The sequence below is a fragment of the Pan troglodytes genome, chromosome X (assembly GCF_028858775.2).
Source record: "Pan troglodytes isolate AG18354 chromosome X, NHGRI_mPanTro3-v2.0_pri, whole genome shotgun sequence".
NCBI classification, from domain to species: domain Eukaryota; kingdom Metazoa; phylum Chordata; class Mammalia; order Primates; family Hominidae; genus Pan; species Pan troglodytes.
The window spans coordinates 140,296,040-140,368,128 of record NC_072421.2 but is presented as its reverse complement, the minus strand read 5'-3'; the positions used below and the strand labels follow the sequence as shown (position 1 = coordinate 140,368,128).

Here is a 72,089-nt window from a genome sequence, read left to right as displayed (position 1 = left end):
TCTGTCCCCCTAGAGAACCCTGACTAATACATTAAGGTATTGCCCAAGGTCACTCTGCTGGAAAATGGTAAAAATTTGATTTAAATTATAGTTTAACCTGAAACTGCCTTCGTATCCTTTGCCTTCTATTATTTCCCAGTACTCATCATTTATGCTTAAACCACAATGAATAGTTTGAGGCATAAGCATTTGAACCTTACTACCGTTGCTCATAACGTTCTCTCCCTCTGTAAGGCTGTTATCCTCATTTCTACAACATCATATGAGACATAAGTCTTATAGTAAGTTTTGAAAGTCTCATAAAATTCTCCCATTTTCCTGTCTTTTCATAGCATTTCTTGGCACCTTTCTCATATGACTGATCACATTCTTAGATCCATTATCTATGTTCATGTCTTAGCTCTCCAGCCAGCCTGCGGTAGTAATAATCAGATCTGCAGTGCTTTACAGACACACTGCATTTTCCCATGTATCTTTTCTTTTAAGGAAGACTCTTCTAGTGACTGAAAATTATGAACTCACATTTTAGTGCCCAATATGAGAGTAAAATTTTGAAATGAAAGTACTATGATGTATATTCCTCTAATTTGTCATTGATATATTCTTTTCTAGAGAGTTGTGAATGTCCTAAAATCATAACAAAAATTATCTCACTACATCTATTTGTACTTGTCCTTTCATCTACCTTTTTTCCAGAGTTTCAATCAGATGAGGCCTTCTGGAATATTAATTTATAAAATTAATTTTATCTTTAGCTGTTTAGAGATACCTACAAAATCTACAGTAGATTGTGATTGACATTTTAAAAGTATGGCCAGTGAACTTGGGCAACCAGTGTTCTAACATCTGCATCTCTGCTTGGCTTCATTATTCTCTCTTCTTTGTCTTGACATCTATGCTATCATTCTTGTACACTGGTTAAACTGTTATGGCTTTGTGGGGAAAAATGGCTCCAGAATAAATTCACCTGCTTCTTGATGAAAGAAAAAAAGGAACAGTGGAGACTTAAAGAGATAGATTTTAGACAGAAAAGAAAGCAATAGAACTGAGCCTAATTTAAAGAGGAGGAGGTATTTCATGGATGCTCACATCCTCGGTGTCAACAAACCAACTTTCCAAATGTTCTGTATAGAACTAAGACAAATATAATTTCTGTTTAATTTGATGAAAAAAACTGTTCATGAAGTGCTAGGGAAACATTATGAATTTGAAAGGGTTATTTACTTTTTAAATATATATTGAATTTCATTTCATAGGGAGGAACATATAGTATAGTGGTATTTTCAGCTGAGAGCTACATGAAGTTATTAAGACTCAGCTTTTATTCCAGAAAAGTTGCCAAGTACAATCTTTCATTATTATGCTGCATCTATTTACATATAATCGACCTCATTTGAGCAGGGTAAAGTGACAAGGTCTGGATTCCATAACACCTCATTATTTCAATGCAGAAAAAGCTCATGTTATTTATACTTCTGTGGCTTATTCTTTCACTTACTTATGAGTTATTGCTCTGCAAGTTTCGTTTGCCTTCTCTAAACCTTTATGCCTTAGGAATTAACATTCTTATACACAATGGTAATTTTTCATTTGCCTTTTTCTCAGAGACGTACAAAATATTGAACCTACTTTTCTCAAATACAGTACCTAAAGCATAATGAATGAAAGCATGTTTCTAGCATAGCTGCCTCTTTTATATTGTATTTTTTGACTTATCAATAATTACTTATAAGTGCATTTTCTTGAGCATATGTATTGCTTTCAGAAACATTTTCAATGCAAGACCTAAGCAAGAAAACTTAAGTCCTTCGTTCTTTAAACTCTAGGTAGTTACTGCTTAGGAAGCTACATCCATTTTCTTTTTCTTTTTTTTTTAAGTGAATAATACATGGTCCTATATTTCAAGAGGCTCACTGTCTTTCTTTCCCCTCTCTCCATCCCTCCTGTGCCCCTCCCTCCCTCGCTTCCTTTTTCCTTTCTTTTTTTTATTATTTTTTATTATACTTTAAGTTTTAGGGTACATGTGCACAATGTGCAGGTTAGTTACATATGTATACATGTGCCGTGTTGGTGTGCTGCACCCATTAACTCGTCATTTGACATTAGGTAAATCTGCTAATGCTATCCCTCCCCCCTCCCCCCACCCCACAACAGGCCCTGGTGTGTGATGTTCCCCTTCCTGTGCCTATGTGTTCTCATTGTTCAATTCCCACCTATGAGTGAGAACATGCGGTGTTTGGTTTTTTGTCCTTGTGATAGTTTGCTGAGAATGATGATTTCCAGCTTCATCCATGTCCCTGCAAAGGACATGAACTCATCCTTTTTTATGGCTGCGTAGTATTCCATGGTGTATATGTGCCACATTTTCTTAATCCAGTCTATCATTGTTGGACATTTGGCTTGGTTCCAAGTCTTTGCTATTGTGAATAGTGCCACAATAAACATACGTGTGCATGTGTCTTTATAACAGCATGATTTATAATCCTTTGGGTATATATCCAGTAATGGGATGGCTGGGTCAAGTGGTATTTCTAGTTCTAGATCCCTGAGGAATCGCCACACCAACTTCCACAATGGTTGAACTAGTTTACAATCCCACCAACAGTGTAAAAGTGTTCCTATTTCTCCACATCCTCTCCAGCACCTGTTGTTTCCTGACTTTTTAATGATCGCCATTCTAACTGGTGTGAGACGGTATCTCACTGTGGTTTTGATTTGCATTTCTCTGATGGCCAGTGATGATGAGCATTTGTTTGTGTGTCTTTTGGCTGCATAAATGTCTTCTTTTGAGAAGTGTCTGGTCATATCCTTCACCCACTTTTTGATGGGGTTGTTTGTTTTTTTCTTGTAAATGTGTTGGAGTTCATTGTAGATTCTGGATATTAGTCCTTTGTCAGATGAGAAGATTGCAAAAATTTTCTCCCATTCTGTAGGTTGCCTGTTCACTCTAATGGTAGTTTCTTTTGCTGTGCAGAAGCTCTTTAGTTTAATTAGATCCCATTTGTCAATTTTGGCTTTTGTTGCCATTGCTTTTGGTGTTTTAGACATGAAGTGCTTTCCCATGCCTATGTCCTGAATGGTATTGCCTAGGTTTTCTTCTAGGGTTTTTATGATTTCAGGTATAACATTTAAGTCTTTAATCCATCTTGAATTAATTTTTGTATAAGGTGTAAGGAAGGGATCCAGTTTCAGCTTTCTACATATGGCTAGCCAGTTTTCCCAGCACCATTTATTAAATAGGGAATCGTTTCCCCATTTCTTGTTTTTGTCAGGCTTGTCAAAGATCAGATAGTTGTAGATATGTGGCATTATTTCTGAGGGTTCTGTTCTGTTCCATTGGTCTATATCTCTGTTATGGTACCAGTAACATGCTATTTTGGTTACTGTAGCCTTGTAGTATAGTTTGAAGTCAGGTAGCGTGATGCCTCCATCCATTTTCTAGTTAAGTAACAAAAATGTCCTTCAATGTGTGTATAACTTTAAGAGGAACCATTGATTTCTAATTACATATTGAATTTTACCACCCCACAAGTTATAGAAAATCAGAAAAAAATTCTGTTTGCGCGAAGCCTGTATTGGAAGTGGGATTTTTTATGTTTGCTATAGTGTTATTTTATTGATTCTATAGCACTGTTTGTTTTATTCCTTGAAATATGAATCCTGTCATTTGGTTAAACCTTAAAGGTTAATTCTGTAATCTGAAAAATGTCTATAAAAATGTCCCAAAATGTATGAGGAAGAATCACAATTCAGAACACTGTAGCCTTCTATTCCTGGGACTAGTATGTATGAGTGAGTGTGTGTTTGCATATGTTTATAGCAGGTAAATTAGGGTAATTCCTTAGCTCATAGTAAATTTAACACCTATTCCCTGCACACAGTTGTGCTATATGCTTAGTTACAGTGCCTCTGTCTAAATAGTGTTCACAGACTGTTTATTATCCCAACTCAGATACCTCATGTGAGCTTCAGACACATAAACAAGGTAACACCCGAAGCAATGTGTGACACATAATAGGCAGTGAAAATATATTTGTTATATAAATATTTCTCTCTTTCTGGGCTCTTAAATACGTTTTGGGGGATTATGAAATGATGTTTTGGGGGATTATGACTCCCTCCTTCTCCATGATCTCTTCTACTCTCATACTTCAACTGCCAATATATGCCAACAATTTTTTAAAATTTATTTCATCAGCTCAAACTTCTGTTCCAATTTTCACATCTATGTATCCAGCTTTCTACTCTACATATGCAAATGTATGTCTCAAGGGCTCCTTAAATACAAGATGCTTATTACAGAATTCATGATCTTCAAACTCTATCCTCATTTGATCTTCACCTTAATAAATGAAATCGTCATTCAGCCAGCTGCAATGATAGTGCTGTAAACAGACTCTAAGGTATCCCCCTAATCCCTACCTCCTGGTATTTGTACCTTTCTGGAATCTTCTCCCTTTGAGTATATGTGGGACCTATAACTTACTTCTAACCAATAGAACATCAGTAAAGATGATAGGCTGTCACTCCCATGATTATGTCACATCACGTAGGACTGTATCTTGCTACTCAATTAACTGTAGAATCTCTCCTTACTGGCTGTATTAGAAAGACCGGCCAGGCATTGTGGCTCACGCCTGTAATCCCAGCACTTTGGGAGGCTGAGGCAGGTGGATCACGAGGTCAAGAGATCAAGACCATCCAGACCAACATGGTGAAACCCCATCTGCACTAAAAATACAAAAATTAGCTGGGCATGGTGGCATGCACCTGTAATCACAGCTACTCAGGAGGCTGAGGTAGGAGAATCACTTGAACCCAGGAGGCGGAGGTTGCAGTGAGCCGAGATGGTGCCACTGCACTCCAGACTGGCAACAGAGTGAGATTCCATCCCCCACCCCCCCAAAAAAAAGAAAGAAAGAAAAAAAAAAAAGAAAGGGCCATGCAGCACAGAATTGTGAAGTTTCTAGGAACATGGTGAATTTTGGTACAGTGAGAGTAAGTCAGGCATAGAGTGTATTTGACAGAAGGAATTCCAAAAAAAGAGCCAGGAAAGGTGGTTTCAGGCTAGGTTGTGAAGAGCATTGTCTGGCATTGTGGAAAATAATTTGTTACCATGGCAAAAATTTGGTTTACTCATTCAATAAAGTTGTTCAATGCCTTTTGAGTGCAAGCATATTTTTGGGCACTGAAGATGCAACTGAGAACAAAGCAAATTAAAATCCCTGTCTCAGGAGCAAGGAGTCATTGAATGATTGAATATCAGCAAGGAGTCTCTGAATGATTAAATCAGGGTATATGTGAGGTCATGTTTGGATTTCAGAAGAATAATGGAAGAAAGGAGAGCGATTATAAGATGAGAGCGTGGAAGAAGGGAGAAGTGGAATCAATTTAAAAAATGGTGAGTTAATATAATATTTTAAAAATACAAAATAGGAAGGAGATGGGTGAATGAAGCAGGCAAGAAGAACAGGTGCTTATCACAAGTGAGCACACTACTCACACGGTAAGACATCGAATCCAGTGCTTGGCTTCATTCTACATTTTCTTATTCACAGCCAACTGTGGCTAAGCTACTTGGTTAGGGGTTTATTTATGCACATTTTGTGATTGTCTTTCCAAGCAAATACAGTTTGATTGGCCCTTTAATTTTACAGCTCCTTCTCTCAGGTAATAGTTTTTATTTGAGGTTCTCCAGGCCATGTGTTAACATTATTAGAACAGTAGCCCTTCTGCCACTTGGAAATAGAATCTGTTCCTGAGAGCAGCTGCTTGTCTTCATTGAAAGAAATGCTTTATATGAATTCTACAATTTTCCTACTTGACTCTCAGTTTTTACTCTCTATTTGTTGGTGATGCCCTTGTCTATATTTGTAAGTGTTCTTTTGCACCTTTTATCAGAATCATATTTAAGACATCTGTGACAAACCCACAGCCAACATTAACCTGAATGGGGAAAAGTTGAATGCATTCCCCCACTGAGAACTGGAACAACACAAGATGCCCACTTCCACCACTTTTATTCAACATAAGGCAGAGTAACATTTTGAAAGCAAGTTACTTTACTTTAATGTGCTTTTCAGAGTGTACGGTAGGAACAGAATACATGAGCGTAATCTCAAGGGTAAAGACAGTTTGCCATTTTTCTATTACACACACACACACATACACACACAAACACACACATATATGTAATTAATGTCCCAGAATTTATCAAGATTGGGAAATAAAAAGAGGATAAGAGAATTCTATTTGAGAAGACTAGCATATTTACAAATAATTAACACCATACAAAAAGTTACTTTAAGGATAATATACTTAGCTTATTAAACTGCATGCAGCCACCTTAAAATTTGGAGTGCACAGCAAAATTTAATTTTGGTTGCTTCTAAGCGTTGGGATTGACAGATTCCTTTTTTATGCTGCCTTGATCTAGAGTGGTTTTGTGAATTGAATTTAAATGCTGCTACTAGGCTGATAATACACAATACATTTTAAAACACGGGTTTGCTATTGTCTGTAACATTCACATTTCACTTGCAAGGAAGATAAAGTATTTCTATTAACACTAGACTTATTTCTGATTCTGAGGACCAGCCAGCACCATAGATGATGAAAATTCAGTTCATCACAGAAAGGATCGTGCAGGTAGTTTCCCTGTTGAGTCTTATTTCACAAAATGAGTTTGATTTAATTGCACTGAATTCTCTGAATTTATTTACATTTTCCTTCTCTCTTTGTTAACATAATCATTTAAAATATTGTTATGTATACAATTGCTGTTATCTTCTTCCTATATTATTATTTTCTAAACTACAATCTTCCATAAATAGAAGGTCCCATGATCTTTTTGGGATTACTATAGCCTTTAATACTAAAGAATTTATTTTTATATTTTATCATATTTGAAATCAAGATTTATTTATTCCTTCAGAAAAAAAAATTCCTGTCTTTGCATGAATTATATTTGGGATGCACAATACAAATAAAACAAAGAAATAAATTATATAGCATGCTTTATGATAAGTCCAAATAAAGGAAAAAAAGGATGAAGGTCAGTAAGAGTTGAACTTACTGACAACGAGACATTAGGAAAAGACCTGAAAAAAGTGAGTGAGCCATGTAGTATATCTGGGGGAAATGTATTCCAGGCAGAGGCAAAGCCAGTGCAAATGCCTCAAAGCAGGAAGGAAGCTGGCAGGTTAAAAGAATTAAAGTGCAGTGTAGGCCAATGACCCTACAGTAGAGTGTGCAAGGAGGAACACAATAGCAGATCAGAGAGATAAGTGCACACATAAAACTAAGGAACAGGCAGGACATAGTTGCCTAGGGGCTGGGGAATGTTTTCTATGTATACATCCAATTACCTGTGAGCAACTTGTACACGCAATGGGATTAGCAAATTTGACTGTCAATATTGATCTAAGTGACCTATTAAGTTTCGTTCTATAGACAGAGCTGAAGATTTCAAGTCAAAACTGATGTAATAAATCGGAAACATATGGGATGGCATAATTTTCTGTTTGTAGAGTTAAGCTGAGGATAACACTGTTGGGGAGAGACTTCTTGGATATTTTATAATTACCACAAAAAATTAAGGTAATTTCAATAGACATCAAAATAACTTGTTGAATAAGAAAGAATCAGAAGTGTCAAGCAGTCATATGTATTTATTTAGATGAAACACAGGTACTGTCTGTCTTTGAATTCAATTTTTCAAAATGAATTATGTTAAGCACCATATAATCTATGTAGATATATTTCTAGATAATCAATCAAGCTTGCAAACATCAATCTCAAAAAATTAAAGCCATATTCATCTTCCTTATTACTTCTGAATGTAGTAATTCATTCTTGTACAGTAAAGATTTGGGCTTGTGGTAACCCTGAAAATGAATTTATCACCGTTTATACTTATTTTACTCATTTTGCTCATTTATACCATATCTCAAGTTTTAATAGTAATAAAACTATTTCTTTTAAAATCTCATAAAATTAATACATTTTACTTAATCAAGTTTGCTTTTCCTTTGCTTTCTATGATACTGAAGTTTTACTCTAGTCTTTTTATTACCTAAGTCTCTTAGGAAAAAGAGAAGACACACATAGGACAATTGTGCCACAAACTTGAAAAATGAGGGGTTGAAAATAGTGTCTAAAAAACACAAGGCAAAAAAAATTATGTATCAAACATGCATTTTTCAATGATTTATTAAAGGGTAGACTCAGCCATGGGGACCAAATAGTATCTTGTTATAGTCTTTGTTACATTTTTTTAAAATATATAAAATATCTAAGCTTTGAATGTAGATAACTTGGGTTGGAGGATAGTTCAGCTACTCACTGGCTCTGAGCCATTGCTTTCCAACTGTAAAATAAGAGGTTTTACTAGATCAGTGACTAGAAAACTGTTTTATAGATGCATAGAAGATACTTCCAGGGCTGCTGCTGGAGTTACAGCAGTATGGGGAGAAATGGGGTGCACAGTTGTTCCAAGCATGTCTGTTTTATATACTAGGACTCCTTGTAAGATTTCATTTGAAGGAAGGTGTATACTGTGAAAATCGCTTGAAAGTTCTATTTGAACAGTGTTAATCAAACTTTTGTATTAAGTTGTTTTATGATCAACTTTTTTAAAAAAGTTCATCAAACTTTAAAAATACTCCTTCACTTTTTTCTTTTCTTTTTTTTAAATTTTATTATTATCATACTTTAAGTTTTAGGGTACATGTGCACAATGTGCAGGTTTGTTACATATGTATACATGTGCCATGCTGGTGTGCTGCACCCATTAACTCGTCATTTAGCATTAGGTATATCTCCTAATGCTATCCCTCCCCACTCCCCCCACCCCACAACAGTCCCCAGTGTGTGATGTTCCCCTTCCTGTGTCCATGTGTTCTCATTGTTCAATTCCCACCTATGAGTGAGAACATGCAGTGTTTGGTTTTTTGTCTTTGCGATAGTTTTTCTGAGAATGATGGTTTCCAGTTTCATCCATGTCCCTACAAAGGACATGAACTCATCATTTTTTATGGCTGCATAGTATTCCATGGTGTATATGTGCCACATTTTCTTAATCCAGTCTATCGTTGTTGGATATTTGGGTTGGTTCCAAGTCTTTGCTATTGTGAATAGTGCTGCTATAAACATACGTGTGCATGTGTCTTTATAGCAGCATGATTTATAGTCCTTTGGGTATATACCCAGTAATGGGATGGCTGGGTCAAATGGTATTTCTAGTTCTAGATCCCTGAGGAATCGCCACACTGACTTCCACAAGGGTTGAACTAGTTTACAGTCCCACCAACAGTGTAAAAGTGTTCCTATTTCTCCACATCCTCTCCAGCACCTGTTGTTTCCTGACTTTTTAATGCCACATATCTACAACTATCTGATCTTTGACAAACCTGACAAAAACAAGAAATGGGGAAACGATTCCCTATTTAATAAATGGAGCTGGGAAAACTGGCTAGCCATATGTAGAAAGCTGAAACTGGATCCCTTCCTTACATCTTATACAAAAACTAATTCAAGATGGATTAAAGACGTAAATGTTAGACCTAAAACCATAAAAACCCTAGAAGAAAACCTAGGCATTACCATTCAGGACATAGGCATGGGCAAGGACTTCATGTCTAAAACACCAAAAGCAATGACAACAAAAGCCAAAATTGACAAATGGGATCTAATTAAACTAAAGAGCTTCTGCACAGCAAAAGAAACTACCATCAGAGTGAACAGGCAACCTACAGAATGGGAGAAAATTTTTGCAACCTACTCATCTGACAAAGGGCTAATACCCAGAATCTACAATGAACTCAAACAAATTTACAAGAAGAAAACAGCCCCATCAAAAAGTGGGTGAAGGATATGAACAGACACTTCTCAAAAGAAGACATTTATGCAGCCAAAAAACACATGAAAAAATGCTCATCATCACTGGCCATCAGAGAAATGCAAATCAAAACCACAATGAGATACCGTCTCACACCAGTTAGAATGGCGATCATTAAAAAATACTCCTTCACTTATAAATTACAAGCTAACACTTTTCAGTATATGTTTACATGATGAGAAAGGACATACTTTAAAGCATATTGATATATCAAATTTTAAAAAGAAAATATTTTATCTTTTTAAATGCATCAATAGTATCTATCAAAACAATTGAATACACACATTATCTTTTAAAAAGTATATGAACAATCTGCATTAAAATAGTCAGAAATTTAACATTGTTTCTTTTTGTCTTGTAATTCATATAGTCATCCCCACATAATTTTATACTATTTAATATTTATAATTAAGCCTTTAATTGAACATCAGATCATATTTCTTTGGTATAAAATATATCCATATTAAATATGTATTTTAATGACATACATATAACATTCATTTTAAAATAATTTTCAGTTACCATACTTTCCTATGGGTTAAAAAATCATTCAAGATTGAATTATGATTACATTTATTTTGTAGTATACCGTTGATCAAAATAAAACACATTACACATTTGAATAAAAGAAATAAAACATAAAATCAATATTTATGTAAAATCTATTTCTTAAATGAGTTGGATAAGAATAATTTTTCAATGAGTTTATATGTCCATGGATAAATATTATTTTGTGCTCTAATTGAATTTATTATCAAACACTTTATGTGTGTGTATGTGTGTTGCATATATGTTAAGACTAGAAACCTATTTGTGTAAAATATAAGATTAGAAAGGAGTTTTATTTTAGTAATGTTTCTCACTCATTTAAACTCCTTCTGACTTATATATTAAAATTTATCAGCTCTTATTTGTCTTAGGTCCTTCTTCAATGTGGTTGAAAGGAAAGCGTTGGAAACCACATGAATTGCAAAGAATACGTAACCTAGTGGTAGTTTGACTCACGTTCTCGATAGTGACTAATAGTGTTTCCTCTTGAACCTGTGTTTAGTGCCTTGGAGGTTTTTCTTCCTAAGGGCAGTACCCCGTATTGTGATATTGGGGGCGACTTGAAAACACTGCCATTTAGCATTAGGTATATCTCAATGCTAAATGACGAGTTAATGGGTGCAGCACACCAGCATAGCACACGTATACATATGTAACTAACCTGTACATTGTGCACACGTACCCTAAAACTTAAAGTACAATAATAATAAAATAAAATAAAAGGGAAGTGAGAGAGAAGAGTCTCCCTGGAGCCTGTACTCCGGGTGTTTCCAGGCAGACCAATTTTAGAAAGATGATGCATGGAAGTGGGAAAACAAAATAGATTCTCTGAGAACTAGCCACATCCACGTACTCCTTCAAACGTCTTCATGATCTTCTACACAAAGGGACACACACTCCAGTTTAAAACTCACTGTGACTCAGCCGAGATCACGCCACTGCACTCCAGCCTAGGCAACAGAGTGGGACTCCTTCTTAAAAAAATAAAAAAATTAAAAAAAATTAAACTCACTGCGTTGGAGTAGCTCTTGGGTCTCTTCACATTTTATTATTCTGTAATTACTTATGGCTTATCGTATTATAGATTATAACCTTAAAGTTCCTTTGTAATGAAGGATCAAGAAGGAAACACATATATTTTGCGAGTGCAAAATACACAGCACCATTTAATATTTTTTCTTTTATATTTACATAAGATTAAATCTCTGTAAATAATGATATCTTTCAAATCAGTATTGTTCATCTCATGTATATCTTATTGAAAACTTAACTTGAAAATTGAGTTTTCCAGTTTACTTGTAAGTAGATTCACAGCAAATCAGTGCTGTTTCATGCCTCTTGCCTACTGATAAATTGAATTGACTTGAGCAGAAACACATTAAAATGTAACATGAGAAGAATGTAGGAGGAGAGGAGAAGTGGCATGATAATTACCATAGAGACATCATATCGACCCTTCTATTAGTTTATCATGTCACTAGCAAAACTGAGAAGTGAGCTCATTAGAGTAAATACAAAAAGACTTACGTGTTACAATTATATTGTTCTAATTTAGAAGAAAAGCATGACTCAGTTACGTGGATTCTGTGCAGAGCTCTTTAGGTAATTAACTCCGGCAGTGACACGCTATTTTCAGACAACAAGGAACACACAGTTTTCACCTGTGGGCTCCAAGGCATTTGGCTTTCTCAAATAAAGACTGTAGTGATGGTGAATACTTAATCTATGAATGCAGTGTGGCACACAGCTCTTTTCCAGAATCTTTTGAACAGCATGAAGAGTCTTTCACTGTCCATATAAATGCATAATATCATTAGTATGAAATAAGGTGGCTGGTTTCCACTGTCAGAATTAGATGCTTACTGGCATAATACATGTAGGTAGAATGAATGGCTTAAGTTCTGGAGCCCTAGTAAGTGCTTCATGAAGGTCTGGTGAATATTTGTGGAAATAAGCAATGAATGAAGAAAGGAAGTTATATATATATATATATATATATATATATATATATACACACACACACACACACACGTAACAAAATATAAATATATGTTATATATATAAATATAAATGTAAACTATGTGTATTTCAACAAGGCTAGCAGAGTATATAGAGTATGAGTGGATTCACTCATAATAAAGTATTCTCTCAAGGATCTTTGTAACTCAAATATTTTTGTGTGTATATTTATGTACTTATATGTGTGCCCCTATATTCCTACATGTGTATATATATATGTTTATATGTGGATATGTGTATACACTCATATATATGAGAAAGAGAGGGAGTGTAGAAAGGGAGAGAGAGAATGAAAGAAAAAATCTCTTAGAATAGTAATTTCTGTTTTGCTTTTGAATCCCACAGGACCACGACCAATCCAAAAGCAGGAGACATCTTTTGTTCAACTTTTTATAATTAAGTCTAATCCTGAGTTGGATTCAGATTAAAAACAAAAACAAGCAAATAAATAAATACAATAGACATCTATGAGATGGAAATGGTGTGTGTGTGTGTGTGTGTGTGTGTGTGTGTGTGTGGCGAGGGAAATTGAAGTTCTAAACTGCTGTGGAAGGGTGGGCTGTATTTTCACTGGGAGCATGCACCAGTGCCTCATGGTTTCTTGAGAGAGATGCTCAGGAATACAAATACCTCCAAAAACAGTAGATGTAAAGACAATAAATTCAAAGGTGATGGAGACTTTGGTTAAAAGTGATAAAAAACGTGGTTCCTGGAGTCAGACAAAACTCAGGTAGAATTCCAGCTTTGTCACAACAGCTGTGAGATCTTGTGCAAGATATCTAATTTTTATGTGCCTCAGTTTTCTCATCTGTAAAAAAGGCCATAAGAGTTCCTAAAACATTGGGTTGTGGTGAAAAATATATAATACAGAGAATGTACAATTTTCCTTACTATAGATTTATGGATGTAAAAATACAGGTCAATGTTCATTCAACCGATCTTTCCTAGAAAGATATTGAAGAAGTAAAGCAATTGTTTCTTGGATAAGGTTGTCAACATCTGTGGTAATGAAGATGACACAGGTTTTGTAGTTAGGCATATCTGGATTGGTTTCCTAAACCTACTATTTAAAAAGCTGTGTGATTCTGAGCTAGTTTCTTAAGTCTTAAGATTCTCAGATTCCTTTCTGTAAAATGGGATACTAATATAATACCTAGCACATATTTAGCATGGCAATGTACCAGACAATGTTCCAAAAGCTTTATGAGTATTTGCTCATTTATTCCTCCTAGCAATCTAATGGAATAAGTACAGCATTGTTACTGCTCTTAGCTACTCACTGAAGTGGTAGTCATTAACCCCATTGCACAATTGAGAAAATAACCTTAGAGAAAATGCATTAATAATAACAGTTTTTCAGCTTCCTTAGGCCTTGTATCTTATATGAGTTGTTGAAAACTGCTTGCACCTATGAAGTGGTAAATAAACATGGTGAACTGAGTCAGGTGGCTATCAAAAATGAAGCCTATGATGTTGACAGTGGTTTGGTGAGTAGGGATGAATGCTGTAATCACACTTCTTTTTTTTGTTTGTTTTTAATTTTAATTTTTATCTTAGATTCAGGGGATACATATGGAGGTTTGTTACAAGAGTATATTGCACGATACCAAAGTTTCGGCTTCTGTTGATCCCAACACCCAGATAGTGAACATAGTACCCAATACGAAGCTTTTGGCCCTTACTCCCTTCCATCCTTTTCTGCTTTTAGAGTTCCTGATGTCTATCGTTTCTATCTTTATGTCAGTGTATGCCTGATATTTAACTCCCTCTTCTAAGTGAGAATACATGATATTTAATTTTCTGTTTCTGCATTAATTTGCTTAGAATGATAGTCTTCAGCTACATCCATGTTGTGGTAACGAAAATGATTTCATTTTTTAATGGCTTCATAGTATTCCATGGTGTATATGTGCCATGTTTTCTTTATCCATTATTTGGCATCTAAGTTGATTCCGTGTCTTTGCTAGTGTAAATAGTGCTGTAATAAGCATACAAGTGCATATGTCTTTTTGGTAAAATGATTTTTTTTTTCCTTTGGGTACATACTCAGTAAATGGATTGCTGAGTCGAATAGCAATTCAATTTTTAGTTGAAAAATCTCCAAACTGATTTCCACAGGGGCTGAACTAATTTTCATTATCACCAACAGTGTATAAGCATTTCTCTTTCTCTTCAGTTTTGCCAGCATCTGTTATTTTTTGACTTTTTAATAATACTCATTCTGACTGGTGTGAGACGCCTATGATGTTACAATAAAGTTTCTTTTTAGAGCGCTTTCAAGCTTACTAAAAGGACCTATTGAATGCTAAAGAAAAAGCAAACAAACAGTCCCCATTTTCTGCATGCTTCTAAAGAGCTAGCCACAAAGATTCGGACTAAATGACTGTTCATGTTTGATAACCATTGACTTGGGTCACAAAACACTGTACATTTCAAGAGCAACACTGACTTCATTTAGGTACCTGAGTACCTATTAGATGCAATATTTGGCACAAGTAATTTACACCCATGCTGTGTTCTTTCTAAAAGATCCAGTGTCCCCAATCTAATTTACTAACATTTTATGTTTTCTTTGACTATGAGTTATTTGAATCTTCTGATAGTTCAAGGGAATCTGAGTGAGTTTGAACACTGGCTTTGGAAAGATTTTCTCACGTCGCAACTTTTGGGTAATGGCTATTAATATAAAAACTGGATTACTCAGACCTCAGGCTGATTAGGCTCTTGAGTTACAGAAGAATTAGTACTTATTTACCCATTGCCAACTTTATTCAAATTTTAATGACCAAAGTTCCAAGAGTCAATTTTATCAATTGATACAAATATCAAAGGACTCAGTCAAGAAAAGATTGATTGTGAGAAAATGTGGTGATTTAGCTGATCTTTCCTTTTAAAATTCTTAGAAAAAAAAAACCTGGTAAACAGTTAAAATTTTGGATGATATTACTGGAAAAAGCTTTTCAATGTATATGTGTTTAGCTTTTCTCTCCTTAAATGGGATGCTTCAGCAATAAACATGGTAAGAGTGTAAATTATTGTATGTACATGATACTACATTCTTCGAATGGTATTGCTACTCTTCTATTAGCAAATGAATTGAAAATCAAAGAACGTCTAGAAATTAACTTCAACTATTCTAAGTCTATATTATCTTACTGAGGAAATTATACACAACTATATCTATTTCTAGTTCCTACTTTTGCATCTTTCCTGAATCTGCTGCATTTCAGTCCTTATCGTATTAGTCAAGGTTCTCCGGAAAAACAGAACCTGAAAGAAAACAGAATCTGAATTATGTATATCTATCTATATAGATATATATAATCTCTATCTATATATACATATATACAATCTCTATCTATCTATATGTATATATGGTTAGAGAAATATATAGATCTATATATATATGGCACATATACACCATGGAATACTATGCACCCATAAAAAAGAAAGAGTTCATGTCCTTTGCATGGACATGGATGAAGTTGGAAACTATCTAGATCTATGTATGTATATATAGATATAGAAATATATATTTCTATCTATACATATGCATATCTATATATACATATATGCGTATCTATATATACATATATAGAGAAATATATATGCATATATACATATGTAGAGAAATATATATGCATATATACATATACAGATAGATAAATATATATTTTTATCTATCTATATCTAGCTAGCTAGCTGTCTATCCATACTGATCAATTGACCCACTTAATTATGCAGGGTAAGAAATCCTAAGACCTGCCATTTATAAACTAGAGAACCAGAAAAGCCTGTGGCAAAGTTTCAATCTAAGCCCCAAAACCTGAGAATGCAGGGAATTGATGGTGTAATTTCCAGACCAAGGGTCAGAGAAAATGAGATGAGCTATATCAGCCGAAGCAGGCAGGCAAAAAGCACTCAAAGTTAGTTGCTCCTTTCTCTGGCTTACTGTTCTATTCCAGGCCTCAACGTTTATTGCCCATATTGCAGAGGGCAATAAACGTTACTGCGTCCACTGATTCAAATACTAATCTCATCCTGAAACCATCCTCACAGACACACCCAGAAATAATGATTAATCTAAACACACTGTGACTAGTCAAACTGACACATAAAATTAACCATCACACATCCACCCATTGTCAACTTGGCAGCCATACACCTATTCTTCTTCTTTCTTTCTTTTTTTTTAATTATACTTTAAGTTCTGGGATACATGTGCAGAATATGCAGGTTTGTTACATAGGTACACATGTGCCATGGTGGTTTGCTGCACCCATCAACCCATCATCTACATTAGGTATTTCTCCTAATGCTATCCCTCCCCTTGCCCCCCACCCCCGACAGGCCCTGGTGTGTGATGTTCCCCTCCCTGTGCCCATATGTTCTCATTGTTCAACTCCCACTTATGAGTGAGAACATGGGCAGCGTTTGATTTTCTGTTCCTGTGTTAGTTTGCTGAGAATGATGGTTTCCAGCTTCACCCATGTCCCTGCAAAGGACATGAACTCATTCTTTTTTATGGCTGCATAGTATTCCATGGTGTATATGTGCCACATTTTCTTTATCCAGTCTATCATTGATGGGCATTTGGGTTCGTTCCAGATCTTTGCTATTGTGAACAGTGCTGCAATAAAGATATGTGTGCATGTGTCATTATAGTAAAATGATTTATAATCTTTTGGGTATATACTTAATAATGGGATTGCTGGGTCAAATGGTATTTCTGGTTCTAGATCCTTGAGGAATCACCACACTGTCTGTCTTGCACAATGGTTGAACTAATTTACACTCCCACCAACAGTGTAAAAGTGTTCCTATTACTCCACAGCGTCTCCAGCATCTGTTGTTTCCTTACTTTTTAATGATCACCATTCTAACTGGCATGTGTTGGTATCTCATTGTGGTTTTGATTTGCATTTTGCTAATGACCAGTGATGATGAGCTTTTTAAAAATATGTTTGTTGGCCGCATAAATGTCTTCTTTTGAGAAGTGTCTGTTCATATCCTTTTCCCACTTTTTAATGGTGTTGTTTTTTTTCTTGTAAATTTAATTTTTTTGTAGAGTCTGGGTATTACACCTTTGTCAGATAGCTAGATTGCAAAAATTTTCTCCCATTCTGTAGGTTGTCTGTTCACTCTTTTGATAATTTCTTTTGCTGTTCAGAAGCTCTTTATTTTAATTGGATCCCATTTGTCAATTTTTGCTTATCTTGCAGTTGCTTTTAGTGTCTTGGTAATGAAATTTTTGCTTGTGCTCATGTCCAGAATGGTATTACCTAGGTTATCTTCCAGGATTTTTATAGTTTTGAGTTTTACATTTATGCCTTTAACCCATCTTGGGTTGATTTTTGTATATGGTGTAAGAAAGGGATCCAGTTTCACTATTCTGCATATAGCTAGCCAGTTATCCCAGAACCATTTATTGAATAGGGATTCCTTTATTTGTTGCTTGTTTTTGTCAGTTTTGTCAAAGATCAGATGGTGTAGATGTGTGGCCTTATTTTCAGGCTCACTATTCTGTTCCATTGGTCTATGTGTGTTTTTTATCAGTACTATGCTGTTTTGGTTACTGTAGCCCTGTAGTACAGTTTGAAGTTGGATAGTGTGATGCCTCCTGCTTTATTCTTCTTGCTTAAGATTGCTTTGGGTATTTGGGCTCCTTTTCAGTTCTATATAAATTTTTAAATACTTTTTTTTTCTTGTTCTGTGAAGAAGAATTTATTATTTGGTAGTTTGATAGAAATAGCATTGAATCTGTAAGTTGCTTTAAGCAGTATGGCCATTTTAACAATATTGATTATTCCTATCCATGAGCATGGAATGTTTTTCTATTTGTCTGTGTTATCTCTGATTTCTTTGAGTAGTGTTTTGTAATTTTCATTATAGAGATCTTTCACCTCCCTGGTTAACTGTATTCCTAGGTATTTTATTTTGTGGCAATTGTGAATGGGATTTATAACTAGTTTCTACTACTCATTCTGTATTTTCTTTACCTTCAGAAAGAATATCAGCTGGTTGTGGTTCTTTATCTGGTTGTATGACCCAAAGCTTCAATCTTGAAAATTCTAGGCCATTCATAGTCCTAGCTGAATTGGGTTGTTACAATTTTCTATTGATCTTAATTAAATAACATGATAATACTAAGAGAAGCACTAAGAGATCTCTTGTAGTCCATACATTCTCTTCATTACCTCCATTGTCGAATAACAACAGTCCAATTTACCCTTGTTAGTTCAGATCAATCACCGCAGCCAACATCTTATCTCCCTTCTTGACGTGTTTACTCAGAGGTATGTGGAACTCAATGTGGCCAGATAACAATCTTAACTTCCAGTTTAATGGGGTAATTATTGTGTCTCCCGGCAGAAGCATTCCTCCCTTTGAATTAAGATCTCTAGGCCAATACAGCATAAATTCGCAGTAATAATAGGAAGCAAAACATTTGCCAGTATGTTGCTTGAGATGACGCAGAGTGATTCGACTCCTACTTTCACTCCTGGATTACTAGGACCATGAATTCTGGCTATGGGAGGAACTGTACCATATATTGGACACTGATTCAGAACACATACAGCCTTCTGGAAAACCTTGTTCTAGATTTGCAAGGAATTGCCACATAGATGGTGATCTAACAAAGTTTTCAAAGGGCCATGCCACCATTCTACAAGGCTAGATGCTTCAGGATGCTGAAAAATGTGGAAGGAACAGTGAATTTCATAAACATTGTTCCCATTGCCTCACTTCATTTATTGTGAAGTGAGTTCCTTGATCAGACGCAATGCTGTGTAGAATAGTATGATGGCAGATGAAGCAATATATAAGTCCATGAATGGTAGTTTTGGCAGAAGCACTGTGTGCAGGGAAGGCACATCCATAGCCACAGTAAGCTTCTAGTCCAGTAAGAAAATAAGCGCTTGCCCTGTTTCCTATGGAAGTGGGCAATGTAATCAACCTTCTTCCAGGTAACTGTCTGATCAACTGGGGCAACAGTTCCATATCAGGGACTCAGTGCAGGTCCCTTTTGTTGGCAGACTGGACACTCAGCAGTGGCCATAGCTATATTGGCTTAGGAAAATGAAAGTCCTTGTTTCTGAGTCCATGAATAACCTCCCTTTCTGCCACCATGGCAATGTGTTCATGAGTCCATTGGGTGATGACCGGGTGGCCTGGGAAAGACTGATTGATTGATACTCAGCAAATGGATCATCCTATCCACTTGATTAGTAAAGTCCTCACCTTTGAGGCTGAGCTCACCCTTTGGTGAGCACTTAGTGAACACAAATAGCTTCATGTTGTATTCCCATTCAGGAAGATCTATCCACATATCTCTCTTTGTCATCAATTTTCCACCAATGTTTTTTTTTTTCTAAACCCTGATAATCTAATCACACCATTGGCTACAGCCCATGGAAGGGCATATATTCACATGTCTAGCTATTTCTGCTATCAAGCAAAGTAAATAACCAGCTGCCCTTCTTGCAGTTCTGTCCATTGGGAGGATTTTCCTTCAAGGATGTCCCCAACAGGGGTTATAATGCTGCAGCTTTCCCCTTTGAGGTGGTGCCTGCATATTGTGCAAAACCATTGGTAAACCAGGCCCAAGTCTTTTCTTCCTCTGTCAACTGATGCTAGAAAACTCTCCATGAGGTCATAGGTGCAAGCTGGGGGAGAGAGAAGGCAGTTTGGATAGAGACCATAGGATTTGAGTCATTTCCTCACATAACTTGCTTGTGCCTCAGGGCCTGCTTGGGCTCATTCACATAAATATCATTTCCATTTGATGGTGAAGAGTTGCTCTGCACTCCCAAAATTTTGACTTATTGGGTCCAATAACACTAAATTCATGATGGCCAGCTCAGAATACATGACCGTTTTGTTGCCATGGTTAAATATTCAGTCTCCACTAAGGCCCAGTGGCAGGCCAAGAGCTGTTTTTCAAAAGAAGAGTACTTATCTACGGATAATGGAAAGACATGCTCAAAAATCTAAAAGGCTCATGCTGTGATTTACCTATAGGGGTCTTCCCCCAAAACTTCAAACAGCATCTCTACTGCCACTGACGCTTCAAGCACCATTAGATCTGCTGGATCACGTGGCTCAGGTGGCATAGCAGCTTGCATAGCAGCCCAGACCTGTGGCAGAGACTTCTGTTCTGTGCCCCACTCAAAACTATTTGCTTTAAAGGTCACTGGGTAAATGGGCCAGAGTAACACACCCAAATAAGGAACGGAATATGTTGATTCCAAAATCAAGAGGTCCACTAGGTGTTGTGCCTCATTTTGGATTGTAAGAAGCACCAGATACAAAAATTTATCCTTCACCTTAGAATGGATATCTTGGCATGCCCCCATACCACTGGACTTCTAGAAGTTTCACTAAGATAGAAGGCCCCTGAATTTGAGGAGGAATCATTTCCCTTGCCTGACGTGCAAATGTCTTACCAATAAGTAAGTCTAGAGTAGTTGTTATTTCTTGCTCACGAGGTTCAGTCAGCATAATGTCATCAACGTAATGGGCCAGCATGATACCTTATGGAAAGGAAAGGTGAACAAGTTCTCTTTAAACTAAATTATGACATAGGGCTGCAGAGTTGATGTAACCCTGAAGTAGGATGGTGAAGGTGTATTGCTGGTCTTGCCACTTGAAAGAAAGCTGCTCTGGTGGGTTATATGAATAGGTATGGAGAAAAAGGCATTTGCTAGATCAGTGGCTGCATACCAGATACCAGAGGGATTTATTAATTTGCTCAAGCAATGAAACCACATCTGGTAGAGCAGCTGCAATTGGAGTCGCCACATAATTAAGCTTATGATAATTCACTATCATTATCCAAGAGACATCTGTCTTCTATACAGGCCAAATGGGAGACTTGAATGGGGTTGTGATGAGAACCACCGTCTCTGCATCTTTAAAGTCCTTGATGGTGGCACTAATCTCTGTATTCCTTCTGGGAATGCAGAATTGCTTTATATTCAGTATTTACCATTTTCCTAGATTGAGACAGTTCTAATGCCTTCCAATTGGCCTTTTCCAATATAATTAATAGCCCTCATACCCCAGGTCAGAAAACCAATGTGGAGATTTCACCAGCTGTTAGGAATGTCTATCCTAATTGTGCATTCTACAACTAGCCACAAGATGAGTTCAGGGACCCACTGAACCCTGGGCCCTAATAAAATACACGTGGAAGCCCCATTAAAACATAGAATACCGGTTGGGCATCCCAAATTCAAAAATCTGAAATCATCAAAATGTTCCAAAATATAAACTTTTTCAGTGCCAACATAAGTCTCAAAGGAAATGCCCATTGGAAAATACCAGATTTTGGATTGTCAGATTTGGGATGCTCAACCGGTTAAGTGTAATGCAAATCTTACAAAATCCAAAAAATCCACTCTGAAACACTTCTGGTCCCAATCATTTTAGTAAGGAATACTCACTCAACCTGTAGACAGTAAATGCGGGTCCTGTGGTCATTTACCTCAAGATAAGGATGCCACTGAGAAGCTCAGATGGCTAGTAATTTGTTATCGAGCAGTTCCCAAGGCTACTTGTTGACCTCAAATAAACTAAGAGTAGAGAAATTAGCAAAATCTACAAGAAAATATTGGGAGACATGTTTCCTTGGGTCTCTCACATGGTTGCAAGTCTTGTTTAGTGGGGATGACAGCCTTTTTCAAGACAGTCTTTTGAAGGATGTTTGTATAGCAAGCTGCCTTGGAATATAGAGAGAGATAATGTCTCCCTTCAGAGCACAGAACAGATTTGTTTCTTTGCCAGAATCTAAAAATAATGTCTTTCTCTGAAACAAATGTTAGGCAGAGTTGTCAACAGCCCCACTACTAGTCCATTTTCACGATGGTGATAAAGATATACTCATGACTGGGTGATTTTTAAAAGGAAAAGAGGTTCAATGGACTCACAGTTCCACGTGACAGAGGAGGCTTCACAATCATGGTAAAAAGCAAGAAGCACATCTTACATGGCAGCAGACGAGAGAGAAAATGAGAGCCAACCAAAAAAGGGTTTCCCCTTATAAAACAATCAATCAGCTCTCATGAGACTTATTTACTATCACGAGAACAATATGGGGAAAACCGGCCCCATAATTCAATTATCTCCCACTGGGTCCCTCCCACAATACATGGACATTATGGGCCCTACAATTTAAGATGAGATTTGTGTGGAGACACAGCCAAACCATATGAGCCCCCTCATAAAATTGGGGGTTTTCTAAGCACAATTATTTTTAGTTGTAACCAGATTTTAGTGTACTGTTTGTACACTATTCACTTGGCCCACTCTGTATTACCCCCCCATTGAACTTGGGGGCAAGAAGAACTAATGTAAATATGAAGCTCATGCTGACTCCTCTGCTGTATGTAACAAATTCTTTTGGCTCTCGTCCACAAGTTGTATGTCTTCTGCCATCATTCATGAAATTGTGGCATGCTAAGTGTTTAGCTTGCCAGCATAATAAAATCTCAGACACTTTAGAGTTCTTGATACCATAATTAATAAAACAACTCATGCCAAGGTTTTAGTAACTGTAGGATATCACAAATCAAAATTCTGCGCAGTCAAGACCAAGATAGTTGTGGCTGAAGGGTCAGTCAAAACATTAGCAATAGCTTAGATGTCTCCAAGAACAGTCTTACCAGTGGTAGACTCATCAAGCCCTTGTATCTTACTAAACAATAAAGTTTAGGCATGTGGTTCCTGGAAAATACACAAATAAATGTAAATTATATGTATAATATAGGCCTTTGGTATATTATGAGGTGGCAAGCTCCTTGGGCTTCCACATATAAAGAAAGCAACATGAGACAAACCTTAGGAAATAAGCATTGACTTTACTATGTGTGCATAATGCCAGTAAAATAATTAGCTAAAGATTTAAATGTCATTAAACAAGTAATTTTATGTCACATTAATAAAACATAGTGTCATCTCTTGTACAACACTGTGACTGTAGTTAATAACAATGTATTGTATTCTTTAAAATTATGAAGAGAATAGATTTGATGTTTGCTCACCGCATAAAAATGATAAATATATGAGATAATGCATATATTAATGCAGTCAGTTGAGCCATTCCACAAAGTATAATGTTTCAAAACATCATGGTGTACACAATATTTAAAAATATTTTCATTAAAAAACTATAAAAGTAAGAAAAACATATTAGTATGGTTGAAAGCAAGCTTTAAAAAAGGAAGCAATTTCAGATAAAAATTAATTTTGTGTACAATGTGGAAAATTTGAATTCTGTGAGAAGTTCTAGAGAATTAATTTACTGTAGAAAATGCTAAGATTGTGAAAACTTGTAATTACTGATACTTACTAGAGATATGATTACAAAGAATTATTCTCTTACTCTTGCTAACTTTCAAAATTAATATATTTCTTCTGGATATCCTTGTGGATAACTAGTCAATTGTCACATTAACCAAGACTTCTGTGCTCTTGTTGGTCATTCGGAAATTAGGGCAGAATACAAAAGAACAAAACTATGTCCTTTGCAGTAACATAGATGGAGCTGGAGGCCATTATCCTAAGTGAATTAATGAACAAAGAGAAAACCAAATACCACATGGTCTCACCTATAAGTGGTAGCTCAACATCGGATACACATAGACATAAAGACGAAAACAATCATTAATAAAATTATTATTAATGTTACTATTAATACAGTATAGTATAGTATTGTACTATCATTAGTAGTAGCAATTATTTACTAACAGAAGAGAAAGGGAGGGAGAGGCACATGAGGTGAAAAACCATCTACTGGGTACTATGCTTACTATATGGATGATAGGATCATTTTTACCCCAAACCTCAGTGTCATGCACCAGGTAAAAATCTGCACATTTACTCCTTAATGTAAAATTAAAGTTGATTTAAAAAAAAAGAAATTATGGCATAGACTCCATGTTCTATTTGTTTTCCTCAGTAATACAGTGTTCTGCATATAGTAGAGGCTCAGCAAGGTGCCAAGGAAATGGTGTAATGTTCTGAGTTGCCACTGCTTCTAGAAAAAAAGGATGGTTAAGTTCCTTTTTAAAAAAGAGCAACATCATATTTCTCAGTATAGAAGCTTCTGTGATACTGCTTTAAAGGATCTTCATTAAATTCAATAAATGGTTTATTTGACTGTTAGAACACGGCTCTAATTTGATGTTTATGACTGTTTTTTTCTGTGCAGATCTTTACAATTTAAAAAATTAATATTCAAAAATGTGACTGGGATGGCTTTATTAACCTCTTATGTAACTCTCTAATTAAAATAGTCTCTAAATGATGTGCATTATACTCACTATAATTTGGAAGAAAAAAGTTTCTGTGTTCCTTCTTTTACATTATACATAGTACAAAGCCACAGTAAGCACAAAAATATACAGCTTAAAAAGTATAAATATGCAACTTCAGCATTCTAATGATTTTTATATTAAAATTAATTTAGGATCTTTCTCAGCACATTTACTGCTCTGAGCGGTCTCAGCTCCAAATTTCTTCGTACCAGTTGATTGATATGACATAGACAATACATAATTTGGGAAACAATTTGGACATTCTGACCATAAGTATTTATTAATGACACCTATGACAAGGAATGCTGCTTCCACTAGAATAATTTTTATAATGTCGGGAATCATTGCTGGTTTTGTTTATCCACATTGCCTAGAAAAATGCAATCGAGTAGATATTCAATAAATAGTTTAAGTAAATGAATTTGTGACACTTGTCATGAGTTACATAAGGCTACAAAGAAGGAAAGAAAGTACTTTATGAAGGAGTTGGTCTGTGAGTCTAACATTTGTATTTGTAACACTTCATTGCATGCTGAAACCTGTTTTATAATTTCCATAAGTTATATCACTCTAAATAATCATCTTATTTATTCAACTGTATGTTATCTCTTTCTTTCACTAGATTATAAATTCCATGGAGGAAGGTACCATATCTCTCTTGTAAAGAGGTATGTCCTAGGCCCCTCAAATCATAATAGGTGTCAAATATATATATATATATATATAAAATAAATTTAATATCAGCTTGGTACATCTATAAAGCACAAGATGGCAAACTGTAAGGTAAGAAAATCCAACTTTTTGAGTGCTGAGACAGACCCTCTAGAAGGGCATTTGCATCTATTTTGTACATGAGACCTGGTTATGGAAATTACTTTCTGTAATAAGCTGGAACCTACTTATGAATGCTGAATATATGTAAGGATTGAAAATTTCTGGAGGATGCTGATAAATCTTGGTTTGGGGATAAATTTATTTATAGATTTGAGGAATCTTTAAAGCATAGGTGGTAACTTCATGAGATTGATACATTCCAGCTTTATGAGAAAATTTAAATAAAATGAGGTATAATTTATTTGTTATGATTATATTTATATATTGTTTCATTAGTAGTAGTAGTAGTAGTAGTATGTGTTGTTGTTAGTGATAATGCCTATCATATGCTAGGAACCAAAAGAATGGTTTGTCGTGTTTAGATTTGCTGTTCCTCTTATTTTTCTGAGATGTCTCCAGAGCAAAAACAAACTTTCCAGCACTACCCAAATTTATTTCTTTTTTTTTGAGGTCTTTCTAAATTATTATTATACTTTAAGTTCTAGGGTACATGTGCACAACGTGCAGGTTTGTTACATACGTATACATGTGCCATGTTGGTGTGCTGCACCCATTAACTCGTCATTTACATTAGGTATATCTCCTAATGCTATCCCTCCCCCTTCCCCCCACCCCACAACAGGCCCCGGTGTGTGATGTTCCCCTTCCTGTGTCCAAGTGTTCTCATTGTTCAATTCCCACCTATGAGCGAGAACATGCGGTGTTTGTTTTTTTGTCCTTGTGATAGTTTGCTGAGAATGATGGTTTCCAGCTTCATCCATGTCCCTACAAAGGACATGAACTCATCCTTTTTTATGGCTGCATAGTATTCCATGGTGTATATGTGCCACATTTTCTTAATCCAGTCTATCATTGATGGGCTTTTGGGTTGCAAATTTCTAAGGAGGATACACAGTGATTGATTGGTACATCACCATGAACTCTGAGAGGAGCTATTCATATATTCTCTTTCCTAAGAGATAGATATCAATTATTTGGACATAGACTGCACCTCACAGACAAAGCAAAAGCTCTCAAACATTGTCATATGTTGATTATTCAGTTTCCATTTCCATTAAGAAGAAATGTCAAAGAAAAATGTCAGATGTTGGTTTCAGACAGGGTCTCAAAAAGGAGAGCAGTAAATCGGAGAAATGATCACACTCCAGGATATCAGTGGTACTAGTTTACATAGAATTGTCAACTTATATGGGACTGAAAAATCTTCCTCAAACTTACAAGACAGTGATAATTAATAAAACTCACTGCCAGGTTAGTAACTTACAGGACAGGTATAGTCAGGCACCATGTAACAACATTGAAGTAAATGACAGACCACATCTATGATGGCAGTTCCTTAAGATTATAATGGAGCTGAAAAATTCCTATTGCCTAGTGAAGCTGTAGCTGCCATAAGATCCTAGCACAACAAGTTACTCATGTGTTTGTGGTGATGTTGGTGTAAACAAACCTACTGCACTGCCAGTCATATAAAACTACAGCACGTACAATTATGTACCGTACATAATACTTGAAAATGACAATAAATGACTATGTTACTGGTTTATGTATTCACTATACTATACTTTTTTATCAGTATTTTAGAGTGTACTCTTCCTACTTACAAAACAGCCTCAGGCAGTTCCTTCAGGGGGTATTCCAGAAGAAGGCATTGTTATCACAGGAGATGACAGCTCCATGCACGTGAGAGGCCCTGAAGACCTTCCATTGGGACAAGCTGTGGAGGTGGAAGACAGCGATGCTGATAATTATGACACTGTGTAGGCTTAGGCTAATTCGTTTGTTTGCAATTTAGCTTTTAACAAAAATGTTTCAAAAGTAAGATAATAAAAAGCCTATAGAATAAGGATATAAAGAAATAATAATTTCGTAGTTCATAAGCATGATGATTGGGTGTTCACACACATGCGTGAGATACGCCACCCTCCCACCTTGTTAAGATGTTGGCACATAACCCGTCTTACATGAAAAAAAAGAAAAATAATTAATTTTTTTTACACTTGTGCAATGTGTTTGTGTTTGAAGCTAAGTGTCATGAAAGTCAAAATGTTTAAAAAATTAAAATTTATGAACTAAAAATGCACAGTAAGCTAAGGGTATTAGTACAGAAGAATTTATTCAATAAATTTAGAGTACCCTAAGTAAGTGTACAGTGTTTATTAAGCATATGGTAGTATACAGTAATGTCCTAAGCTTTCACATTCACTTACCACCCACTCACTGACTCAGAGCAACTTCCAGCCCTTCAAGTTCAAGTCACAGTAAGCCTCCTATACAGCTAAGCCATATTTTTGTATCTTTTACAACATACTTGCACTGTACATTTTCTAGTTTTCAATATATTTAGATACACAAATACTTACCATTGTGTTGCAATTGTCTGTAGTATTCAGTACAGTAACATGCAATATAGGTTTGTAGCCTAGAAGCAATAGGCTGTCCCTTATAGCCTAGGTCTACAATGGGCTATACCGTCTAGGTTTGTGTAAGTAAGTATACTCTATGATGTTTGCACAATGATGACATTGCCTAAGAATGCAGTTCTCTGAATGTATCCCCATAAACAACACATGACTGTATATACTTGTCTCAAGAACTGGGTCCAGTTACCTGCAAAGAGGCTTCTCTGCTAATACACAGGAGATAAATTTGTAGATATGATCACAAAATGGTTTGTGAATATAGGATCAATTTGCTATAGTAATTAATAATATTCTCTGGTTTGTTTCTATCTATCTATCTATCTTCTATGTAGTTACTCACTAGCTACTGTCAATTCCACCTCTGAAATGTATCTTAGATGCTTTTCCACATTTCTTTTCTGATTTCACTTACCTAGGTCATCATATTTTCCCCTGAACCCTTGCAATGCCATTCTAACTAACTAACTAACTGCCTTCTCAATTTTTACACTTTTTGAGGTAGATATGATTCCACGATACATGTTTAATGATACTATTTTGTGTGTTTCTATTTTTTATCTTGTATTTTTTGGTTTGTCTGCTTCCACCCATATATTCTTAGCACCTTAAGGGCATGACCAGCATCTTCTTTCATATCTACCTCAATTTATTAAGGCTGCTATTATAACATAACATAGACTGGGTGACTTAAACAACAGACATTTATTTCTCACTGTTCTAGAGGCATCAATAGATTTCCTTCCTAGTGAGGGCCTGTTTCCTGGCTTGTAGATGGTGGCTGTCTTGCTGTATCCTTGCATGGCAGAGAGAGAGCACAAGTGCTCTACTATCTATCTGTTCCTCTTCTTATAAGGACACTAAATTACGTCCTGGGAGCACCACCCTCTTTAACTTATCTAAATCAAATTATCTCTGCCAAGCCCCACCTCCTAATTAATAACATCACATTAAGGGTTACAGCTTCAACACATTGAATTTGTGGGGGACACAAACATCCAGTGCATAATACCTACCAATCTGCTCCTATCCCATTTAGTGTTTAGTACAATGTTGAGTGTATTATAGGCCTGGAGGCATGAAAACCAACCTTTCAGACATTCAATTGCTCTGAGGTCTCTGACCGCAGTTGACAGGCGGTCCTGCTGCTATACTCTGATCTACCATTGTATTCCTGTGGAGGCCCTCCTAACCTCCATCCTGCTCTCAGCCTGTGAGGAAGCACAGCAGGAATGCTAAAGCAGACAAGCTTCTGGGAGATTTAAAACTTGGCCAGGTGCAGTGGCTCATGCCTGTAATCCCAACACTTTGGGAGGCAAGGCAGGTGGAACGCAAGGTCAGGAGTTCGAGACCAGCCTGGCCAATATGGTGAAACCCCATCTCCTCTACTTAAAAAAAAAAGAAAGAAAATACAAAAATTTGCCAGGCATGGTGGCGTGCGCCTGTAGTCCCAGCTACTCAGGAGGCTGAGGCAGGAGAATCACTTGAGGCAGGGGTTGTAGTGAGTCAAGATCACGCCACAGCACTGCAGCCTGGGCGACAGGGTGAGACTCTGTCTCAAAAAAAAAAAAAAAAAAAAGAAAAGAAAAAGACTCTTTGATAGCTGACTTTTGCTTTATGATTTTCCTTTGGCCTTGCCGAACTCTCTTAAGCCTAGGGTTAGAGTAACTGTTCTGTAGTCTAAGACACATCATATAAACTTTCTGCCTTCTCTCTTTCCTTCACAAGTGTTCACCCTGTATTGTGGTGTAATGGTTCTTCTGGCCTTTTTTCCCCATTTTTCCCTCACAAGCAGTGCCCCTAAAAAGTCTCTTGTATAGTAAATCCACTTCTGTTCATCCATTCTTACACTGCTGATAAAGACAAAGACATACCTGAGACTGGGCAATTAAAAAAAAAAAAAAAAGAGGTTGAATAGACTTACAGTTCCACATGGCTGGGAAGGCCTCACAATCATGTGGAAGGCAAGGAGGAGAAAGTCACGTCTTAAGTGGATAGTGACAGGCAAAGAGAGAGATACTGTGCAGGAAAACTCCCCCTTACGGAACCATCAGATCTCGTGAGACTTATTCACTATCAATCACAAGAACAGCATGGGAAAGACTTGCCCCCATGATTCAATCACCTCCCACTGGGTCCCTCCCACAACACATGGGAATTCAAGATGATGAGATTTGGGTGGGGGCATAGCAAAAATCATATCATTCTGCTCCTGGCCCTCCCAAATCTCATGTCCTCACATTTCAAAATCAATCATGCCTTCCCAACAGTTCCCCAAAGTCTTAACTCATTTCAGCATTGACTCAAAAGTCCGCAGTCCAAAGTCTAACATGAGACAAGGCAAGTCCCTTCCGCCTATGCGCTTGTACAATCAAAAGCAAGTTAGTTACTTTCTAGATACAACGGGGGTACAGGCATTAGGTAAATACAGCTGTTCCACATGGGAGAAATTGGCCAAAACAAAAGGGGTTACAGGCGCCATGCAAGTCTGAAATCCTGTGGGGCAGTCAAATCTTAAAGCTCCAAAATAATCTCCTTTAACTCCATGTCTCACAACCAGGTCATGCTGATGCAAAAGGTGGGTTTCCATGGTCTTGGGCAACTCTGCCCCTCTCGCTTTGCAGGACATAGCCCCTCTCCTGGCTGCTTTCACAAGCTGGCGTTGAGTGTGTGCAGCTTTTCCAGGTTCAGGGTGCAAGCAGTTGGTGGATCTACCATTCTGGGGCCTGGAGGACAGTGGCCCTATTCTCACAGCTCCACTATGCAGTGCCCCAGTAGGGACTCTGTGTGGGGGCTCTGACCCCACATTTCCCTTCTGCACTGCCCTAGCAGAGGATCTCCACGAGGGTCCCACCCCTGCAGTAAACTGCCTGGGCATCCAGGTGTTTCTATACATCCTCTGAAACCCAGGCAGAGGTTCCCAAACCTCAATTCTTGACATCTGTGCACCCACAGTCTCAACACCATGTGGAAGCTGCCAAGGCTTAGGGCTTCCACCTTCTGAAGCCATTGCCCGAGCTGTACCTTTGCCACTTTTAGTCACAGCTGGAGTGCTGGGATGCAGGGCACCAAGCCTTAGACTGCACACAGCAGAGGGACCCTGGGCCAGGCCCACAAAACCATATTTTTCCTCCTAAATGTCCAGGTCTGTGATGGGAGGGGCTGCCACAAATGCCCCTGACATGCCCTGGCAACGTTTTCCCCATTGTTGTAGTGATTAACATTTGGCTTCTCATTATGTATGCAAATTTCTGCAGCCAGCTTGAATTTCTCCTCAGAAAATGGGATTTTATTTTCTAATGCTTTATCAGGCTGCAAATTTTCCAAACTTTCATACTGTTTCCCTTTTAAAACTGAATGCCTTCAACAGCACCTAAGTCACCTCTTGAATGCTTTGCTCCTTAAAAATTTCTTCCTCCAGATACCCTAAATCATTTCTCTCAAGTTCAAAGTTCCACAAATCTCTAGGACAGGGACAAAATGATGCCAGTCTCTTTGCTAAAACATAAAAAGAGTCACCTTTGCTCCAGTTCCCAACAAGTCCCTCATCTCCATCTGAGACCACCTCAGCCTGGATTTCATTGTCAATTTCGTTATTAGCAATTTGATCAAAGCCATTCAAAAGTCTTTATGGAATTCCAAATTTTCCCACATTTTCCTGTCTTTTTCTGAGCTTCCCAAACTTTTTCAACCCCTGCCTGTTACCCAGTTCCAAAGTCACTTCCACATTTTTGGGTATCTACAGGAGTGCCCCCTCTACTGGTACCAATTTACTGTATTAGTCCATTTTCATGCTGCTGATAAAGACAAACCTGAGACAGAGCAAATTACAAAAAAAAAAAAAAAAAAATGGTTTAATGGACTTACAGTTCCACATGGCTGGGAAGGCCTCATAATCATGGTGGAAAGCAAGGAGGAGCAAGTCACATCTTACATGGATGGCGGCAGGCAAAGAGACAGAGCTTGTGCAGGGAAACTTCCTCTTATAGAAGCATCAGATTTTGTGAGATTTATTCACTATCACGAGAACAGCATGGGAAAGATTTGCCCCCATGATTCAATTAACTCCCGCCGGACTCCTCCCACAACATGTGGGAATTCAAGATGAGATTTGGGTGGGGACACAGCCACATCATATCACATATCACCATTCTTAGTGTAGGCTTTATGGGGGACCTTGAATAATACATTACTTTTTGTTTTGTTTCATTTTTGTTTTTTTTTTTTCCAGATGGAGTCTCACTCTGTCACCCTGGCTGGAGTGCAGTGGCACAATCTTGGCTCGCTGCAACCTCCACCACCTGGGTTCAAGCGATTCTCATGTCTCAGCCTCCTGAGCAGTTGGAATTACAGGCATGTGCCGCCATGCCCAGCTAATTTTCGTATTTCAGTAGAGACGGTATTTCACTATGTTGGCCAGGCTGGTCTGGAACTCCTGACCTCAGGTGATCCACCTGCCTTGGCCTCCCAAAGTGCTAGGATTACAGATGTGAGCCACCATGCCTGGCGACATTAGATTTAAATGAATCAATGAGTCAAATAATGGTGCATTTTTTTCTCCTAAATACCAGATGCCTTTGTGCTACACTCTGGCTGTTCAAAGTTCTTAATATTACCTAATCTCAACTCAGAAAAAAAAAGTTTTTTTTTTTTTCCTCCTCAATTTATTCTTATGTTTGGACCTGGGAGCTTCAGGAGTTATTGGTCGTCTATTTATAACAAAGGTCATATAAGTCATTTGGACAGGAGAGAGGGAAACACTGGGTAGAAGAGGGCGGTTCACTGTCAAAGGCCCCACCCTCAAGCCTGGAGACCCACAGCCCTAAATGGGGACAGGCATTCCTGTTTTCATGCCCAAAAAGTTGTCTTTTGGCCTGCCACACCCCCTATCCTGTACCCATATAAACCTCAAACTGCAGACTCCAGAAGCAGACCAGCAGGTGAGAAGACAAGAAGACAAGCAGACTGATGGCAAAACAATGCGACAAAGAAAGAGAGAAGAGGAGGAATGCCTGAACTCTGAGAGGAGTTCGTCTGGGGGTGGCTGGAAAGGAATTTGACCACTGGATGGCCAGACTCCAGGGAAAGATCATCTTCCCACTCCATCACCCTTGCTGGCTCCCCATACATCTTGCTGAGAGCCACCTTCACCACTCAATAAAACCCCGCATTTATGCTTCAAGCCCGTGTGTGACCCAGTTCTTCCCGGGATGCTGGGCAAGAGCTTGGGATGCAGAAAGCTGTCACACTAGCCCCATGCCCTTTGCAAAGGCAGAGGGTCCATTGAGCTGGTTAACACTAAAGCTGTCTATGGATGGCAGGGCTAAAAGGGCACATTGTAACACATGCCCACTTCAGCTCCTGCCCCTGTCCATCTGCATGCTCTCCCACTCCTCAGGGTTTTGAGCAGTGGCAGTGACCGAACAGGCAAACCACACCCCTGTTGCACGTCCTGTAAAGGAGATCAGGGGACTCTCCTGTTTCATATAGACCTATGACTAGTGACTAGTAACTCACTCATACTTACTTTTAAACAAGGAGCTGAGAAAATAAGATTTATAATTGAATAAAGTGGTATTATCAAAAATTGTAAACTTACTTTATATCTGTACAAAACTTGTCTGAAAGTATTTAGCATGTATCCTGACTTTGCACTTGTTTTCAACTGCACTTTTTAAAGAGATAACTTAAAAGATATAAATATAACATCAGAGGAAGAGTGATGTAGTGCCTGCAGTACTGAGCTTGTTGCTGTATTTCTATTATTATCTGTCAATTGAATACTGACAGTATGGGCAACAAACAGAGAGAGGATTTCAGGGAATGTCTGGATATAATTACCTATAACACAGGTGTATGAAAGAAGGGAAACAACTGTAATAATTACAAAATTGTTATTGAACACTTTGATCTGTCAGTTAAAAGACAGGAAATAAGATCTTCTCATAGCTTCTAAATTACGGTGGAAGTTACACTGAGCTAGATCAGGACTGTTCTCTCTCTCTTTCACACACACACACACACACACACACACACACACACACACTTTCTTGACCTCAGATGCAGAGCAGTGTGCTAATCACATCCTTGGGACATGTTACTCTTTCATTATTGATCTACACAAGTTTCCTGTCTTATCTTAATCTATTGTTTTGTCCTGACTTCTGCTTGTATTTGTCCATTATGCATTGCTTTAAAGGAATACCTAAGACTGGGCAATTTATAAAGACAAAAGATTTATTTGGCTCATGGTTCTGCAGGTTGTACAAGCATGGCACCCACAACTTCTTGATTTCTAGTGAATCCTCAGGGAGTTTTTACCCATGGTGGAAGGTAGAGAGAGAACAAGCAAGTTATATGGCAAGAGAGGGAGCAGGAGAGAGATGCCAGGCTCTTTCAAACAAACAGCTGTTGCACGAACTAACAGAGTGAGACTCACTCACTACTGCAAGGACAGCAGCAAGCCATTCATGAAGGATGTACTCCATGACCAAAACACCTCTCACTAGGTTCATCTCCAACACCAGAAATCATATTTCAACATTGCATTTGGAGGAAAATGTAAATAACTGCCCCATCTTCATACTCTCATTAATATATGTCTTTGGATATGTATGTGTCTTTGCAAAATTATACAACATATAGCATAGTGGTTAAGAGTGAAGATTCTGAAGATAGATTGCCTCAGTTTAAATCCTGGCTCTCAGGCTAAATAGCTATGCAATTTTGGAAAAATTGCTTAACATCTCTGCTATTCCATTTCCTAGCATTATTGTGAAGAGTTAATAAATTAATTAAACATGATGTCTTTAGGCCTGAAGTGGTTGCTCATACCTGTAATCCCAGCATTTTGGGAGGCTGAGGTGGGCAGAAAACGAGGTCAGGAGTTTGAGATCAGCCTGACCAACATGGTGAAACCCAGTCTCTACTAAAAATACAAAAGTTATCTGGGCATGGTGGCGTGCACCTGTAATCCCAGCTACTCAGGAGGCTGAGGCAGGAGAATCACTTGAACCTGGGAGGCAGAAGTTGCAGTGAGCTGAAATCGTGCCATTGCATTCCAGCCCGAGCAACAGAGTGAGACTCCTTCTCAAATAAATTAATTAATTAATTAAATAAAAAAAGAAAATTATGTCTTTAGAAAAGCAGCAGGCACATAGTAAGCCCTCAGGAAACGCTGGCTATTCTTATGTGTACACATTTACAAATGACATGAATGACAGTCCAATGTCATTGTATTTCTTAATTTTTCACTTAACACTGTATTTGTAAAATTCAGATATGATAGTGTAAGCATATCTAGTTTATTAGTTTGACCGCTTTAGACTATTAATCCATTATCTATTATATTTGTGACGGATACCTAGATGGTCTCTCTCAGCTACCACAAACAATACAATTTCTAATATGCCTATTGGGATTACATTCTGCTGCAAGTAACAGAAACCAAATAGTGGTTCATTTTTCTCACATAATGAAAAGTCTATAGGTATATGGCTTCATCCTTTGTAATAATTCAGCATTAAAATATACTTTGTCTATTATTAATAGAGCTATACCAGGTTTTTTTTCTGTTGTCTTATTTAGTGTTTGCTACACATGCACACACACGTCTGTGTATGTATGCATGTAGATATAGATAAATTATTTTACTGTTAATCTTATATTTTGGACATATATTTTATAAGCAGTATATAGTTTAGTTTCTACATGCAACCATAAAATGTTTGTTTTCTAAATTTCTTGTGACTGCTGGCTTACTGGAAGCATTTCTATCATCTTAGTTTATGATTTGTTGTTTTTAATTTTTAAATTATTTCTCTTGCCTTTTCATATTTTTATGGCTTAAGAATTTCTTAAATTTATTTTTTTCTCTACTGTTGGAACTTTTGCATGTTGCACAGTCTACTTATATGTGTTCAACAAATGCCTTAAGTATCATCATCTTCATTCTTTAATTCTCTAAAGCTGATTGACTTACCACTTTTCTCTGAAGATATCAAAGTTTTTTAGAATACTTTAATCATAAGCTTCCTTTTCTGTCTTTTTGTTTTATTTGGTTTTCTGATGCTTATTTTTCTTTCCATTTTATTTTTTGGCCTTTATTCTGTACCTTAATTCCTCAAATTAAACATTATAATTATCGTTTTATATAGTCTTTCTACTTCAATTTCTTTCCTCCTTCTCCACCTTCCATTGGAAATACTAAATGTTCATCTTGCTACTTTGAAAACTGTAGATTCACTTTCAAAATGTTAACAGTTGCTCCAACTTATTAAGACGAATGCTTTATTTTTCCCATAAGTTCCTTAACCTTATCAATAGCTATATCTTCCTATTATACTTTGTTATTCTTTCTCTTTTCTCTAATCCAAGCACATAACAAAATGTCATGCACATAAGAAAGGTTCAGTGTTTGTTGGAATCATGTTTAAATGGTAGAAATAGTATTTGTGCAATATCTCTGATAGGATCTGAATAAGTGCTTGGTGAATTAACTCAGTAGAGTTTGGAATAAAACAGCACAATGAAAAGTGAAATTTTTCAAATACTTATTAAGAATTCTAGTATCTTTACAACCCAGTTAAGGAATCTTATTGATCCTGTCTTCCAAAGCATTCAATGTAACCTGTATCCAATGGCCCTATCCACATGGCGTAACTCGTCACCATTTTGAGTATACTAAACTGGATATCAAATGGTCAAAAAAAAACAACCCCAAAAAGACAAGAACATTATGATTACAGACATAGGCAAGGAGGAAAAAAAACCACTTTCTGGGGAAATTTTATCACTGTGCTTTGTTCATGTAATGAAATCCAGCTGAATAGGACTTCAAAACTTTCTGAAAAGATTAAATAGTATCAGTTGAGAATATGAAAGATCCCCATGAGAAGAACTCAGTAGGAACTAAAAGAAAATTGGGAAAAATCACTTACTGAATACTCAGAAATCTGGATTGAAATCCAAGGACATGATTCATTCATTCTCTCTCTCTCTCTCTCTCTTTCTCTGTCTCTCCTCTCCTTGAGCTTTCTGTACTTTTTAAAGGAGAATCCATAATATTTGCCTTGTATTCATGCAATGGAAAGATTAAGATAAGTAAGTCATATTAGGCTACAAAAAGTGCTTTCTGAGCTTTGAAGGATTGATTACCACCCCTCCTTACCTTCAGGGTTCTTTGTTCAGTGCAGAACTACGCATGGTCTGAAGGAAGACTCACATTCTTTGCAGGTCAGCAGTAAGAGACTTGCCAATAGATCAAATCCCTTCCTGATGGGCATTTGAGTGTCATTACCATTGTTCTTCCTCTGTTCTACATGTACAGAGAAATAACCTCTCTCATTTACCTTGGGACTCAGTGCTCCCTTCTATGTGGCAGCAGAAGGACAAGCATCACCACATTTTTTTTTCTTATACTCTTGAAAAAAATGGACATTTTACATCTGTGTGGGTAACTTTATAATGCTGCTGTGTTAGAAAACATCAGATGCTTTTGTGTCACTTTATAATTATATGCTTACTGCCCCTCTTGTTCTTCCTTTCTTTCTTTCATGTGTTTATTGTCTCACACACGCTCTCTACTTTTTTCCTTTCTTTCCCTTTGCCTGTGCTTCCTTTTTTGTTCTGCATATTAACATTTTCATAATGACACATAATGCAATATTAGCATTTATAGCTTTTTTTGGTGTGTTAGCCACCATAGCAATACAATTCACATAGGAGGTATTACTTGTTAACCCTAGGAAGAAAATATCATCATTAATTCTAACTTCTGAATGTGAACAATCAAGCTCAGAGAGGCTAAGTGTTTTGAAAGGCATAGGCTAGTCACCAGACTCAGGTATTTGCAACTGCAAAGTCCTTGCTCTCAATGATGATATCCACTCCTGATCTCTGAATATCTCATTTACAATATGCTATTTTGGCATACACATAGCACTTTAAGAGCCAACTGACGGTAGACATTTTTAATGCCAGTATGTTAACTACATTTTATATTTAGTATTTGGAATTAGGTATAGGAAGAATGTACCTCAACACAGTTAAGATCACATATGAAAAACCCACAGCTAACATTATCCTCAACAGTAACAGTTGAAAGCCATTTCTCTAAGACGAGTAACAAGACAAAAATGTCCACTTTCATCACTTCTATTCACAATAATACTAGAAGTTCTAGACAGAGCATTAAGTTAAATAAATAAATGAATAAATAAGTGGCATTCAAATAGGAAAGGAGAATCTGAAATCATCTCTGTTTGCTGATGACATGATATTACATATAGTAAACCCTAAAACTCCACAAAAAAAAACAGTGAAATCATAAAATTAGTAAAGTTGCAGGATGCAAAATCAACACACAAATATCAGTAGCATTTCTTTATACTAACAACAAATTATGTAAAAACTAAGAAGTCGACTTCATTCATGATAGCATTAAAAATTACTTAGGAGTAAACTTAAACTAGGAGGTGAAAGATCTGTGTATTAAAAGCTATAACGCATTGATTTAAAAAATGTAGACGACACACATAAATAGAAAGATATCCCATGTTCATAGATTGGAAGACTTAATATTGTTAAAATGTCCATTCTACCCAAAGTGAGCTGCAGGTTCAACACAATCCTTGTCAAAATTCAAACGCTATTTTTCACAAAAGCAAACAAGCAAACACAAATCCCAAAATTCAAATGGAAACACAAAAGACCCCAACTATTCAATGCAGTCTTGAGATAAAATAACAAAGGTGGAGGCATCACATTAACTGACTTCAAAATGTATTGCAAAGCTATAGTAATCAAAACAGTATCAGCAAGGCATAAAAGCAGACACATTGACCAAGAGGACAGGACAGAAAACCCGGGAATAAACCTACACATTCATGGCCAATTTATTTTCTACAAAGGTGCTAAGAATACAGGTGGATATAGGACAATCTCTTCAATAAATAGTTTTTGAAAAACTTAATATCCACATGCAGAAGAATTAAATTAGACTCTGTCATCATAAAAAATAAAAATGGAGTAAAGACTTAAATGTAAGTCCTGAAGCTGTAAAACTACTAGAAGAAAGCATAGGGAAAATCTCCACGACATTGGTCTTGGTAAAGTTTTCATGGACATGCCCACAAAGGCACAGGCAACAAAAGCAAAAATAAACAAATGTGATTGCATAAAACTTAAAAACTTCTGCACAGTAAAGAAAATCAAGAGAGAAAACAGCAAATTTATGGAATGGGAGAAAACATTTGCAAACCATACATCTGATTAGAATCTAACTTCCAAAATATATTGTGTACTCAGCACAATAGCAAGAAAACAACTCAATTTAAAAATGGGCATAAAACCTAAAAAGACATTTCTCAAGGCCAGGCATGGTGGCTCATGCCTGTAATCTCAGCACTTTGGGAGGCTGAGGTGGGAGGATCACGAGGTCACGAGTTCGAGACCAGCCTGGCTAACATAGTGAAACCCTGTCTCTACTAAAAAAAATATGAAAAATTAGCTGGGCGTGGTGGCAGGTGCCTGTAATTCCAGCTACTCAGGAGGCTGAGGCAGGAGAATCACTTGAACCTGGGAGGCTGAGGTTGCAGTGAGCCGAGATCACGCTATTGCACTCCAGCCTGGGCAACAAGAGTGAAACTCCATCTCAAAAAAAAAAAAAAAAATTTCTCAAAAGAAGACATACAAAAGGCCAACTGACATATGAAAAAATGCTCATTATTACTAGTCATCATGGAATACAAAATTAAAACCACAGCAACTAGGTATTACGTCACATCTGTGAGAATGATAACATCAAAAACACAAAAGATAACAAGTGTTGGCAAGGGTGTGGCAAATAGAGTACACTTGTGCACAGTTAGTGGACTTGTAAATTAATATGGCCATTGTGGAAAACGGTATAGAGTTTTCTCAGAAAACTAAAAATAGAATTACCATATGATTCAGCAATTCCACTTTTAGCCATGTAACAAAATAAATTGATAAATTAGTATTCCAGAGAGACATCTATCATCTCATGTTCATTACAGGTATTTTGCCTATTCATAATAGGTAAGACATGGAAAGAAACCTAGTGTCCATCAGCAGATGAATGGATAAAGAATATGTGCTAATATACATGATAGTATACTATTCAGCCTTATACAAAAATTCTGTTCATTGTGATAACATAGATGAACCCGGAAGACATTATTTTAAGTGGAATAATCCAGGCACAGAAAGATATAAACTGCATAATCTAATTTATATGTGCAATAAAGAAGTTGAGCTCAAACAAGTACAGAGTAGAATGGTGGTTATTAGAGGATGTGGGAATAGCATGAATGGAAAAAGGGGAGATGTTGATCAAAGGGTACAAAGTTTCAGCTAGATAGGAGGAATAAGCTTTAGTAATCTATTGCGAAATACTGTGACTATAATGAATGACACAATATTATTGTATATTTCAAAATTACTAAACTAGTAGATTTTAAATATTGTCATCACCAAAAATAAGTACGTGAGGTGATAAATTTGTTAATTAGCTTGACTTAATAATTCCATAATATAAACCTATACCAAAACATCACATTGTACTCCAGAAACATGCCATTATTATTTGTCAATTAAAAATAAAACTTAAAAAATCACCCACATAATAAAAACGATTGTGGTATTGGGCATCTTTAAAACTGTTCCTCTCCCTCATCTATCATGTCAATTCCAGTAGCTTTTACTTTTAAATTACCTCTCCAATTCATTGTCTCCTCTATATTCTGACTGCTATGGATCCCAGCTTGAGCTTCATTGTCTGTCTCTTGAACGACCAAAACAGCTGCCTAAATGGCCTCCTGGTTTCCAAACTTGCACCCCTCCAATCTGATCTTCATCCTGTAACCTGAAGGCAGTCAGAACACCAGAACTAATCTATTCTGTCTTTTGCTTAAAAGACATAACATTATCATAATTAATTAAAAAGTATATCCAGATCCCTGGGCATGACACAGAAGAAAGAATCTTTAAATATGTCCAAGAACCTTCGCCTATTTCATTTCTTCCTCATATCCACTGTGTGGTATCCCATTCTGAACTTTTCTTCCTGACAGACTCATAGAGTTTAAGCATCTTCTGTCACTATGAACTGTTTTCTAATCTCCTCAAGTTGAATTGACCACTTGCTGTATTGTCTATCCATACTTTATAAACTATTAAACACTATACTAAATACTATTTACTAAAAGATCTTTATCTCTAGGGAATTGTAAACTCCTTGAAGGCAGGATGTATATTACTGGCCTGTCTACTATACCAAACACACAGCCTTGGATATTAATTAACCATTAGTAATATGTATTGAATTTAAATTAAAAGATACTGTAACACAAAATTTGGAATAACATGCGAGCTGACCTTCATAAAACCAATAAAACCATCTCTAAAAACTATGGAAATTCTTTTACATCATTTGTTTCTCTTTTTTTTTCTTTACCATCACTGTCATTTTAAAATTTAATTTTTCATCACCTTCCACTTGGGTTATTGAAGTAACCTTGATGCTGAATTTCTGCATTCAATTTCTGCCCTCCTCCCCCAAGCCACCATTCACAGAATCAGAGTGACATTATCAAACCATTTGCTGACCATGTCAGTCTTCAGCTTTCTCACACTTAGCTCCCCGTTAGCCATTGAAGTTCAAACTTCTTACCTTAATCTAAAAGGCTTTTCAAAAAGTTGCCAGAGTATATATTCCTTAATCTCCTATAATTTCCCCAAATATATAATAGTCTTTTATACCTCTGACTAGTATCCGTGCAGTTCCATTTTCCTGAAATATCTGTCACTATTAACTCCACCAATAAAAGCTTACTCTTCCTTCAAGACCCAGTACAGATATAACTTCTCTCTCACTTTCTCTTACTATCTCTGTTCACGTCACTTAACTCAGGAAGAATAAATGATTCCCATAACACTTTACAAACACCACTATTATAACAATTATACAGCATCCATTTTTGTACATGCATCCGTATTTCTCAATAGAGTATAATCTACTTGAGAATAAGGGCTACAGATTACCTATTTTTGTTCTTGAAAGCCAGGTGTGATGTCTAGAACACAATTGATAATCGCTGTTACACATTATGTGGGCCCATATTAGCAACATATATTATAACAAGATGAGGTTACAAGATAGATAGATGTCTCTGTGTGTGTATGTGCATTTGAAAACTCATATAAAGAAGCCATCTTTTTGCACATAACGTGGAATTAATGCTGAAACATTTCAAAGTGTAGGATAAATCATTCAATGTGGCTCAAAATTTATGCTTGTTATTGATTTTGTGTGAACTGTCCTCTCTGTTTCATATCATATCTTGTAGACAAATGACCAGCTCATAAAAATAGTTACATAATTGCAGAATGATATTGTTTCGTTTATAAGTGGACATTTTAATAATAAACACATGACATATCCTGAAACATTTCTTCCTCCTTTTTCTTGAAACATGGAGAAAATAATAAATGTAATCAATACAATTTTAATCGTTGATTTATTCAACCATTGTTTTTCAAACAATTACTATATAGCAGATACTCACATACATTTAATGATATAGCATAAATGCCACAACATTGGGCCCCTGACATATTAGAACTTGTAGTCTGTACTGTAGACTAAAAGCAAACAAAAATTATTCAGTTATAAATTATGAAAATGTTTATAAAGAAGATACCCATGGTTTTATAAATACATGTAACCTCCCCAAACATTGATCTCCTCACTTATGAATATTCCAGAGTAATTTTGACATAATAATGACAATAGTAATAATACCGATTGCTATTTATAAAGATCTCTTTTATCTATTCTTTGAAAATAGTTTTACATCATTAATACAATTTATTATTTCAAAAATATTTATGGAATGTCTACTATGTACCAGGAAGTATGTTGATCACAATGAATACAATAGTGATGTCTAACATATTTTTAAAAAATCATATAAGTATGATAAATACTATGAATAAGACAGTTTGTGTCATCACAAAATATGTAGTGTTTTAATGGATAATGTTGAATAAAAAGGGCAATTACAAAATAGTGAGATAATTTAACATTAGCTATTTTAGTAATGAAAGGTTTAAAAATATCTTCCTAATGAAGACGATTTTTTTTTCCTTCATTAATTAATATGTAGGCACTGCATGATTCCTTGGAAATCTTATATGCTCTAAACTCCCTTTCCCGATTAAAAGTCCCATTCCATCTGTTTACGTACCTTAGGTAGCTATTTGATAGAAAGCAATTTAATCACATTAATTTGAACTATGGCATAGACGAATCAATTGTCAGCTTTTCCAGAGATAATTGTATTTTTAAAATGATTAATTTATTCTTTCAAATTACTACGTCTTTAATGGTTACAGGTGTGGCTAGGAACATTTTTTGAGTCAAGAGACTCCCTAAAAATCCCTGAAGCATACCCAGAAGACAATCAGCTTATTGCTTGCATAGGAGGCCAGTGCTTGCTTTAGAAGAAAGAGCAAATCAATGCTATATATATTTACGTTATATATTTATTTTCTAAAAATTACTTCCTGGGTATCCTAGATTCACTCAACATTCTGTCTACCATCATAGTTTTGCCCAATCAGAATTTATGTTCAGAACAATGACCTTGAAACATTGTCTTATACACCAAGAAACACACAATTATAATTCCTAGGCACTATTAAACCAATTTGGAATGATTTTCAACAATGACTGAGATACTACTGGGTTTTAGAGTAACCCTCAGCTAACCAAAAAAATTAAACCAAACACCTGATTCCCCAAGCAGCCTGGATAATTGGAGTTTCATGGTACATTAACATAAATGTTAGACAATTATTTTCCCCATCTGTTCCCCTGTTTTAAAATCCCCAGCGAAAGGCTTTGTAGTAGCTCTTAAAAATGTTCCTTGAATCTTATCCCATTTCAGTAGCTCTTATCTAAATTTCCTTTGCTGATATTGTCGTCTTAAATGGTGCTATTGTGTGCCGAGCATTTTTCTCATTTCTACAGTATTACATTCTTTTTTTATTTCATCATTTGAAAAAGTGGAACTTTTCATAACATTTCAGGACTGATTATTTCAGGTTAGCAATTAAAATATTGGTATTATTTAACATGAAATTTAATTTATCCATTTTCAATTATTTTAGAAACTCATCATAAGTAAGTATTTCACAGATATTAAACAACGGTGTTCAATAAATTAACAACTTAAGATATTTCACATTTTTTCAACAAATCTGGTCAGTTGTGGATCTGCCAAGAAGATGCTTAGTGATGAAATTAGCATCAACAACAGCCACCACAGCAACAGCATTTTTTGTTTTATTTTTCTAAGCATATACTGAAGAGCTGTTTTGACCTTTGACAGTAAAAATTGGGCAAGAATTTAAAAGAATCAACTATGTAAATTTAGTACAACCTGAAAACTATGCCCTAGAAAATGAAAACAGTGGCTTTCTATCTGACACCCATCCATTCTGCCTTAGCATGCTTTCTTAATATTTAATAATGATAACATGATTTGGGGATATTATTAATGCTGATACCTAAACTTTTTCAATTGACTTACTTTGCACAGCTTAAAGAGTTTAAGTGTTTTAGATAGCTCTTAATGTCAATTGGAGTATCTACAAGCCTAACACATAGAATGTATTTTTTCTATATGAAAGCAAAATATTCTAACAAATCATTTTTAAATATAATATGTGTGCTCTCTAGCTATTGTTATGCTAACCATAACAATCATATGCTACCTTTCGAACTTTTAATGTCTTTTACATCATGTGGAATATTTCTGGAAACTGGAAAGGCTTTTATTATTACTATTACCCCCCAAATAGTCATATGTGATATGACCTCTTTCAGCTCAATATTTTTTTAATCTTGAAAGTAGTATATTATTTTATCTTGCTCTCTGACATATATACATATAGTTAGCAAAAACAAAAAAGAGTTGAACACCTTTTTTTTTGCAAAGCATTGCAAATAAAGCAGAGGATAATCATAATAAGGCAACATAGTGAAATGGATTTAAGTAGATCTGGTGTCGAATTTGTATCCCATGAATTATTAGATGAATGACCTTAGGTAATTAACATCGAGGAGAAACCTGGCTGCTCCTTTGTAAAATAAAATGTTGATAATATTTCCTGCCTTACAAGGTTATTGTGAAAAATTAAATTAGATCATGGATATGAAGCACACAGTCACCTAAATAAAAAATGCCCACTAAATGAGAGCCATTTGCTTTCACGGTGGTGGTGGTGGTGGTCTTCCTCCTCCTCTTTCTTCTTATTCGATAGGGGACAACAAAACAGGGTTGCCAGAGAAGAGGAAATGGGAAAGGGTCAGAAATAACCGTCCCAAATAGGTGGCTTAGCAAAATTTTGTAGAATTTGAACATTCGAACATCGTAGGAAAGGACATTCCAGGTAGAAGGAACAGTATGAAAAAACAAGAAATGCCACTGAATCAAATTTTGCTCGGAAATTCAGTGTGAATTTTATCTTTATGAAAGAAAACCAAATACATTTTCAGTGGCAAATGTTTTTCTGCATATATTTGTGAAAAGAAGCTTGCTGAAAATTATTTCTGTTCCCCTTTAAGTTGAGAAACTCAGGAGAGCAGAGTCAGTTACTTAAAACAAAGAACTCCATCTCTACAGTCCTCATCATAAAGAGGGCCTCCATACTTTCCAGGACCTGAGACTACAGCAAAGGGAATAATTAATCAGAATTTGCTCTCCTCTACTTTCGAAAAAAAATGTATGTTATCAAACATCAATCACTGATGCCATTTTTTGCCTTTAAATGTATTCTGGAATTATGATTAAATAATTGTATCTTCAAGTATCAGTGCTGAAGTGGAAGTTATCTGAATTTCACCCCTCTAATCCTGAGAACTCTCTAAAGGGTATTTTATGGTTAATATAATTATTTCTTTGAAGAATAAAATGTACTTGGCCCCGAGGCCTTGCCCACATAAAAGAGGTTGGTTCAAATAGTTACATCAGAGTGACCATAATATGATTCATTTGTTTTCACTATTCCTCCTCCTGATTTTTCCTCATTGCTGAAATGGGATGTGCTTGTTCTTTAATAAATTCATTAGCTTTTTGAATACAACATTCTATCAGAAGGCACTAGTTAAGCTATTAGCTTCAAAGGTCCATAGAAGGGCAAGAGATATTAAATATTTAGTAATGGTGATAAACTGTACAGTCTTCAGAATGATTGCAAAATTGAGGTCGTGTATCTAAGAAATAAGATTATTTTGATGGTGACATTCAAAATAATGCAGGTTATTTTAAAATCGAATAATGCAAAAAGGTGCTGAGGTTGCAAAAATATTTCATCAATTAGAAAATGAAAGCAATAAAGCCAACTACCTGACTGGACCACATATATACTTTCTTTCTTTTCATATCACAAGCATTTTTTTTCCACAGGAATATATTTATTTTCCTACTGAATTACCATGACCACACATACATATCTGGATTCTGACATTTTCCCAACCCTTGTTGACTTTTTAAAGAAGCAGAGATAATGGAACTGTTATTCCCCATTGAGAATTGAAATAAATTTTACTTCAGGGCTCTTCATGGAGCTAAAATGATTTTTTTTCTTTTCCATCTCCTTTATAGACAGCAAATTGCTGGGTTTATAACTTTGAATCCAGTGTCGATTTCCAGCCCAATAGATAATTCTTCACTCGGTCCTTTTTCTAAGCCTGCTTCAAACCAGTCCTGTGCCTCACATGGCTTCCATAAATTTTGGTAGAGCTTTGCAGAACTGAAATCAGATCCAGATTGAAAACTGGGCATTTGATTATTCTGGTCGTTTTAACATTTCAATTCAACCCTAAAGTTATTATCATTTAGGCATTCTAAACCTTTGAATTGACTTTATCTTTTTTTTGTGAGTTATAATGCATGTCAAATATGCAGAAAAGTACAGAGAGTCATATTACAATCACCTATTTATCACTCAAATATAAAGATGTTGAAATATTTGAGTGAGAACTTTTCCTAAGAAAACATTGCGGATAGAGATTAATTCTCATTATGCTCGTCATGACCTTTATACATTAATTTATTTTATTCTTATGAATATAATAATTTACTCATAATATGAATGTTTACATTAGTGCCTTACAATATATTAGGCACTATGCTAAGGGCTTTACATGTATTAACTCATTTAATACTCAAATCCCCCCATGAGGAAGGCACTATTATCCCATTATACAAATATGGAATCTGAGACATAGAGAAAAACAAGTTACTTTAACGAAGTTTATACAGTCAGTAAGTGACAGAGTTAGGGATTTACCAGGTTCTACATGCTGATTTCTTAACCAATATGCATCACAGAATGCCTCTCAGAATTAATTAATTTATTTTTTTTCTCTATTCATCTGTTGAGTGGTTAGGTTGGTTGCATTGTTTCAACACACACTTTAAAACTCTTGCATATATTTATGTGCACGTGTGATAGATGTTATGTTGGTTTTCTATGACAAAATACCACACACTGGGTGGCCTAAGCAACAGAAATGTATTTTCTCACGGTTCTGAGGGCTAGAAATACAGAGCAAGGTGCTGGCAGGTTTGTTTTCTCCTGAGGCTTCTCTCCTTAGCTTATAAACGGCCACCTTCTCACTATGGCCTCACAGGGTCTTTTTTTCTGGGTTCATATATCCCTGCTGTGTCTCTATGTGTCCAAATTTCCACTTCTTACAAGGATACTGGTCAGATTAGACTGGAGCCCTCTGCAAGAGCTTCATTTTAACTCAATTGCCTCTTAAAAGGCCCTGTCTCCAAATATAGCCACATTCTGAGGTTATGGGGATTACAGCTTCAAACATGCATTTAGGGCACAATTCAGCTCACAAAAGTTGTGATACAGTTTTTGTTTTGTTTTTATTTTTTTAGGGAATGTACCAAGGAAGGAAATTGATGAACCTTAGGGAATACACACACTCATTTTTATTAGGTGTTGACAAATTGCTCTTCACATTGGTTCTACGATTGTGCATGCCCACTAGCAGTGTAACAGGGTCTTTTTTGTCTATATCCGCCTCAAAATGTGGCATGGTCATACCTTTTTTTTTTTCTTTTTGAGACGGAGTCTTGCTCTGTTGCCAGGCTGGAGTGCAGTGGCGCGATCTCGGCTCACTGCAAGCTCCGCCTCCCGGGTTCAAGTGATTTTCCTGCTTCAGCCTCCCGAGTAGCTAGGACTACAGGACTACAGGCGCGTGCCACCACGCCTAGCTAATTTTTGTATTTTTAGTAGAGACGGGGTTTCACCATGTTGGCCAGGATGGTCTCGATCTCCTGACTTGGTGATCCACCCACCTCGACCTCCCAAAGTGTTGGGATTACAGGCGTGAGCCACCACGTCTGGCCGGTCATACCTTTAACTTTTGCCACATTGATGAGTATGAGATATCTCAATTCTTAATTTTGCAGTTCTCTGTATATTAACAAAATTGTGCATGTTCCCCCGGTAGCCTTCCATGTTTTTTCTCTTGTGAATTTCCTCTTCTTATTCTTTGGCTATACTTTTATTAGCTTATTTAAATTTTTAAATCACTTCATAGGAATTATGTGTATATTATGCATGCTAATTATTTTCAGTTACATACATTGCAAATATCTTCTTCAAGTCAGTGCTTATAATTTCGCTTAGTATATGATGCCTTTTGCCCTAAGGACAATTTCAATTTTGATGTCAAATTAACAATTTTTCTTTGTTGACTTGAACCTTTGGGGTCTTATTTACAAACATTTCCCTGCTCAGTTATACTAGAGTCTTATATTTTATTCTACATTTTTAAAACTGTGAATTTTTTAATTTTCAAATTTATCTAGAGTAGAGAGGTTATGGTGTGATTTTAAAATTTTACATTCATGACTCCATACTGATTGTAGACTGTGTCAACATATGTTATTTATAGTTCATGCTTTCACAGCTAATTTCTAATGCCACTTCTACTAGATACCAGATGCCCATATAACAGCTAACAACCATTGTGCATATGCTACGTGTTAGTAGTTGTGGTTATATCACTTAATCCTCATTATACTTTCATGAAGTAGATATGGAAGGGTTTTTCTCTTCCATAGTTAAACAAACTGATGTAAAGAAAGTTCAAATATTTTCCCCAGTGTCAGCCACACAACCAGTAAGTAGAAGAGGAAGTATTTGAACTCCAGCAGTTTTGGATTATAGAGATTATACTCTTTACAAATATTCAGTGACACTTCTTTTATAAATACATAACACAGTTTCTGACGTTTGTATTGTGCCCATTGATTCATTTGATTATCACTGGGACAAATTATATAATTTTTAAAATTTTTAATATTTTGTATTTATTTATTTCAATAGGTTTTGGGGAAACAGGTGGTGTTCAGTTACATGGATAAGTTATTTAGTAGTGATTTCTGAGATTCTGGTGTACCCATCACCCAAGCAGTGTACACTGTACCCAATATGTAGTTTTATTTTTCCCTCACCCCCCTCCTACCTTACCACCGAGTCTTCCAAGTAAAATGTGTCGTTCTTATGCTTTTGTGTCCTCATAGCTTAGCTCCAACTTAGAAGTGAGCGCATATGATTTTTGGTATTCCATTCCTGAGTTACTTCATTTAGAATAATTGTCTCCAATTTCATCCAGGTTCCTGAGAATGCCATTATTTTGTTTCTTTTTATGGCTAAGTAGCATTCCATGGTATATATATCATTTTCCTCATCCAATCACTGATTGATGGGCATTTGGGCCTGTTCCATATGTTTGCAATCACAAATTGTGCTGCTATAAACATGCATGTGCAAGTGATCTTTTTCATATAATGACTTCTTTTTCTCTGGGTAGATATCCAGTAGTGGGGTTGCTAGATCAAATGGTAGCTCCACTTTTAGTTCTTTAAGGAATCTTCACACTGTTTTCCATAGTGGTTGTACTAGTTTACATTCCCACCAGAAGTGAAAAGGTGTTCCCTTTTCACCACATCCATGCCAACGTCTATTATTATTATTTTTATTATAGTCATTCTCGCAGGAGTAAGGTGGTATCACATTGTGGTTTTGATTGGCATTTCCCTGATACTTAGTGATGTTGAGCATTGTTTTATATGTCGGCCATTTGTATATCCTCTTTCGAGAATCATCTGTTCATGTCCTTAGCCCACTTTTTGATAGGATTGTTTTTTTTCTTGCTGATTTGACTTCCTTGTAGATTCTGGCTATTAGTCCTTTGTCAGATGCATAGTTTGCAAAGATATTCCCCTACTTTGTGGGTTGTCGGTTTACTTTGCTGATTATTTCTTTTTCTGTGCAGAAGCTTTTTAGTTTAATTAATTCCCATCTATTTATCTTTGTTTTTGTTGCATTTGCTTTTGGGTTCTTGGTCATGCAAATCACATACTTTTAAGGGCTTTTGCTTTCTAATGTTTTGATATTTGGTAGGGCAAACTTCCTCATCTTGTGTATTTTCTTAAAAATATATATAAATTATTGTTAGCAATTTGTTTATTTTAAACTCAGCTTCTTAAATTTCATTAAATCCCACCTTGAGTTTTGTTGCAAGAAAATTGTGCTACTAGATCAACTTTTAGGGCATTAACATCAGTATAATATTAAGTTTTTTATAGGAGAATATGCTAAAATATTTATTTTTAAGGTAAAATTTCATGGTCTTCATGAAATATTCTCTATCAAGTTATTGCATTTTTTTAAAAGATTTAATCCTAAGAAGTGTAATCTATTGGTTGCTATTGTTAATGGAAATTTTGTAATGTCTATTTCTAATTGGTAGTTAAGATATATGGGAATAATATTAATTATGTGATGGTCTTCTTGCATATAACAAATTTAATGGATTTTTATTAACTCTAATTGTTTCTGTAGTCTACGATTTTCTTATGTAGACAATCAAGCCATCTATAAATTAATGATTTTTATGTCCTTTACAAACCCCTTGTAGCACTTATTTCTTTTTCATGTCTTATTGCACAAACTAGGAAATCCATTACTATCCTGAACTGAAGCGATGATACAAGGCATCCTTGACGTGATCCTGACTTGTAAATGACAGCTTTTAAAGAAATAATGCTAAACACAACGTTCATTATAGATTTCTAATCGACACACATTATGAATTACAGAAACTCCTATAATTCTAGTTCTCTATGATTTATTATGTGGGATATATTAATTATTGTGCTTGTTATGTTCTCTAGCTTTATTATGAATGGACACTAAATTTTGAATTTTAGTAATTGGTTTTCTAATATAAAATCATCCTCACAATGCCTGGTTAGATATTAATTTATTATGATGCATCATATTTTTCATGCATTGTTAGAATAAATATTAACATTTTATTGAGGATTGTTTTTATATATATACATATATTCTAATTAATGAGATAGGCCTATAATTTTTCTTTATTGTACTGTCCCTGTAAAGTGTCAGTGTCAAAGTTATTGCAGTCTTATAAAATGAATAAGGCAGGTTTCCTTTTTGGTTTTGCTAAAAAAGTGTGCATTACATAACAGTTGTCTGTTACATGAACACTTGTAGAATCAGATCTATAAAATTCCTTGGGGCTTGTCCTTAGTTTGCAAGGAGGTGTGAAACAGGTTGGTGGAGTATTTTTAGTACAGATTAAATATATGATAGCTATTGAAAATAATTATAAACAACAGACAGCATTCAATAAAAATCAAAGCTTAATATTTAAAAGAATCATAAAAGCAGAAAACGTCTGAGAATATTTTTCTAGAACAAAAAAATGTAAAAACAAACATTAGGACATGAGTAGAAACAAATATTTATCTGGCTCACTTGCTATCATCATTAAGAAATGTGCAACTAATCACTAGTTCATAAAAGTTCATTTTTCTTCTGCTGTTTTACAGTTTTTCCTTTTTCACAAACTTGTTATAATCTGTCATTCTGAAGTGAAGGAAGTACTAGTCATGAAACTATCATTGTGAAGCAAGGCAGCCAAATAAAATCCTCCACCTATCACCCTCCTCATAGGAACACCAAATTTTAACAACTAACTACACACAAAAAAGCACTGTAATAAGAAACAAAAATCAAGTGGGCAATAATAGTACATGGTTTTAACTTTACGTCACTGAAAGAGGCACAGAAGAGGGTAGGAAAGACAGTCTTGAATCATTGCCAAAGCCACCCCTCCCCTGCTCCCCACCCCTCCCCTGCTCCCCACCAGCAGCTGTGTGGCATGAAGAAAGAGTCTGTGCATGTGGGAGACAGAGCACACAGCAACTGGGGGACTTAGTGATATGGCTCCAATGAGTGGAGTGGTTTTAAGGAGAGGAGAGTTTAATAGGCACGAAAGAAAGGAGGGGAAAGAAGGAAGAAGCTTTCTCTATACAGAGACAGAGGGAGGGGGGCCCTAAAGCCAAGAGAGGAAACCCTGAGTGTGGTGGAAACCAGCCAGTTATATGAGGAGGCTGGAGGAGGCAGTGTCTGATTTGCATAGGGCGCAGGGGATTGGTTTGATCAGGCATGTTATTCACGCAGTCCGTAAAAAAATTGGCCCTCCCATCCTAGCCTTTTAATTTGCAAATACAGGGCGCCATGATGTTTTACACACGTGGGGATATGTGGGGGCAGCCATGCTGCCAAGCACATGTAGGGGCAAGGGCAAGAGGATAACAGTGGGAATTGCCATGTGTGGGTGGATCCAGTTTCTAATGGCCTGCATTTGCATAATTAAAGGTTGTCTGCCTGGCTCTAAGAGCCAGGGCTTTCCTGCTAGACAAGAAACATTTTTGGAGCTGCTTTGAAAGAGACAAAAACTTCCCAAGGACCCCTTTTCCTCTCTAGCTACCTAAAATAATTTCTTAATAACTCCTATAACATTAGCGTTAAACTCAGTGCTGCCCTATTGCGGTGGAGAGCAAAGCGATGCTGACTCAGTCCATGCCCACACACCAAGGGAGCATTCGGACCAGCCCTAGCCAGAGGAGAATCACCCATCCCAGCACTCGGCACTTGAGTTCAGACAAGCCTCATCACTACTGGCAAAAGTACTCTGAGGTCCTAGGTATACTTGAATGACAGTCTAGGACACAAGGACTGCAGTTCCTAGGCAAGTCCTAGTTCTGAGAGCCAGTGAACTAGGTTGGCACGTGACAGAGACACCAGATGGCACAGCTAAAAGAGGGCTTGCACCATATCTCTCCGAACCTCAGGTAGTGCAGCTGGCAGCAATGAAAGTGGTTCCTTCCATCTGTTTGACGAGAGAAGAGTGAAGAGTACTTTGTCTTGCATCTTAATTAAGAGCTCAGTCACAATAGGACAGGGCACTGGGCAGAATCGTGAGGCCCCGATTCCAGGCCCCAACTCCCAGATACCGTTTCTAGACACACCCTGGGCCAGAAGGAAAACTGGTCTCCTGAAGTGAAGGACCCCGTCTTGACAGGATTCATCGTCTGCGGACTAAAGATTCCTTGGACCCTGAATAACTAAGAGTGATATCCAGGTAGTATGCTACGGGGCCTTGAGTAAGACTCTGCGATGTGTTGGCTTCAGGTGAGACCTAGCACATTCCCAGCTATGGTGGCTATGGTGACAGACTCCTTCTGTTTGACAAAAACAGGGGAAAAGTAAAGGGGACTTTGTTTTGCACTTTAGATACCCACATAGCCACAGTGGGGTACAGCAAAAAGCAGGTTCTTGGGGTCCCCAAATCCAGACCTAGGCTCCTTAACAGCATTTCTAAAACTGCCTTGGGCCCAAAGGGAGGCACTGCCCTAAAGGGTGACTCCCAGGCCTGGCAGTATTTACCACAAGCTGACGAAAGAGCCCCTGGGCCTTAAGAGAACATCGGTGGTGGCCTGGCGGAACATCCTGCAGGCCAGGGGTGGTAGTGGCCACTGGAAGAGGGACCTCTGACTGTGGAAAGGGGAGAGAAGAGCAGAAAGGATTTTGTCTTGTGGTTTGAAGGCCAGCTTAGCTGCAGTATAATAAAACACCAGGTAGATTTCTAAGTTTTTTTACTCCAATGAGTGGCTCCCAGATAGTATCTCTGGACCAGCCAGGAGCTAGGAGAATGCGCTACCCTGAAGGGAAGGACGCAAACCTACTGGCTTCCCCATCTGCTGACAGTAGAGACGTGGGGCCTTGAGTGAACAGAGGCAGTAGCCAGATAGTGGTTATAGAGTGTCTTGGGCAAAACCCAAATGCTGTGTAGGCTTCAGGTCTGACCAAGCGCAGTTTAGTGGTAGTGGCCACAGGGGTACTTGTGTCACCCCACACCTAGAGTTAGGGGGCTCAGCACAGACAGAGAGAGAGATTCCATTTGTTTGGGAAAAAGTAAGGGATGAGAACAAGAGTCTCTGCCTGGTAATCCAGAGAAATTCTTCCAGGTCTTATCCAAGATGACCAAGGTGGTACTTCCATGCATCTGCAAGAATCACAGTGTTATTGGGCTTGGGGCCCAAGTCTCTTCAAATACATGGAAATCCAGCCTAACAAAGACAGGCACAAACAAGCCTAGACTGTGAAGATTAGAATAATTATATAACTCTTTAATGCCCATACACAGATGAACCACTACTAGTATCAAGACAATCCAGGAAAAAATGACCTCACTAAATGAACTAAAGAAGGTACCAGGGACCAGTCCTGGAGAAACAATGGAGTACTATTCAGCCATAAAAAGAATGAAATCTAGTCATTTGCAACAACATGGATGGAACTGGAGATCATTATGTTAAGTGAAATAAGACAGGCACAGAAAAACAAACATCACATGTCCTCACTTATTTGGGGGATCTAAAAAAAATAAAATAAAATAATCTCATGGAGATAGGAAGTAGATGGATGTTTACCAGACCAGGGGAGATAGGGAATGGTGAGAGGGTAGTGGGGATGGTTCATGGGTACAAAAAAAAATAGAAAGAATGATTAAGACTTAGTATTTGTTAGCACAACAGGGAGACTATACTCAATAATAATTTAATTGTATATTTTAAAATAACTAAAAGAGTATAATTGGATGGTGTGTAATACAAAGTATAAATGCTTTTTATTAGGGATACAGTGTGTAGTATGATGGATACACTATAAAGGATACATTGTGTACCATGATGTTCTTATTTTACACTGCTTGCCTGTATCAAAGTATCTCATATACCCCAAAAATACCCATGAAAAATAAAAATTTAAAATTAAAAAAAATCTATCATTGTTTGTGTTGCCATGAAATTCACTGAGGTTGTGTGAGTGTAAAGTCTCTATTTTCTAGGTTGATAAGAAATTAGGTTTCCAGCTTCCTAGAATGATTATTCATTAAGTATTACTCATTTATTAACTTATTTGGGCAGCAATTTGTACCACCCACTTATCATCTGGTTGGGGTGGGTAGGTTATGTGACATTTACCAAAAATAAAAAATAGCTAATTTACTTGAAATGTCAGTATTTTCTTCGTGTTCTAAATCATTAAAAAGTGCAACTTTCTTCTTCTGTAGCCATGTGCTAAACTCTGCTAGGTCCAGATTTTAACTCTCAAGCAGGTCATCATCTCACAGGTGGAAATATGATGGCACACTAATGATTATAATAAGGTAAGAATAAGGAAAATGACATAAGGTCAAGAGCCAGGTAGGAGCAGCTTACTCCTATAACCCACTGCAAAGTATAGTGCTTGCCACATAGTAACTGCTTAGTTAATATCTGTTCAATGAACAGATTGTCTTCAGAGAGTATCTCAACGCCCTGTAATTATATGCAAGATTTTGTGTGGATCGCATCAAGGATCTCATAATACAGTGGCAGAGATGATCATTAAACAAATAATCACATACATACGTGGACTATATGATTTAATATTGTGTAACGGACTAAGCATTAAGCTACCTTTGAGTGTGGGTATCCCATTAACTCATCACACATAAACAATACCTTCCAATAGCTCTGCATGTATGTATACTCCCCTGCCCCCGAATAGAAGGTGGAGGTCTGTGATACCTTGGGTAGAAATGGAACCAGAAAGGAAAAACCTCCTCATCAAGGTGTAACTCACAAGAAGCATTCCTTTCAGAGGAATAGCTGACACATATTGTTCATTTGAGTCTCCGGCGCCATACAATAAAGGCTAAAGATTCTAGTCAGTTTATAGGCCACTGGAGCCGCTACAGCATCATCACCCATCTCCTACTCTGCTCTGATTTTGCTGTCTTTTTTTCTCCCTCTCTCTCTCTCGTTCTCTCTTTTTATCCTTCTTTTCTTCTCTCCCTCTCTCCCTTTCTTCCTCTATCTCTTTTTCCCTCTTAATATCTTCCTCTTTATTTTGCTCTCATTCTCTCTTGCTGGATTTCTCTCTTATTTCTGAATTTCCATTTCTTTCACACTCAGTTTTATATATATACACATATACATATATTTTGAGGCGGAGTCTCACTCTATCGCCAGGCTGGGGTGCAATGGTACGATCTCGGCTCACTGCAACCTCTGTCCCCTGGGTTCAAGCAATTCTCGTGCCTCAGGCCCCTGAGCAGCTGGGATTACAGGCACGTGCCACCACACCCAGCTAATTTTTGTATTTTTAGTTGAGGGGGGTTTCACGATGTGGCCAGGATGGCCTAGATTTCCTATGTGATCCGCCCACCTCAGCCTCCCAAAGTGCTGGGATTACAGGCTTGAGCCACCGTGTCTGGCCTCAGTTATATATATAAACTTCATTTTATTTTATTATTTTTTTTAGCATCTCAATAATTTTGGAAGCCAAGGGAAGCCTGAATTCACAGATTCAGTCTGCTATATCCAGGCATACTCACTGGTTATGGTTATTCATTCATTCACACATACATAAAAAGTGTTGTTTATCTAATAATTTCTGTATGCTCAGAAATGTATTTAACGCTATTAGAGGAAAAATACAAATAAATAATAAATCCTTGATTTTCAAGAGCTTGTAATTTACAATTGATACGATGAATAGACATGCAAATGCTAAAAACATCGTAGAGCATTATAAAGTAACAGCCTCTGTAATCCTAGGTGCTGAAAGCAATGCAGAAAGAAATATTATTTGGAAAATGTTTGTAAACTATTGGCCAGCTTGCCAAAAAAAACCACGAAAATTAAAAACAAACTTTTTTCAAGCTCTCTAAGCAGAGGCATATTAAAAAGGGAAATGAATGTGTAATCAGGAAGGTTTTGGAAAACTGTCAATGTTCTCTCAGATGTCCCACCATATTGCTAGGTCAGCAACACATTATTACCGATTTCACATGATCATGTCAAGCTGTACTAACATCACGACATGGGGTCGAATTGAAACTGAGGCACTTGAATAATTCAAGCTGTTAGTATTGTAAGTCAGTCATTTTTTGAAAAGCATAAATACTTTTTAAAATCAAGTCTTTTTAAAAAATTATATGAGCTTCCAAAAGTTAAAGCGACCTGCAAAATTTGAAACGTACAATGCATGTAAATGCTGTATTTCCATTTCCATTATGGTCCACAAATCGAGATGATAATTGAGAAATGTGATTGTCACCAAAGACTGGAAATATGATACAAACAACACCTCTTATTTCCTGATTTCATTGTAGGATGACCAATTGTTGCAATGAGAGATTTGAACATTTTGTGTTTCCTCAGAAAATGTGCAGGAGAGCTGAGCAAACTTGCAAGAACCAGTATAAGAAAATGACTCATTTAGTGAGGTGAAAGAAAAATGTTTTCCTCTAGATTTTAAAAATACATTGCTGATATATTGAAAGCAGCTAAACCTCTGAGAAGAAACTTCATATGTCTGCTTCTGGAGAAAAGTAATCTATTTTCACTTTAGAGAAGGAAGACAGTAACCAAGCACTTTCCTTGGGGAGACAAAACAACTCTGAGCTGGACCCTAAGCAGTGTTCTGAAAAGTACTAGATCATTCTCACTACTCTGATGGTCTTTTCTCATCCCCACTCAACTACCCACGCCCAGGTTTACCAGAGTAGCCATTCTGCCCTTCATCCATAATATTAGGGTTTCATATAAATGGAAGAGGATAGCATGCTACTTCTACGACTGGGTCTTAAAACATTGGAAATGAATTTCTTTATGCTCATTCATCTTCCTGTGGGCTAGAACACAGACATACCTGCAAAGCAATTTCAACTATGCCAATATATACAATACCCAGGGAGAATGGCAAATAAATAAAAGGTAGCCTAACCTCCAATGTAACTAAATGGAACAGAGAAGTGTGTCTTACTCTGGACTGTTTACTAAGAGAAATAAAAACTTTGGTCTTTAAAGTTGGGTCTTCCTGTCACAGAGGCATAGCATTTTGCCCTACCTAATAGGCCATCAAAAGCCAGAAATGTGTCCAAGCTGTCTTCTGAATTAATTAAATATCCATTCTTTATAGCAACACCTCAAGGATTGTAAATGTTTTCATTTGTCTCATGTCATTCTTGACATCCACTAACAATAATCTCAGTAGAGTGAGAATCAGAATTAGCAACGTTTTAAAGACTGGGAACTGAGGCAAGAGATGCAGCTTTTTAATTCCAAAATTGAGCAAAGAGAATAAAAATCGAAAACACAATTTTCTAACACAAAGCTCTGTCCTTATATAAACATGTTATTCCAAATAAACTGTTTCATAGACAGCTAACTTTTCATCATGACATTCTGAGATAGTTTAAGACACAGACATCTCTAGACAAGAGATCAAAAGCATTCTTCTTGTCCTCTAACATTCAACAAATGTGTGATTCACATTGCTCCAGTTACACAAATTTTACAAATATGTCATCTACAATTGAATACTTTTTCCGATTAAGTAATATTGAAATTTACAAATATAACTATTCCTCTGCAACAATGAGGGCTTAGGTGCCAGAAAATCTCGAACATAGGAAATTGGGTGTTAAAGGACTTCGGGTCGTAAAGGAAATCAGGGGACGAGCTCCTGATTCCCGGACAGTGTTTCTGGAACCATCCGGGGGCTGGGGACCTTACCACTCTTAAGGGAAAAACAACAAAGCATCCTACAGAGTCTAGAAAATAGCCTTAAAAAAGCAAATCTAAGAGTTATTGGCCTTAAAGAGTAGGTGGAGAAAGAGACAGGGATAGAACGTTTATTCCAGGGGATAATAACAGACAACAGATAACCAACAGAATAGAATAGAGAGCCCAGAAACAAATCCACGCACCTACAGTAAACTCACTTTTGACAAAGTGACCAAGAGCATACACAGGGAAAAAGACAATCTCTTCAATAAACGATGCTAGGAAAACTGGATATCTATTCATATACAGACAAATAAAACTTGATCCATATCTCCTACCTCATAGGAAAATCTAATCACAGTGGATTAAAGACCTCAAACTATGAACATACTGCAAAAAATTATTGGGAATACTCTCTAAGACATTGGGCTGGGCAAACGTTTTTTGAGTGATACCCCACAAGCACAGGCAACCAAAGCAAAAATAACAAATGGGATCACATCAAGTTAAAAAAACTTCTGCACAGTAATGGATACAACCAAGAAAGTGAAGAGACAACCCACAGAATGGAGAAAGTATTTGCAAACTACCCATCTAACAAGGGGTTAGTGACCAGAACAGGTAAGGAGCTACAACGACTCTATAGGGAAAAACCGAACAATCTGATCAAAAAATGGGCAAAATATTTGAGTAGACATTTTTCAAAAAAGGACGTACAAATGGCAAACGGTCATATGGAAAGGTGATCAACATCACTGATTATCAGAGAAATGCAAATCAAAACTACAATGAGATGTAATCTCACCCTCATTAAAATGGTTTATATCCAAAAGACAGGTAATAAATAAAAAATGCCGGCGAGGAGGTGGAGAAACCCTCATAGGCTGTTGGTGGGAATGTAAGGTAGTACAACCATTATAGTGAACATTTTAGAGGTTTCCTAAAAACCTAAAAATTGAGCTACCACATGACCCAACAATCCCACTGCTGGATATACACCCAAAAGAAGGGAAATGAGTATGTTAAAGAGATATCTGCACTACTACGTTTGTTGAAGCACTATTCACAATAGCCAAGATTTGGATGCAGCCTAAGTATCCATTGACAGATACATGGATAAAGAAAATGTGGTACATATACACAATGGAGTACTACTCAGCCAAAAAAAAGAATGAGACCCAGTCATTTTCGACAACATGGGTAGAACTGAAGATCATTACGTTAAGTGAAATAAGCCAGGCACAGAAAGACAAACATCACATGTTCTCACTTTTTTGTGGGATCTAAAAATCAAAACAATGGAACTCTTGAACATAGAGTAGACTGGTGGTTAACAGAGGCTAGGTAGGGCAGTGCGGTGATGAGAGGGAAGTGGAATGGTTAACGCATACAAAAAATAGTTAGAAAGAATGAATAAGACCTACTATTTGATAGCACAACGGGATGACTATAGTCAAGAATAACTTAATTGTATATTTTTAAAAAACTTAAGGAGCATAATTTAATTATTTGTCACTCAAAGTATAAATGCTTGAGGGGATGAATACCCCATTCTGTATGATGTGCTTATTTCACACTGCATGTCTGTATCAAAGCATCACACATGCCCCCAAAATATATGCATCTACTATGTATCCACAAAAATTAAAAGTTAAAAAATATTGAAAAAGAGATAAAAATAATGCCTGGAATGGTAATAGAGGGAGTTATCAGGATGAAACCTCTGCAGCTGACTTATACGACTATTTCAGATTAGGCCTGAACCACCAAGGGCTCCAAGAAGGATATCTCTGAGAAGAGATAGAAATAAAATAATACATTACTTGATATATTTAAATTTGTTGTAAGGAGAGGTATCATTCTAGTAGAGAGTTTGAGGATGAGTTAATGGCAGATACTAGACAAACAACAAGGAGACAATTATTAGCTAGTGGGTGAAAGAAAAGTTATGCAATAAACTCAATGTAATTATTGTATATTATTTCATGGTTAATCTGTGAGTAATATGGCATATGCATAATAATAAAAAGGTTGAATATTAATGAAAACACATTGTGAAATTATTTTACTGTGGAGTTATGGGGAGAAAAATGTGCTTGTGTGGGATCAGGCCAGAAGTGCAGTGAGAGACTATAAAACTTACCTTCCATGGTAGCAAGTCAGTGGAAGATATCTAAATAAGAAAAAATAAAAAGCATAGAAATGTAGAGTTAAATGCTAGGAGGAAAAGAAAGATAAACATGTTTCAAGTGGTTTTTTAGATAATTTTAATAAAATGGAGCAGGAAAGGTGAGCACTCTGTGTGTGTGTGTGTGTGCACGTGTGTATATACGTGTGTGTATGTATGTATGTATGTATGTATGTGAGAGAGAGAGAAGGAGAAAGAGAGAGACAGAGAGAGAGAGAGAGAGGAAGAAAGATACCTTCTGGAACTTTACATATTCTGAGTTTGGTAAAAAATTAAATTAAAACAAGAATCTCTTCTCTTGATGTTCATTTTCTCTTTCCCATCATGGTAGCTGAGTACTCTTCCAAATTCTCTAGAGCAAATGAACGTGATTCAAGTAGGAGTGTAAGAATTCTTGAGAGAATCACATATGTATAATGCAAATGCAAGGAAGAGAGGTCACATTTACTCTTAGGCCTTGGCTAACCCTAGCTAATTAATAAAAACTAAGTAATTTTTATACTTGGTCATATACAATATCACTTAGTATGAATTTTCTGTTTCATATTCCTAAAAGAAAGTCCTTGAATTTGGCCTTATGAGACCTAAAGTAAAGAACCAGTCTGAATTCTGCCTGCATTTCTTACCTACAAAACTGTGAGACATTTATTTCAATGTTTATTATTTTAAGCTGCTAAAATTGTGTTAATTTGTTACACAGCAACAGAAAACAAATAGACATGCCTATTGCCATAGTATTTTATAGCTAAAGCCATATCCTCAGCATATCCTTCTCAGAAGAAACTCGACTGGCTCTAGTGTGTTGATCTCTGTGGTGTTTAAGATGAAGAATATGCAGAATGCAATATCCACTTTTCAGATTCTTAGCAGAAAATTTAAATACAAGCAATCTATTGTCCACCTGTTGTCAAATGGTGATGGTTTCTATAAAGGCTACATAGCATATGAGAAGGTGTAGTCTCTATTTGTAAGGTACAAAGTATGCACACACACATACAGGTGATTATTGATAATACAAATCTTTAAAATCTAGTTAACCTGATAACGTTTTAAAGAGATTTATTAAAGTCTTCCACAGTAATTGCAATAATGTGTGATTCTTCTTGTATTTCTGGTAGTTTTTGCATTATGTATTTTATTATTGTGTTACATTTAAGAGAAGAAAACATGAAATATGTACATCTTTACTAGGAGTAAACAATAAAAATTAAAATTAAAATAATTTGACTAAGAAAAATTTTTTAAATGAGACAGATGATATTTGTTGATGGGGGTGGGTGATGAGAAAATAAAAACATTTATACACTGCTGTTAGGACTGACAGAGCAGGAGCATCGCCATCTTGGACAAGCCCCTCATTCTAAAGTTCACCTTAATAAAAAACTGCCTAAATCCATAGGGTATCAGCCTAATGGCTAAGGTCAGCATGAGCATAAACCACAAATAACATCTCCGACCGGAAATATTCCACATTCTTCCCTGACGAGAGACATGCTAGTCCCAAGACAAACCCCACTCAGGGCTAGGAAGATGTCTGCCCCAAGATAACCTCCCCTCTGCCCAGAGAGATTCCAACCCCGCCATAACCTTCTCCACACACATAAACATTCCAAGCTTGTAATAAGCCCCCTCACCCTAAAACCAATATATTCTCTTAGTCTGTAAGGGAAAGTGCTCCTGACCGAAATTGGCCAGGAGTGCCTCTCAGGTTTTGTTTAAAGTAAATCTGTCTTTAACTGCTAGCCATGTTTTGTGTTTCTTTCCTCTTTCTTTAACTCTTACAAGGACCATGCATTAATGGCAGTATTGGTAGAAAATATTCAAGAAGTATTTATTAAAATAAATGTTCATGCCATTTTGGTCTGATAATTTCACCCTTAGAAATGAAGATTCAGGCCAGGCACGGTGGCTCAAACCTGTAATCCCAGCACTTTGGGAGGCCAAGGCGGGCGGATCGCGAGGTCAGGAGATCAAGACCATCCTGGCTAACACGGTGAAACCCCGTCTCTAATAAAAATACAAAAAAATTAGCCGGGCATGGTGGCGGGCGCCTGTAGTCTCAGCTACTCAGGAGGCTGAGGCAGGAGAAGGGCATGAACCTGGGAGGCGGAGCTTACAGTGAGCCAAGATCATGCCACTGTACTCCAGCCTGGGGGACAGAGCAAGACTCCGTCTAAAAAAAAAAGAAAAAGAAAAAGAAATGAAGATCCAGTGGGTGAAGAATAAATAAGATGTTTATAGCTGCATGGTTTTGTAATACCAAAAAAAAAAAAAAAATCATATATCCTGGAAACATCAACGCATATCAACAGTGTTATGTTTGAAAAAAGTATATTACTTCTATAATTTGAATTACTATGCACCTATAAAAAAGAATATAAAAGATTATGTATATATATGCATACAACTACACATATGTATTCAAAATGATTCTTATGTTAATCAGAAAGAGCATGTTAAGAATTGTGTTTTTGTGAATGTGTGCATAGTAAGTGGGTGTATGTATGTCTCCATATATTTATATAAACACATGCAAATATGTAAAAAATTTTCAAGTTTTTATAAGCAAAATGAAACATATGTAAGTCTACGTACCATAACAAAGAAGTTTCATTAAGTTGGTAAAATTAAGTGGCAAGATACTACTGAATTGTCTATGATATTTGAATCATTGCAATAACCACGTTTTATAAACAGAATTATTGAAATTTTTTTTTTTTTTTTTGAGACAGAGTCTCACTCTTTCGCCCAGGCCCAAGCTCCGCCTCCCGGGTTCACGCCATTCTCCTGCCTCAGCCTCCCGAGTAGCTGGGACTACAGGCACCCGCCACCGCGCCCAGCTAATTTTTTGTATTTTTAGTAGAGATGGGGTTTCACCGTGTTAGCCAGGATGGTCTCAATCTCCTCACCTCGTGATCCGCCCGCCTTGGCCTCCCAAAGTGCTGGGATTACAAGCGTGAGCCACTGCACACGGCCCCTGAAATAATTTTTCAATTGAATTTGATTTTGAATAAAAATAATATTGAAATTAAGAATATAAAAATAAATTCTTTGAAAGGAAAAGAAAGCTTAAGAAAACAAAAGATAGGAATAAATAGTTTTTAAAAACTGAGCTGTAACAAATGCCATTCACACTGGAAGATTTCCTGAAAACTTATACATTCCTCTAAACTAGTTATTTACAGTTTTTTCAAGAAAAAAAGAAGACCACATTCTGTTTTCAAATTAAATATTATGTGGGACCCCAGTATTAACACAAACAAAAGCAGAATTACTCTTTTTAAAGCAGGGGTAGGGATCCACGCACCTAGCCACCCTCCAGCTCTGTTATCTTGAAAGGAACTATGGGATTCAGCAGAGTGCAGTTTGGAATTTAAATGTACTCCAGCTATTCTTGAGCCATTCCTGAATCAAGCCAGCCATCAGAGGGTGAAGAAGTTGAACACACTTATTTGGGCTCTATCAAATTGCTTTTATTGAACCATGCACTGGTGTCATGTACTTGTAATACTTTGAAATTGGGCATCCAAAGTAGTAATATGAAATTCACCAAGACATTTACTGCATGGATACTGTAAAGGATTATATCCACAACAACATACAGTGACCTTATCAAGTGGATCCACACAGGTTTCTCTCAGACCCCTTAGTGCCAGGAGGAGTTATGGTTCACCTGAGCAACTGCTTTATATGATTTTATTTTTTGATTATGTAAACCTTATTTTTTCTCTTAACTATGAATATTGAGATGTTCAAAGAAAAAATTATAACTTATCTTTAGTAATAGCATATAACTTTAGGGTAGGCCACCTTATTTTCTTATCGCTAACTTTAGCCCTAACTACGTTTTCTTTGCTATAGTTATTATCTCTTTGTCTTGATCTATCTTTTTATATTTTGTAAGTTGATAAATTTTAATTAGCTGTCTCACCACACTGTGGTATTAAGAAAGCTTAGAGTAAATGAAAAAAGGTTGATTCTCTAGGACATATTGAGGTGATCCATGCCTTGGAGTCTGCTATGTGAGTTCCCTGTCCAAGTTGTTCTTGATAGCAAATCTCTTAGATTTGCTGTGTCAACTGTTTTCACCTCTTCTGCAATATGTATGCTGCTTTATGATGAGAGTCCTGTCTGTCTATTACATATGTGATTTATTTAATTTGGGATGTTTTGAGGGCCTTGTGTATAATGGGACTTGGGTAAGAATTTGTGTCTTATGTTCATGTCCCCCTTACGGCAAAAACAATGGTGCTAATTTTCAAGTAAAACAAAATGCTATTCTTTTAGATTATGCTGCTTTGAAATTTGCAATGAATAAACCAAGTGAAAGCTTCCCTCTCAAATAAAGTATATTTGATAAGTAAATAGTTTTTTCCCCAATGAGAAAGACCATGTTTATCTTTGTATATTGTTTAATATCATATATTATACATTATTATAACATATTGAGCATATATATTACTATTTAATTTCTACTGCCATTGTAAATTCCTATTTCCTAGATATATTATCTAAGTTACTCCTCACAGGAAAACTAGGAGGAATATAGCATGGTAGTTTGATAAATATTTTATGTGTATCATCTCATTTATTCGTCACAATAAACTTTTGAGTTAGAAAATATTATTCCAATTATTTTTAAAATTCCTATTCTTGAAAATAATGAAGCTGAGCTTCAAGCAAGGTAAGTAACTTTTGCAAAGAGTTCACATTCTAAGTAAAGGAGTCCGATATTTTAATCCTCCTTTCTGACTTCAAGCCTGGGTTATGAACCATTATATTACTCTGTCCCTTCAAGATCAGGAATGGGACAAGGTTTTATAAACCACATTGACAGCAAAAGCAGTGAACTTAGGAAGTGTATTGCATAGAGGCTAAGGAGATCAGTTAGGTAGGGGTTCAGATCTCAGTTCTGACATTTGATGATAGCATGATGATCTTAGGCAAAACAACTTTTCAGTATTGGTTTCCTCACAGTCAAATGTAGATAAGAAGAATACCTACTTCATAGAGCTATTTGGAATTTTAAATAAGATAAGGCAAGTTTAGCACTGATTAAGTGGTTTCATACAAAGTACACAAAAATGTGGTTCATACAGCCACCACTAAATGGTGGCTGTTAATATTGTTGAGGTTCCCTTTACAGGTGATGAGGAAAATAAGCACTAAAATGATAATACCGAATCATTTTCTACCTTCATTTATTCATCTATATTAGGTATTTCCTGCAGACTTTTCACAAATGAAAAGCAACAGAGTTGTGATAGTCAGAGCCCAGAACCAGGAGTGTTCATTGCATCTGGCCAGCACAGCCCCTTGACTCTCCATGTTGGCTAGTAAACAAACTATGTGTTTGTTTCCCCAGCAATATACTCTATACAAGGTACTGTGATATGGGCTGGGATGGAAAACTTGACGAATTCACAGTTTAACAGGGAAAGACATAAACACAAGCAACTAATTCTGATGGAGCTGAAAGTGTTTTAACATGAACACAATTTCATCGGAGCATAAAGGAAGGATTTATTGGTTTGGAGTGAAAAGGTGAGAATGTATTCATTAAGAATAGATGTTTGAAAGGGATTCTGGAAAGGAGGGAAGTGAGGGAAGGGCATTCCATGGAGCAGGGGGAAAGCATGCATATAAGAACAGAACAAATAATGAGGATGAAATTCAAGGAAGAGGTTATGAACAGTTGAGTGGGGTTAGAACAGCAGAATAAACTCTCCTGAACACATCTGAAAAACAGAGGCAAGCGATACCATCCCTTAAATGGGCAACATGGATATCACTCACTCACCACACAGGTCATCTCAGACTTTGCCCAGAATCCTGCTTCAGTCTCTCTCCTCTTTCCTTTTCTCTCTTTCTCGCTCTACATCTATCAAACTTAATTACTTGTTCATTCTTCATAGAAACAGAAGGAGAACACTAGTTGGGGGAAACCTGTGCAGGCAACAGCTGGTCACTGAGGGAGAAATTAAAGCAAGTGATAAGAACAGATACAGTTAAGGAGGCTGAGATAGGAGATTATCCTGGACTATCCAGGGAGGCCCAGTGTAAACCCAGGGTCTTTATCAGAGACAGGTAAAAGGGTCAGTTGGGGAAAGAGATGTGAGAGAAGCAGGGCTCAGAGAGAGGGATATTTGAATATGCTACACTGCTATCTTTCAGGATAGAGCAAGAGGACCATGAGCCAAGGGGTGAGGGTGGCCCCTAGAAGTTGGAAATGTCAGGGAAACAGAATCTCTTCTAGATTTTCAAGAAAGGAAGGTGGTCCTGCCAATACTTTGACTTTAGCCTAGTGAAATCTGTCAGATTTCTGATATACAGAACTTTAAGCTAATACATTTGTATTGGTTAAGCCACCAGGTTTGTGATAATGCATTCTAACAGGAAGAACAAACTGGTACAGGCAACATTTGCTGTCATTGATTATGGCTGTAAAGAATCAGAAGACATTTTAATTATTTTAAGCATACTTTTTCATACAAGGCTGGAATGTTTGGGAAACATATAAACTGAAATATATCTTAGAACATGACAAAATTCTGATCTTTTGAAAATTCAGATGTTCAGAAATGTAATCCTCTTTTGTTTTCTGAGGGAAGAACACCTATCAGTATAGAGATAGCACTGTGGATTGAACAACTACTCCGGCCTCGTTTCTAACTTTTATATTCTCCTGAGAGGTGGGAAAAGAAAATGCTTAAACAATCAATTATTGCATGTTAGACTCTGTAAACATCTTTCCATTGTCCTCTAACTGGTCAAGCAAAATAGTCTAATTTCCATAGTGCCAGCTCCTTCCAGGGAGATGAAGTTATTGAACATCCACTTTAGAAACAGAGCATCATGGCAAGTAGTGCTCTCTGAGGTTCAGGATCCTCTGCAGAGTTTATAATACATCTAGGAAGACATCAGGCTTTAAAAACTCTATGGAGCAACATGTCAACAAATTTGATTTAATATAGGAGAAAAAAAAAATCCCCGCATATCTTAGTGCTGAGTGGACACTCTAGCTAAACCTACATTCCACTATAAAAAGCTTTTACATTATATATTAAAGTGTTCAGCCCAATAGAAATGCTGCCATGGACATCTATGTCTGGTGATCTCCAAAAATGGCAAAGAGAATTAATGAATGATGCATCCCAGCTGGTTAAAAATAATACAGCTATGTTGTTAATAAATACTTTGTTTTATAACATCACCCAAGAGATTTTTATGTTAATACACGAAATGTTTATCTTTTTGTGACTGCTTCATTACAAGTGAAAAATACTAAATGATTCCAAGTGAAAGCTTCAAGTTACAGTATTTTGTCCAGTTGCCTGGAAGCAGGATGTGACATTAACTCTGCATTTAAAGTAGTCTGCAACAATCGAGACTAATATTTTATTGCTGACTCCCTAGGTTATATTCCTTTACTGACTCTTCATGGTCTTCAGAATTCAGTCCAAATGTCTTAGCAGGACGTATACAGTCTTCCTTGACCTAATTATTGCATAGCTGTCCAGCCTCAAAAGCAGGAATAAAACATCAAAGTACAAATGTAGTTGAAAAAGTCCAATGAGATGTAGGGCTTCTCTCCTGTCTGACCGCAGAAAAGGGCAGGTCTTCTTGTCTTCTCATTGGTTTCTTTCCCAGCCTAGCCTCTCCCATCCTTGTTTCCCCTGGCCTTATTCTTAGAACCCGGCGTCTTGCATCTGGACTGACTTTCCACTTTCAACCCAACCTTCATTTTAGCTTTTTTTTTTTTGTAGTTCTACTTCTGCTTCTTCAATAAATTATTAATATCAAATAAATCAATTTACTCAAATCTAGTCTTTAATTTTAATGATTGCATTCCCCTTCTTATGTAGCTACATAGTTACAACTCTTCCCTTCAACTGTTATCCCCACCACTGTTTCTCCCAGCCTTTTACCTGGGGCTCTGAAGACCCCTGACCTGTATCTTGGCTGAAACATGATAAATAACACGTATACAATTCCATGATGGCCTTAATGGAATTGGGCAGTGTAACCTAGGAATCCGAGAAATGTTTATAATTTGCTTCTAAGAGAAAGTCCTTCTGTTTCCAGATAACCAACTATGTCTAAGGAAATAGTTTTTCTATTTCCAGAGAACCAATTAAGACACAGTGAACTTTTATAATAAAAGTATTTTTAACATAAATTGGAGAATATTTGTGATAAGATGAAAATTAGTAAGCACTACTATGTGCTTGTCATTTGCCAGGCACTGTGCTAAGAGTTCTACATAAAATATCACATTTAGTACTCATAACTATGTATGACAAATACTACTATTATTTAAATGTCGAAGTTATGTGACTTTTATATTTCACACAAATGGGAAGCTTTGAGGCTGCCATTAGAACTCAGATATATCTTGTTCTGGTGCTACGTAGAGTCATCTTTCAGCAATGCAGATTATCAGGGCAGACTAGTCTGATTTACAGATATTTATTGAAGGAATGTATGAATGGATTGATGAAAGAATAGATGGATGAAATAACATGATCATTGTATAACATCTTTTATAAATCATGCTGCTATAAAGACACAGGCACACGTATGTTTACTGCGGCACTATTCACAATAGCAAAGACTTGGAACCAACCCAAATGTCCAACAATGATAGACTGGATTAAGAAAATGTGGCACATATACACCATGGAATACTATGCAGCCATAAGAAATGATGAGTTCATGTCCTTTGTAGGGACATGGATGAAATTGGAAATCATCATTCTCAGTAAACTAGCGCAAGGACAAAAAACCAAACACCGCATGTTCTCACTCATAGGTGGGAAATGAACAACGAGAACACATGGACACAGGAAGGGGAACATCACACTCTGGGGACTGTTGTTGGGGGGGGGGAGGGATAGCATTAGGAGATATACCTAATGCTAAATGACGAGTTAATGGGTGCAGCACACCAGCATGGCACATGTATACATATGTAACTAACCTGCACGTTGTGCACATGTACCCTAAAACTTAAAGTATAATAATAATAAAATAAAATAAAATAAAATAAAATATAAAATAAAATAAAAGAGTAAAAGATTTTATTTCTTTCAGGGGTTGTAGTAACCCCCTTCCCCTTCTCTAAGTTCATCAAGCCCTACCTAAAATGTAGTGACCATTAAAATAGAAATCACTAGCATTAAATATCACTTTACCAGCTAAAGTAACTGGCTGTTTCCTTAAAAATAGAGCTATTTTGGGCACAAGTGCAATGACTCTAAACTGCTTGAAGTAGTGTGTTTTCAATAGTGTTTTTTTTTTTATTATACTTTAAGTTTTAGGGTACATGTGCACAACATGCAGGTTTGTTACATATGTATACATGTGCGATGTTGGTGTGCTGCACCCATCAACTCGTCATTTAACATTAGGTATATCTCCTAGTGCTATCCCTCCCCCCTCCCCCCACCCCACAACAGGCCCCGGTGTGTGATGTTCCCCTTCCTGTGTCCATGTGTTCTCATTGATCAATTCCCACTCTATAGTGTTTTATAATATGAAGTGCATAGTTTTAGAAATAACTGTATCTGAGGGTGTCTCCATAATCTAGCACTTCCTGGTTGTAACTGTGAGTATGCTGCCTATCTCTTCTGTGGGCTTACTTTTCTTATCTATAGAACTGTACTTACTTCATAGTTTTTAAAAATTCTTGAATGTTTTTTTAGCTCATGAATAAAATTATCTGGCTCAGTGCCTGGTACATTACAAATTTTAGCTAATTATACTGGTAGTGGTAACCAATATAGTTTTTTTTCCATTTATCTATGACATAATTTTCAAAATGTTTTCACTGAAATGATCTCAATTGATCATCTAAGAATCCCGGACATAAAGCATAACATAACATAACAACATAACATAACATAACATAACATAACATAACAACAAATTTGATCTAAGAAAATTGATAATACATTTTACGCTCTGTATTGCTTTTTAAATTCTTACCACAGACATGGCACACAAGTACTAGCGTACAGATGAGAAAAATGAGGTCAACAAATATTAAATAACTTGCACAAACCTATTTGGATAGTCAGTAGCAGAGCTCTGAACCAAATGCACTTTGAGTAGTCTCCCTATCTGAATCAAAGAGTTTTTTCAACTTTGATCCTATGCTTATTTAGCTTATTCTTGAGAAAGTGACTGAGCGTACAGGCTTCAGAGTCAGAATGTATGAGTCCAGATACTGACTTATTTACTTACCAGCTGTATGAACTTAGGATTCAGTTTTCTCATCTATATAATCATGATAATAATGGTATTGACTTTGTAAGGATGTGATGAGGATTAAATGAGATAATATATACGAAGCACTTAGACTAGTGCCTGGCACATGTTAGTTACTCAGTAAATATTTGCAATTATTTTCTGATGTAAATGGTTAAGCATTTCCAATGTACTTATTTAGCAATTACAATTAATCTATCAACTTATATATTTTACTCTGTTCTGCGATTCAGTGAAAAAAAAAATCTAAAAAGCTATATTACGTAATAAGAGGACTGGTGAATGCAATATCTCTGCACTACCATCTACTTCTAACTAGTATATTGCTGAGAGGATGAAAGTCTCCATTTTCTTGATGAGAAGAGTAGCATGTCCCCAGGTCAGCTGCCATTATGAAAACAGGTATGAGAAGATGACCAGCAGTGGGCCAGATTTCAATCTCAATGAATTGCTCCGTATATTCCCAACATACATGTAGACTCCTGGTTCTCAAAGAGCTTGTGTTCTCTGCATAGGAAGAATTATTTCTCTGAGGTGTTCTAAATG

At 36.5% G+C, this 72,089-nt stretch overlaps 1 non-coding gene across 1 annotated transcript; it reads left to right on the top strand.

Moving 5' to 3' along the window:
- Positions 1-27,478: 27,478 nt before the first annotated feature.
- On the top strand, positions 27,479-27,582 carry LOC112207233 (small nucleolar RNA U13). The gene has a single exon (XR_002941684.1). It is a non-coding gene; the product is annotated as a small nucleolar RNA U13 (small nucleolar RNA).
- The last annotated feature ends 44,507 nt before the right edge of the window (positions 27,583-72,089 follow it).